This window comes from Saccostrea cucullata, unplaced genomic scaffold, assembly GCF_032062105.1.
Source record: "Saccostrea cucullata isolate Sc308-1 unplaced genomic scaffold, CSIRO_AGI_Scuc_v1 ctg2156, whole genome shotgun sequence".
NCBI lineage: Eukaryota > Metazoa > Mollusca > Bivalvia > Ostreida > Ostreidae > Saccostrea > Saccostrea cuccullata.
In genome coordinates this window covers 34,167-106,255 of record NW_026941099.1, presented here as the reverse complement: position 1 = coordinate 106,255, position 72,089 = coordinate 34,167, and the positions used below count along the sequence as shown (strand labels likewise).

The 72,089-nt window shown below is 31.1% G+C and overlaps 3 protein-coding genes and 1 long non-coding RNA gene across 4 annotated transcripts; all 4 read right to left on the bottom strand.

The window, feature by feature from the left end:
* Positions 1-32,707: 32,707 nt before the first annotated feature.
* On the bottom strand, positions 32,708-34,126 carry LOC134257200 (uncharacterized). Its single transcript, XM_062739841.1, has 4 exons — positions 33,963-34,126; positions 33,815-33,879; positions 33,501-33,632; positions 32,708-33,360 (listed from the first exon to the last, which is right to left on the bottom strand). The coding sequence occupies exons 1-4, from the start codon at positions 34,040-34,042 to the stop codon at positions 32,708-32,710; spliced, it is 930 nt and encodes a 309-aa protein (XP_062595825.1). The 5' UTR covers positions 34,043-34,126.
* Positions 34,127-40,089: 5,963 nt separating this feature from the next.
* On the bottom strand, positions 40,090-42,041 carry LOC134257196 (uncharacterized). The gene is made up of 4 exons (XM_062739838.1): positions 41,936-42,041; positions 41,782-41,846; positions 41,394-41,525; positions 40,090-41,258 (listed from the first exon to the last, which is right to left on the bottom strand). The coding sequence occupies exons 1-4, from the start codon at positions 42,016-42,018 to the stop codon at positions 40,651-40,653; spliced, it is 888 nt and encodes a 295-aa protein (XP_062595822.1). The 5' UTR covers positions 42,019-42,041; the 3' UTR covers positions 40,090-40,650.
* Positions 42,042-43,846: 1,805 nt separating this feature from the next.
* On the bottom strand, positions 43,847-52,246 carry LOC134257199 (uncharacterized). Its single transcript, XM_062739840.1, has 9 exons — positions 52,125-52,246; positions 51,976-52,040; positions 51,669-51,800; positions 50,712-51,513; positions 48,309-48,316; positions 46,000-46,173; positions 45,699-45,830; positions 44,784-45,565; positions 43,847-43,855 (listed from the first exon to the last, which is right to left on the bottom strand). Exons 1-9 carry the CDS (start codon positions 52,199-52,201, stop codon positions 43,847-43,849), a joined length of 2,181 nt encoding a protein of 726 aa, XP_062595824.1. The 5' UTR covers positions 52,202-52,246.
* Positions 52,247-64,133: 11,887 nt separating this feature from the next.
* LOC134257195 (uncharacterized) lies at positions 64,134-64,698 on the bottom strand. The gene is made up of 3 exons (XR_009989871.1): positions 64,588-64,698; positions 64,434-64,498; positions 64,134-64,258 (listed from the first exon to the last, which is right to left on the bottom strand). It is a non-coding gene; the product is annotated as an uncharacterized LOC134257195 (long non-coding RNA).
* Between the last annotated feature and the right edge of the window lie 7,391 nt (positions 64,699-72,089).

Below are 72,089 nucleotides of genomic sequence, written 5' to 3'. Positions count from 1 at the left end.
TGGTACTTAAATGATTTTAAGCACAGTCAATTAGCACTTTTTTTATCTAAGATAATTTTTGCAAGGATAACTATTGCAAGGCCAGTGACCTCGTCAGTAAAACATCTTTCATTAAATTGAATGATGATTGGATTGGTGATTTTCATTTTAATTGAAAGGCAATTCAATTCAATATCTTTCAATAGACTTTAGAGTTTGGTTACTATTCGTTATCTCAATATATCATCTACATTTGATTTCACAATTCTTTTGGATTTTTTTTTGGAAGGGATCATATTGAATTTTGCTATGAATTATTTTCGAGTTAGAGGGAGATTGCCAATAGAAAGGGAAAAAGAAATTTCATGCATTTCTGCTATTTCGGAAAAACAAAATTACCACAAGTTTGGAGGTTTATATTAAAAAAACAAAACGATGACATAGAAATATAAACATTCATTTAAATGATGTACGAAGAACACAAATATCACTTGAAAACATTATCAGGTCAAAGTTATGTAGATTTTATTTTGCTTCCCAAATTTTATAATTTTTTTTTATGATGGGTTGTACCATTATGTCTACAAATATTAAAAAGTACAGTCAGTGATTTTGTACACTCTCCTTTGATCAGGATCCAAATGTGGTTTATTTGAAAAGCTTACAGCACTGCACTATACTTTTTAAAATTATTATAACTTAAAATTGATAAATGCGTTTAAATGAAAAAAAAACTTATCAAAATTTATTACCTCGGCAGGTATCATTGACTTTGTAAAAGTGTGTGCAGCATTTCTCTCTTCCAGTTGCAACTCTAAATAATAAATTGAATACACCTTCTATAATATTGAACTGATTGTAACATAATTTACATGTATACCTTTCTAATGGTTTCCTACCTGATTGAGCACGCATGAATGGCTGATTTTAATAACACATTCATTAATATAAAAAACGAAAGAATTCTGATATATATGTCCATGGCAAAAACCCGTATCTTCTGTAATTATCTCTTTTACTTAAATAAATTTTATAGTATTTTGATATTTAAGAGCACTGGAAATGTAATTATTAATTTTTCAAACTATTGAAATTTTGGATAATATATCATATAACATATAATTCGGATAGATTTTTTACTCGTTTTCAAGGAGTTCAATTACACCGTACTATTGGTTGATTAGCACATTTAAATTTTGGAATGAAAATTATAGAAAAAAATTGGATGAACTGCATTATCGAATTCATCTAGGAAATGCTTATCAAAAATGTTAATTCAGAATTTTTTGTATTGAATAAATCATCAGAACAATATTTGACACTTTTTTTGTCGCGATTAAGTTTTAGTGAAACGAGTTAATTAAATTTGATTATTGATTTAATCCACTAGATTGTACTTAACTGAATTGCACAATCTAAATCAATTTTATTATAAGTAGTTTTGCTGTAAAATAGAACACACATACACATTGGATTTTTTATTAAACCAATATCATTTCAAACAAACAAGTCTTCTATCAAATAAACCCCCCAAAACATAAAATTTATATACTGAAAATGTCAATGTGTTGAAAAAAAAGGGCTAGGCTAAATGTCTGATTTAACGTCATCTCCCGATTTATTAAAATAAAACTCTGTTATAGTAACAGGGAAAGTTAAAAGCATGTTTAAACATGAGCATTCTGAGATTATTGTATAAGCAATACAAATCTCCTACCGGGTTTTTTTCTTTTTATTATGTCATTTTATCAGATATATATATGAAAATTTGGACATTTTGGTAATTTATTATATGTACATGTAAATGAATGTCTTGGAATGAAGTCCATCTGCCTTACTAAAAAAGAGGTGTTTGAATGTAATTAGACATTCATGTGTGTTGTGTGCTTTGTTCAGAACGGCTCATTTTACATGGTTTTAATACAATTTAGTTTATTACTATAAAGCTACCCAACATGTTTCAATCAATAATTTTTTCAGAGGACAATCTCGTTTTGAAGAATTCTCTACCTTCGGCATTCTCTGCAATCGAAATCGCCATACCATTATTCATACAGTGTCTGATAGGGAAACGTACGACAACTCTTAATTTAATTTAGTTAATTTAGTGCAGAACCGATTTTGAAAAATACAGTAAAGTTATTTAAAATGTTATTTCTCCATCAAGAGTCAATGAAGTGGAACGAAATTCAATCTCGATCTCCTACTCATCAAGATTTACTCACATACAAAAAATGATATATGCATACAGTATAACAAAATGATCAAATTGTTAATTTGAAAACAGTATTTTCAAGTTATGACGCTAATAATTTAGGTAACATTTTTTGCAGAAAAAAGCAATTATGATAAATCCATGTCAAATAAAAGGAACAGGAATTAAGAGGCTATTTTAATTACATGTAAAATAATGGTAAAAATTTTCTTTTTATTCCAGAGTAAGTATATTATTTCAATATTTGCATTGTACATGACCCTGAATCTTTTATGTAATAAGTTGGGGAGACGGACAAAAAATGTAAAGATAGAGGGAGAAAGAGGGGGAGAGTGGGAGTAGGTAACCATTAATGTTTTTTTTCTAGTAAAAGATCTAAATATGAAACAGATTTGCAGACTCTGTTGTATATCTTTAGTTTCAAGCTCACTGGGATATATCGTGTCGAAAAAAAATCTGAACTATTGTAAACTGACAATATATATGTAGTCGATATATCTAAATGTCGTGTTGAAGGCCACAGCAAGTGTTTTCTTCTTGTCCCATTAAACATTTTGAAGACATTTCGCTTCATACAAAATGGTTCTGCTAATAATGGGGCGCATTTGGTACCCAATGGAATTCCAAGAGATTATTGGGAGACCTGGGCTACAAAACCATATAAATGTTGACGATCAGAAACATGAGCACCTTTTAAATATCAGTTTCAAAGTACATGGAATTGTGTGTACGATCAAAATGTTTATTTTTTTTTTGCAAATGATGAACAACAAAGTAAGTGATTTAACGAGTTCATTGTTGCAAAAGCAGCTTTTAATGATGTAAAAAAGGCTGGACTTTAATTTATCGTTGGAATAGTTGCATATAAAGTTGATATGTACGAGTATAAGTTTGTATTTTAAATTATATATTTGTAATAATAATTTCTCATCATGGAAATAAAAAGACAAATAGGATTAAAATGGAGCACGTACAGTGCATATGACTATTCGAAGAGATTGTTGGAAGGCCTGCCTCCAGAAACTACTCAATATCTGTATGACTGTATCAACGAAATCAGTTAAAATGTCTAATTTCGATTCGATTTTTCAAAATGGACTCGGGGTAACGGAAATGAAAGTGTCTGTCACCTTTGTTTAATATTTTGATGTTTTACAATGTGCTGATATAAACGACAAGAGACAAGTACTAACATATCTCCATGAGCTCATTTTTTTCAACGACAACTCCTTATGTGGTTATATTTCAAGAACATTTGAATATTGTATTTATATCTTCGAATACTTGATATGAAAAACGATGCCAAAGCAAACTACCGACAATAAAGTTGATTTGCAGATAAATCAATTACCTAATTTAAAGTCAGGTTTTCGTAAAATCTTCAGTGACATTAGAACGACACTGCGGTAAATATGATTGATCGTTGTGTCGTATTTTGCCTGATAGTGCGTTTAATATACCATGTTTTAGTCATTGCTTTTATACTTTTAACTATACAGTACCCCGGGCCTGATCAACACATAAGGTCTTTCTTTTCTTGCGACCAGTCAACAGCAGATGTATACTACATTAAACCCTCCGGTCCCACATCTTGTTTTTAAATGGATCTGTGATTCTACCCTGTTCACGATTTTTATTGTTATTTTTATTTTTACTGGATCAATTAAGTAAATACATCTTAATTTTTATCTGACAATCTATGATACAGTTCATATACATGTACAATGTACATCAGTCATACCTGAGTGACAGAATTTTTTTTTCTACTTCAGAATGAAATGCAATCATTGGACATGAAGCCGTTTATCTTCAATTCTTATGGGGTGTAGTTGATAGCAGTAGAATCAAGAAATCTCTGTTTTTTTCATTCACATATAGAATGTACATTTCTATTGAATTATATATTCCATTTTTATTGTATTATTTTATTTCATTGTTTAATCTTGAATTCGATTGTGATAGAATAAAACGAAAAGAAATCAACTGAGAAAAAAATTATTTAACATATATATATCTGCTTTTTATTTCGTTTGACTCAAAGGAAATGGACTAAAAGGACTATCTATTGTCTGCTCACTTGTAGCTAGTGGCGAATAAAATTGAATATCACTGGCAAAAAATGTTTTTTTAACCTCTGTATAAGTATTTTTATTTAAATCATTGACAATATATTCTAAACACATATGTGACGTCTTTCAAGCCTAAAGGAGGGCAGTGACATTCTTTATAAACGCATTATACTTGACGTGACTTGATAAGAACTAAAATTCCATTTCAGCATGTTTACAATTTTCACTTTTTTTTATATCAAAGTTATATTTTGGAAAATATCATTACCATAAATATTGAAATTGAAATAGAGTCGTTAAATTTAGCGATCTCAAGTTAGACATAAAATTTCACCCACCCCCCCTACTTTCAGAGATTAATACAAGAGGTTAAAATGACATAATAAATCCATTTCAGCTAGAGATTTAATGAAATGTCAACAGATTGGGAAAATTTAACATTAAAAGGATGTTGTTTCTGTTGTTTCATTTACCAAGGCAAACTGGGCAAATTGGGCAAAAGCAACATCAGTACCATGACTGGTGTCGCTCATGTCTTCAACAACTGTCTCTCTTCCGTGAAATTCTGTGGAGCTCTGCAAGGTCTCTGGAGAAAAGATTTCTTCTGTGTTTTCCTTTGTGGAGATTTGGTGAACATTTCCATTCTCTTGATCAGGGCAATTATTTATTAATGTTATCTTATCCTTAATAGTACAACGGACTAAGGTATTGCTGACCTCATACCTTGATGTTTGTAAAGATAATTTTGATTCGCCAGTCTCTTCCATCTTTCTACACACAGTGCTATCAATACAGTCTGTACAGTTCCCCTCGAAGATTCCGGAAACTTCATCCTGATCATTACTATTTACGTTTACCATAGATGAGGCAATACCTTTACGTGAAACGACACAATCAATGACGTCAGAAACTTCTGAATATATGTTGTCTACGACATCAATATTTTGTATCACGTTTTTATTTGCTGGAGGAAATAGTATCTTGCAAAAGTTGCGAAATTCTCTTACAATTATCAGTAGAATTATAAAAGATATAAACGATCCGGTTGTATAGATAATTATTGCAAGGTTAGACTTAGTAAGAGTCTTGTTAGCGTTTAAATATATCAAACCGGAGCTTTCAATTTCAAACATATCTGATGAATTTTTCGATGACATGGACGCCATGATCGCAGTTGCAGGTCTGGTGCTAGAACTTCCTTTTTAGAGACACCTGATTTAATGTGCTCTAATAAAAAGAAACAATATTTATTAAAAATGTACGACACAAGTACTTAAACATTTCTAAATAAATATCTTGATATTTCACTTTATTTAGTTCCTGTAAATGTATTGGCATTGAAAAATTTCAAAATTTGATAAGATTACCTGTTGGTGATGTACAACCATATACATGATTACAGTTTGTACAGTTACCGCAATTTAGAATACATGATGGTCCATAAGCTTGTTCAGGACAAATTTTAGAACAATTGAATCCGAAGTATCCTGGTGGACATTCTGAAAAGTGTGTTAATACATTACTTCAGGAACTTGTAACTTTTCTAGTGTATGAGAACAGTCTGTCATTTTTACTATAAATGGTTATATACGTTGCTTATTTTATATTTACTTCGTACACAAAATAATCAAGATTTGATTCTTTTTGTTTAGCTAAATCAAGTATTGCATACAACCTTTACATTTACTCCCATCCCTGTAAGAATTATAACAGCATTCTCCTGATCCACTTACTTTGAGCCTAAAATAGTACTAGTTTATAATTTCCTGTCATGAAACACATTTCAATTTTTAAATAAATTGAAAAAAAAATATCGTACGGATTTCGGCAAATTTCCATGTCGTTTCCTTCATGAAAATAGATCATATGACAAATAAGTGCTAAAAATCTAAATGTCATCTTTGATGCTAGGAACAAGAAAACAATACAATCTTTAACTCCGCTCTCTATTGAACATGTTAAAATGTATGAACAACACTTATATGTATAGTACTTCCAATGTAGTAAATCTGCATATCAAATAATATTTTTAGTTTAATCCTTCCTGTAAATGACACGTATTATTAAAAATATATTTACTTCCTTTTTCGACTTATCAAAATACATTGAAAATATTTTTAGGGGAATTTTCTAAATATTAAAATCTCTTTAAAGGTTGTTTCTTGTACCATATGATTTAAAAAAGCATTTCAAAGTTAAGAAATACAAATGAATTTTTTAGGAAAAAAATTATGCGATGGAATAAGTTAAAATGAAACAATATAAAGGAAATATTTGTACAATACAGAAAATGGAATACAAATAGAAAGTTGATAATTATAGAATACACACACTATTTCATTCAATGCAAATGGGAAATATAAAAAAAATAACATCGTTGGCCATGCCTGTATAAAACATATTGATGCTCTGTTCAATGATGTTGCCATTGTTGGGTTCTTTTAGAAACAATCCATTTTCATTTGTGAAAATAAATGCATTTTTGACAATCTTGATTGTTATTGCCCATTTAACACCACTTGCTGGTAGCAAATATTTATTGCTAACTTCATCGCAAGGTGGCAGCATTAATCAAAACAGTGTATTCTAATTAATATTGCAAAACACTGTCTGATCTTTAAATAGGACATGGAAAGTGCATTTGGAAGTCATTTCATCATTTGTAGTCTACGGTGCCACAGCCTAGAAAAAGGAGACGGGTAACGGACATTTTCAAGGAGAAGGTCAAGGCGATGCTGAAAGAGACGGTGGCGGAAGCCTTTCCTACAACAGCAAGCAAGGTTGTGGCACAACAAAAAGAAATGAAAAACCCATCCAACCCTTCTTAACAAGCTACATCTTCATGCGGAAGAAAATTCCTCAGCTTTGATTTTCAGGGACACATTAGTAATAAGCATATGTTTTGTTATTATTTTTCAATATTATAGATATGTTGCGTATATGAAAAGTTGATCGTCATTTTGCTAAAAAAAAAAACAAACATACAATTTTCTATTTTAATGTATGTTTGCGTTTAAAAGACTGAAAATAAAAAAAATCATTCAGAGGAAAAGAGTTCACAAAAATATCTTAATAATTTTGGCAACTTTCTGCGCCATTTTTAAGTCAAAACAACACACAGACGCAAAATATCCTATACCTTTTGTAATGTTTGAGGAGGATCATAATAAAAACGTTCATATTAAAATCCTTTTAGAATTCACATAATGCATCAACAGATGTTACAGTCTATGTATAAAGTTAAGCAAGTCAGTAACATATAACATTTTATTGTTAAATTGTCTGAATACATGTGTAATAGAGCTAATATTCACTTAAATCAATGATAAACTTCCTTTTATGACTTAACAAAAATATCACAAACTTATAATATTTTAAAACATTTTAAAAATATTTAAAACGTTGTCACGCATATAATGGATAGTTTAATTTCTGATATTTTACTACAAAAGACGTTGATGGCAACCTTACAACGAAGCTAAATGATATTAAATTAAATGTTATGACATAAAATTTACAATCAACTTCCCTATTTACATGTATGTATAACTAAATCGGCTTATGTTTGCATACATAGTTTATATATAAATAAATCAAAATTATCAAGCTTTAAGGGTTTCGTTTAAAGTCACAACATCGCAAGTTCTATGGTCGGAACAATGATGATTCATATACATGTTTTTTTTGTGTATATATGTTTTTTTTGGCAATTTTACAAAATGTTGTATTACGAGAAGACTATCTAAGTTTCTGAACGTGTGTCCGATCCTTTTAACGTTGTGAATAAGATTTATTTGTTTGATTCAATATTTTCTTTAAATACAGATACTTTATTTTATTTTAGATGTTAGGCTTTCATCACCATTGGATACACAACGATTCTTTTTTTGTTTTTCCCGTTCGTGACAAGAAACACACGGTGCGGTGTGACCGGTAGGGGTGCTCACTCCTCCACGGTACCTCATCCTGACTCTATTGTTTTAAAGGTCCATATATGGTTTGCTTTTAATTTTTATAGTTGGATCGGCTTTTGATCTTGAATACTGTAAGTTTTCTCCATATAACAATCCATTAACATTTCTTCCGGGAAATGCGCTGAAAGACTAACTGTTATGCTTTATGGAATTGATTATTTTTCGTTGTGCTACTGTTACATTTGTTGCTACATATGTTAAATAGATATGAACGCAGTCAGTAGATTTCGTTCTGTTGTCCAGAAAACATTTAAGGGAAGATAGAGAATTGATTGATTGTATATTGTTTAACGTCCCATTCGACAATTTATCACTCATAAAGAATGAAGGGCTTCAAATGTATGCCTTTACACGGCACTCAGGCCCATTGAGCAATGAGGGTTCTTTATCGTCTCCTGTGACGCGGGACCTATGTTTTAATGTCATATCCAAAAGACCTATGACTTGCACTTCTAGTGCCGAGCGCTCCACAAAGAAACAGACATTTCTTTTAATTAAGTCTTAGGTATGACGCGGTGCCGCAAACGAGAATTGAACTAGGGCCTCCCGTCCGATCACAAAGCGAACGATCTACCACCCGGCTACCGTGACCGCTGAAGATAGAGGAAATGAAATTGGTGAATCGTTTAACGTGGGTCATAGATGCTCACTGTGTTTATAAATTGTACTTTTTCAGCATAGAACAATCTAGCATTTAACTTGCTTAACATCATTTCGCATACACTTTGAGTAGACCTTAAACATGTTAAATGAGAGTTTTGTATTTATCAAAAATAAGACGATTGTCGAATTTTGGTCAAGATCTATTTAATGAAAGGTGCTTAAAAATTTATCAAATTTATTAAGAAATAATTTCCTAACTTTAGTTTGGTCAAATAAGGTGCTTCGGGGCATCATTTGTACGTGTAGGTAAACAAGATGAAAAATCATATTTTAAACATTCATTTCAAATGAAAAATTAAGAAATCCGGTCATGAATATCGGAGTTTTTCCCATATCAGACAAAGAAAATGATTTTGGCCTCATTATTTAAATAAAATTGCATCTCTATATCATGAGTGGAAATCTCGAGAGGGACTTTTAACAACAAATAAACGTCTTGTTAGAATTTATCAAGACAAAAATGTTTTAAAGGAAACCATGAGATGTTTCTGAAGATCTTGTTACATGTATCATTTTATTTATTAATTTATCCACTTTGAACATCAATAAATAATAAGAAAACATTACAACAGTAAGCAAACAAAACACATACTATACATTTTGCTATAGAAATATACTAACATGACTAATAAGCTCCATGAAATACGTAAAATTTGGGTTAATTATTGAGAGTATATAATGTATTTACATGTATGAGAAAAATGTCATGTGGGATTAGTTTGTTGTTGTTAAGGACCCTCTCTACACCAGTACAAAAGTTTTTTGGATATTGAGAAAACTATATTCTATAAAGGTGTTAGTATTGAGCTTATTTATATGATTTTCAACATATGGTGCGTGGCATTTACCCCCAGGAAAAATAATCAAACACAACACAGTATCAGTGAATAGAAATCACTGTTGTTTACTTCCATAGAGAAAATACATGTAAATAACATGTTCAATTAATTCATCTTGGCCTTTTAAAATGTTAAGAATACCTGAATTGATTACAAATTGTGTAATAAACTGTGGATTTCTTATTTTAAGAATTTAGATCTGAGGGCTTACTCTTACTGCAAAAAATACCAGAGAATCAGAACTCTTTAGTGTGCAGTGTAGAGAGGGTTTTTAACAGAAAAGAATCCCTACAACTCGTAGTTTTAAATTTGGTCAATATTATAATTATATTCTTATAGTCAAGTTGTAACATGATCAAACTTTCTCTTATACATAATTGAAGAAAAAAAAAAAAATATATATATATATATATATATATATATATATATATATATATATATATATATATATATATAGATACATAACTTAGATATTTTTATCGGTATATTTTTGTGCCGAACAAATTCAATTCCTTAATATTTTTAATATAAGAATAAAATACAAGATTTTCTCTTTACAAAATTGTACAACATACGATATTTATCTTTAACAAAATTTAAATAATTGCAAGCGAAGTAACGTGTCTTTGTTCCATGGCAAGTACAACGTGCCATCACTGTCATATAGGCAAGTAACATCGTTAGAGGAAGGGGGGGGGGTTAACAAAAACGTTTAATCTAATTTGAATTGGGGAATTTTCCACATTTTAATATAATTTTGAATTGAAATGAAATAAAAGGACATCGATTTTGAAAGAAGTGTGATATATAATTGATAAGTGAAAAAAAAATAACAATGTCTGAAAGCTGCATCCCTCCCCCCTCCACTAAAAAACAATTGTTCCGGGAAGTACAACTATGTCATTTCCAAAAAAATACATGTACATGCTATTTTTTTTATTGGGGGGGGGGAGACATTGAAAAACTGAAATACATATAGAAAAAATAATTTATAACTAATACAAAAGTGTTATTTAGAAACAATAACGTTCCAAATATCAGTAATGTTATGTGACGTTATTCAACGTTTTATAGCGTTATCTTTTTAAAATTGCTTTGCTTTCATTTTGAGTTTTAATTAGAATTAAGAAGGTATACAATTTACAATTTAAAATTTCGTATCAAAATATTCAGAAAAACTAGCTCTTTCAGAATCGGTGAAAAAACGATTTTCGAAAATTTTGTCACGAAGGTCCCTTTTCGCTTGACGCAACTCATATACATGTGTCTCGTATTTGTTAAGTTCCTTTTTTTAAAAACCTTACACGCAATCAAGGCAAGATATATCAGCTCTGTTTATTTCCAAAATTCAGAACAAAAAAGCATATAAAGTTAAAAAACACAGATATAATCATTATCTTTAAATTAAAGAAATGTTATTTAATATATATATATATATATATATATATATATATATATATATATATATATATATATATATATATATATATATATATATATATATATATATATGTTCACAAATTCCTATATAAAACCTCATGGTTTGAGAAAAAAAAAAATAATTATAACCTTTGCTTTTAATGTCGTTTTCTTTTTAAAAAATGAACTGAAAAATTTCCCTCCACCGCGTATCGTGAATAGGATAAATGTAAATGTATATCACTAAAAGTAACTTAACTTTTCCTTTTCAAATTACATGTTATATTTTATTGTGTGTTCATTGATCATTTTTAACATGTTGATTCTTTAAGCAAAAATTAGGGTATAGACTGCCTTTTACATCTCGCGTTTCAGTCGTATAACAAAATAGGGACTATTGATCTCTCGGAGAATTTTTCGTTTTACTTTCAGGGATATTAATGATGTTCAATAATTGTATTGAGAAAAGAGCTTTTAATGAAATAATTTTGGCTGTTTGTTTGAATTTTTGAATGTGTCTGGTTTCAGTTTATAGAAAAATTTTCATTCCACCACACTCAAATGATAAAAAAGGTAAAAATTACAACATATAGATTTCACAAAAAAAGAAAGAAATTAAATGAAAGTTCAATAGGTAAGGAAACATGTCATCAAAGAGATGTTGTCTCTGTTGTTTCATTTACCAATACAAATTGGGTTAAGGCTGGACTAGTATCATGGCTGGAGTCGCTCACAGATACACGTATCTCTAGTTCCCTTTTGTTAAACTCAGTGGAGCTCTGCACAGACTCAGGAGAAAAGGTTTCTTTGTTGGTTTCCTTTGTGGAGATTTGATGAAAAGTAATTTCATTTTGTTGATCAGGGCAATCATAAAAAATCAGTGTCTCTTTATTAGTACAAAGGTTTAAAGTATCGTCGGCCTAAAACCTAGATGTTTTTAAAGTTGATGTTCGTTCGCCACTCTCTTCCTTCTCTCTAAATATTTAAGAAATAAACAACGTTATTCAGTGAACATGGCGTTATGAATAGCAATTGCTCTGCTGGCATATTCCATGATGCGCGCTAGCGCATCATGGAAAATATGCCAGCAGAGCTATTGCTATTCATAATGCCATGTTCACTGAATAATCGTTGTTTATTACTTATATTTGCATTCTTTGATTTTTTTTTTCAAGAATATCAGAGGAAATCCTGACTTACATAAGGACGCGGCTTCTTGTCTTCGGTAAAGAAAAACATACGGCTTTAACTTCAGTACACCTGATCAATGCTCCTTTTATCTAATAAATCACAAATAATTTATAAAGTATTTCCCTCTCAAACACAGTTATCTGGATACAAGCAGCGCCGTCATCACATTCTCTTGTTTTGATGCAGCTGTGACGTCATCGATCAACGTTATTGAAACCCTCTGACAAAAATCAATAATTTAACACTATGATGAAAAATGAGAATGCTTTTATAATGATTATTACTCCAGAATGCTTTTCTATGATTTTTTTTTTAGTTTTTCTATTTATTTTTAATAGCTGAAATAGATAATTTATAGTTAGTAATTTTTTTCTTTCTGAATGTTAGTACCCAAGTGTGAAGAGTTATCGTTCTTTGTACAAATACGCATGAAACGAAAAAATAAAAATATGCAGTTTTTTACAATTTTTTAAAAGTTTTATTATACAATTAAATACATTGACCAAAATTGAATTTTTAAGGATATAAATCAGCAATTTTAAATATTCTGAATTTCTTTTTTTTCCAACGAATATTATTACAAACTTATTTTTATTCCTCTTTTGAAACATTTCATATATATACTTCTCACCACGGTGTATAAGTGTAGTAGAGCTTGTTCTGCACGTGTGTGATAGAGCAACTGCACTCATAGCAGAAGCAGTTGCGTCTATAGTGCTATGAACGCAGTTGATGTCTACATGTTCATAGTGGGAGAGAGCAGTGGATATGCAAATATAGTGCTATAAATACAGTCTTTACTGTCACAATCTAAGATTTCGGAAACCCTGCCGTTACCATTACTTTTCACGTGTAACATAGATGTGGCACTATCTTCACGTGAAATGACGCAATCGATGACGTCAGAAACCTCTGAATATATGTTGTCTACGAATCCACTGTTGTGTGGCTTGTTTTTAATTGTGGGAGGAGACGATATCTTGCAAAAGTTACTTATTTCTCTTACAATGATCAGTAGAATTACAAAAGATATAAGTGATCCGCTTGTATAGATAATAATTGCAAGATTAAATTTGGGAAGAGTCTTATTACTATTTATAAATACTAGGCTAGATCTTTCATTTTCATTCTTTTTACCTTCTATCGATACTATGATGGAACTTTGATTTTCAGGTACATCTGTTGTATGGACTGCTGTCATGGTCGACATGATAGCAGTTGCAGGTCTTATGCTAAAACTTCCTTTTCTGGAGACATCTGATTTAATAGGCTCTAATAATACGAAACAGTATGTATCAAAAATGTACGTCATGGGTACTGTACTTAAAAGTTTCTCAATAAATGTATTAATAATTTACGTTGTACAGTTGTTGTAAATGAATTTTCAATAAAAAATATAAAATTCTCGGTATCATTACTTATGATATTTTTTTGATATTGAATATCTTGGGGAATACTCACATGTATCCCGTAATCTTTCATATGCTAAGTTTTATATCAAGCCGCAGAGAACATATGCAGTTTTACTACGAACTTACATACACTATATATGTTTCTATTTATCATTTATTACGTATCTTTATCCAAAATAAACACAGATAAAAATTGTTATTTACAAAAAAATGAACACAAATTCCATGTTAAAACTTGTTTGTTTGCAAAATTAATCATAATTATAATCTTTTCTTTTTTTTTATCGCTTTCGACCCAAGAAGCCGTGTGCTCAGGTTATTGCAAATAGGATAAAAGAGAAAGGATGTCGACGGCAGTTGGCCTTTCGGTGGAATTTTTTTAAATTTAGGTGATTTTAATGATGTTTCATAAACGTTTTGGGAAAAAAAGAGCTTAAATTGTCATTGACTTTTAACTGTTTGGTTTAAAATTTTTGCAGGGGTCTATTTTTAAGTGAAAGAGAAATTTTCATCCCATCACATTCAAACAATTTAACATAAAAAAATCTATCAACATAATATTTTTCACCAAAGAAAAAGAAATTCAGTAAAAATGCAAGTAGGCGAGGACATAATATTGAAGGGGTTTTGTCGATGTTGTTTCATTTAAAAATACAAATTGGACAAATGGATTATCATCCTGACTGGTGTCGCTCATAGCTATCTTTATTCTCTTCCGTTAAATTCTGTAGGGCTCTGCAAAGTCTCTGGAGATAAGATTTCTTTGTTGTTTTCCTTTGCGATGGTTTGGTGAAAAGTAATTTCATTTGTTTGGTCAGGGCAGTCATTTATAACGTTATAATATATCCCTTATTAGCACATAGGCCTAATGTATTGTTTGCCTCAAACCTAAATATTTCTGAAGTTAATATTAGTTCGCCAGTCTCTTTCGTCTCTTTAAACACAGTGCTATTAATACATTGTGTTCAGTCACTCTCTGAGTTTTCAAAAGATCCCTCATGGTCATTACTATTTACTTTTGACATAGATGAGACAATCTCTTCACGTTAAATGACGCCATCAATGACGTTAGAAACCTCTGAATACTGTAAGAGCACAAATATTCGTGGGGGATTAAATTTCGTTTATTTCGTTGTTAGCAATATTCAACGAAATTAAATCCCACACGAAATTTTATATGACTATATATTAACTAGGGTTACTTTCAAAACAACGAAACTAAATGCCCACGAAACTATTTTTGATGAGAAAACAACGAAATTTTATGCCCACGAAAATTTGTGCTTCTACAGTATATGTTTTCTACGTCAACAGTGTTGTGTGGCTTGTTTCTATTTGTGAGAGGAAACGAAATTTTGCAGAAGTTACGTATTTCTCTTACAATTATCAGTAGAATTACAAACGATATTACTGATCCGGTCATATAGATAATTATTGAAAGTTTAAAGATCGGAGGAGTCCTGTTAACATTTAAAGACACTACACTGGAACTTTCATTTTCAGGCACATTTGATGTGTTGTTTGATGTCAGCGACGTCGTGAAAGCAGGTACATGTCTAGTACTAAACGCCCCTTGTTTAGAGACATCTGGTTTTAAATACTCTAATAATGTGAAACATATTTTAGTAATAATGTCAGCAAAAGGACTAAACCATTACTAAATGATTCTGTTTATCTTTCACCAAATGGAATTATTGTAACTGTATTTTTATGCAAAATGTCAAATAATTGATAGAATTACCTGTTGATAATGTACAACCATATACATGATGACAGTATGTACAGTCACTGCATTTCAGACTGCATAACGGTCCATAAGTTTGTTCACGACAGGTGGAAGAACAATTAAATCCGAAATATCCGTGTGGACATTCTGAAAAATATACTGCCTCTTTATTTAAGGACGTTCGATCCCAAGCTTTTGAGGGGATTTTGGTCTTGTCCTTTATTCATAAGATTCTGTATCATTTTTAAGTTCTAATATTAAGTCTGAATTCAACAATGTAAATTGAACTATATTCAATTGAAAAAAAAACCGCCATTAAATTCTATTCAAGTAGAATTTAAGCTAGGATCATTATTTTCCCCTTTAAACTATAACAGTACTTTGTATTTTAGATTTCTATTTTTTTCTTTGCTGGTTCCACAAAAAAGCTGGGTTTTTTTTACAGTGAAATGAATTATGCTGGTTCTGAAATGTCTATTAAATTTTTTCTTTTGAATTCTTCTTGAAACTCTGACAAAGATAGTACATGTAAATATATTCTGAAAATCTGAAAATCAGGGGTAAATTGAGTCAATTGACACTGTTTTAGTAATATCTGATAATTTACATCATATATACTCTGAATTTCAATGTTCTTTTCTAAATATTTAAGACAATTCTGACCCATGTGCTTAAAATCAGAAAAGTTTAAGACTATAAAATATTTTTTTTTTCTAATTAAATTTTCAATGAAAGAAAAGTAACATTTTATTATTGCAGAAAGGTCAAATACTAGTAATTGATTATGCGAAGCAATTTGAAACTTTTTCTTAGCCAAAATTTTAAAGTGTCCATTTTAAAAATTAAATTGGAGTTCATTTTGTTTCATGCCTTTTTGGATAAAAATATTGGAGGGAAAACGTTGAAGATGTACTTTTTAATTAAGACACAAAATTCAGTGCAAAAATGGTCATTTTAAATGTACTGTAGCGCCAAAAGAAGCATACTGACCCCTATTTTTATTTAAATTATATTTAAGCTTTATATGTAGAATGTAAAATTATTCTTAGAAAAATTTTTTTGAAGATTTAAATATCAGGACCCAACGTCGTTTAGAACCTTTTTAAATCTCATACATGTATGAGGACAGTGAGTCATTTTTACTATAAATGCGCAACATACACTGTATATAATTCTCAATTCTTACAAAGAATAATTTAGATTAATTTGATTCAATAAAACAACCTTTACAGTCAATCCCCTCCCTGATATAGTTAAGACAGCATAAAACTAATCCATCCTGTGTGAGCCTAAAAATCAAAAGTTTAAACATTTCTTTTAAGAAACATTTATAAAAAAAAAAATAAATAAAATAAAATTGAACAAATAAAATAATTATCTTACCCAGTTTGACAACTATTTACTCCATTTCTTTGACTGTAGATGGAGACCATTAAACAAATAAATGCAAAAGATCTTGTCATCCTTAGTCGAAAGATTATGAAAACAACACAATATTTTTTTTTTAATTCAAAACTGCACGAACAACTGTTACTTCGAATTATAAAACTTCGCATGTCATTTAACTTTTTATAGTAAATTTTTCTGACCATAAAGGATCAAGGTTTAATTTAAAAAAACGAATGATTAACTTCCTTTTACAACTTTTCATAAAAAAAAAATAGCTTTGAAAGAAATCATGTTTTATTTATGAAGAATGTATCATTTTATTTAATCAATGATGTTTTAACCACGCAAAGGATAAGAAGGCATTGATACTTTAAATACTTTGTATATCATAAATAAGAAAACATGAAATAAACAGCATGACTGACAAGCTCCATGGAATACTTATATCGATACTTTATACTCAGTCTGTTATATTTGTAGCATCTTGCATTGAAGATGAAAGTGTTGTCATATTTATCCACGTGAACGCAGTATTTGATGTAGGGTTCCTATGCAATATTGATATTTTTGCATCGTGATCGGTCACAAAAATTCACTTACTAAGCATTATAACACCTACATGTAGATTGCATTATTTTGCTCTTAGCAATTGTTTTGGGCTATATAATATATTTAATGTTAATTAATAAGAATACAGCAATTTTGAAATTGTTGTCGAGAAGCAATTATTGTGATCTGTGAGGGGTTTAGAATGTATAATGGACAGCTATGATGTAACATATCTCCATACAAATAATGCAGTTCAAAGAATTACTCATTTATGTCAAATAAGCATACTCTATATTCAGCGAAGAAGAATTTAAAATTCCTTCGCCAGCTACAAAAGATCGTCTGTTGTTGTTTTATATACGATCAATGATTTTTAGGAAAAATGTCTTTGAATTGATCTTTTTTCCCTCACACATGTAGTTTGCCTTCAAAGTGTTGTTTCTTAAACAAATAACATGTATATTTCGTCTGCATTAAATTACGTTGTTTCTATAGACACTCTCATTATTATTTTTTACACAGTCATATGAAAATAAATGTCTGTTGATTGTTAACTACAAAATAAAAATTTCTTAGCTATCTATATTAATTTGCTTATTCAGTATTGTTTATATTCTTGCGTAACACCAATCTATTCATGATTCTATAGACATTTCTTTATCAAGAAAGTGTACAAAAGTGTGAAGTTCCATGAAGCATATTGCGTTTGATCTCTTTGCTTTATTAATAAATATTGTTTACAACTCAAATGTAATTTTGATAAGCTAAATTTAATTAGATTCATACTAAACGCTTACAACACAATTTGATTGTAATCTTCTCTCTTAGATAAAATATATGCATGTACATATACTAGTATACAACGTTTTAATTGCTTTTAGAAATAAACATATATAAATAATTACTTTTAAATTATGTCATTTACTAAAGAGACCTTAAATATGTGAATAAAACTTTTGTTTCAGAAAAAAAAAATAAATGTATTTATACTTTTTATGTCGTTTTATTTTAAGGAAAAAAGAATGAAGAAATCCCCTGTCTACTTGTTGTAAATAAGTTAAAGGTAAATAAATATCACTGACAAAAAAATCCTTTTTCCTTCAATCCCACAAAAAACATATATTTTATGTGTTTACAGTAATGATTTATTTTCAACACAAGGATACCTTTTCAAGCAGAAATTAATGCAAAGATTGACTGTCAAATTACACATTTCAGTCAGAGGACGAAATGATAAATGACTATCGATCTCTCGAAGGATTCTCCATTTTACCTTAGACGTTGCGCAAGGTGTTGGTGACGCTTTCTATTTATTTTTCTTCTAAAGAGAATGTCGTCATGCATCACTCTAAAATAGTTTAAATAAATAATACCTTTTGGGTAATTTGCTTCAAAATAAGACAGAAAATCTTTGAAACTATCGGAAATATGTCATTTTTTCATTGTATCTACATTAAAATATTAATACCCTTGACATTTATACATAGATACTCATGTAGTCTGGTAACGATTGAGACATACCCTCAAAATTAATATACATGTATGAGCGATTTATAAAACTGTTATACTGATATTTTTTCTATGGGAAAAAACATAATCTTACTGAAATCATTAGTAATTTGACGTAAAATGCTTTAGATTTGAGATATTTTGCCCGTAAACGCACGAAGATAGATGTCAGACAGCGACAAAAAGAAAGGAGATAAATTCAAAGTCGATTCAGGTAAGAGTGTTTACGAAGAAGTATTATATATTTTCTATAATACTGGAAATTTAATTTACACGAATATCTATCCAAAATAGCTGCCTACAAGACTTCATGACAATTTTAAAAATATTATTTGAATTATTTACAAAGATTTATGCATTTATTTGAAAATTATACCATATAAAGCTCTTATGTTAGGCCTTGTTTTTATCATTGTGATTCCATAAACCTTTATATTATGATAAAAAAACTTTAGATCGTCGTACTTTTTTTTAAATAATACAGTTTTATTCTGCAAGTATCTTCTTAAACATTATTTATTTTAATGCAATAAGTATTTTGATACCCCGGTTACCCTTCAACTGGCTAATTTCTTTCCTTAATCCTTTCAACGCTAGAACACCTTATCTTATCCTCCTTCAATGAGTAAAAAGTCTGTAAAACATCTTGTCGTGTGTTACCACCTTTGTGACGTTTAATACTTTGTTTGAAATTCTTAAAAGTATTATTAACAATGACATATAATTTTTAGCAGATACAAGATATCAAGATGAGAAATAAACCAATTTTGTAAAGGGAGATAATCCAAATTTACAGTAATTACCACTTAGATTTAACAGAAAAATCATAAAAATGGGTCTGAAAACGCCACTGACTTGACCGAACTAGGGAAAGTTAAGACCCATAAAGGACAAATAAAGGGCAACACACCTCAAACATAAATCATACCAAAGGTGAGTAAAGTGTACATTTCAAAAATGGAATAAACATATGTCCCGTAATGCAGCAAAACAACTTTTTTTTTATGAAATGTATATGACAAGATACTGTTTCTATTGATCTTTTACAATTCAATTATGATAAAAAAAAAATTTAATTCACGAGTGTCTTATGTATTACATGCAAAATTAAGAAGACCAATCACTGACTGCATATTCTGTTAATTGTTTTCATCACTACTACAAACGAGGTACTTGAAGGGCTTGTAATGTATCTTAGCGCAGTTGCAGAACAATAAAACCATGATAAATGAAGAGTGAAAAACAATTGTTTGTACAAGACACAATATTATATAAAAGGGGATAGCAAATACAAACAGTAAACTTATACCTTCAAAAATGAAATGCGGATTTTCTTTTAATTCTTCCATAATCTGGACCATTAAATCGAACATGATCAACTTGTAGTAAAATCGGTATAAAAATCATTAAGGAAAAAGTGGGTCTAAAATGAATTTAAAAAAACCAAACGGGCTAAACGGCAAGGACAAAAGACTACCTTAAACTTGTACTTAGGACTAGCCTTAGGTACTGTAAAAATTCACAATATTTTAGTAATCAACTAATACCGAAACAAATAAATTGGAAGATATTTTACCAACAAATTGTTTTCTTTTTAAACAGAAAAGGGATAAATCTGGAACGCATCAACATGCATTTCTAGACTAATCAAATAAATTAAACAAACGATGGAAAATAAATTGCCGGGGTAAAAGTTAAAACTAAAATGAAAAGACCCGCATGGGTACAAAATGGCGAGTACAAAAGACTGCCTGAAAATTGTACTTAGGACTTGCCTAAAGTACTGTAAAAATTCACAATATTTTAGTTGTCAACTAATACCAAAACAAACATATTGGCAGACATTTTCCAACGATTTTCCTTCACAGAAAAAGGATAAGTCTGGAATGCATTAAAATACATTCATAGACATCAAGTAAAAAACGACGGAAAAAATCGCCATCTGCAGGGTAAAAACTGAAACTTAAATGAAAAAACCCGAACGGATTTAAACTTGGCAAGTACAAAAGACTGCCTGAAACTTGTACTTACGACTTGCCTAAAAGTACTGTAAAAATTCATTATATTTTAGTGATCAACTAATACCGAAACGAACTAATTGGCAGACATTCTTCCAACGATTTTCCTTCACAGAAAAAGGATAAATCTGGAATGCTTTAAAATACATTGCTAGATATCAAATAAAAAACGATGGAAAAAATCGCCATCTGCAGGGTAAAAGCGGAAACTAAAATGAAAAAAACCCAAATGGGTTGAAACTTGGCAAGTACAAAAAACTGCTTGAAACTTGTACTTAGGATCTGCCTAAAGTACTGTAAAAATTAACAATATTTTAGTAATAAACTAACAACAAAACAAACCAATTGGCTGATACTTTTCCAAAGAATTTTCTTCACAGAAAAAGGATATAACTTTAATGCATTTCTAGACATCCTAAATGCCTATCATACTGTTCAAATAACAAAATGTTGTATAATTTCAAAGAATATCTAGCTGAAAAATTGACGAACATTAAAAGTAACAAAATGGTGACAAACTTTTATCAATTTGATGGATATCTATTTTCTCGCTGAAATTAAAGCCCCCCTAATACTCCTATATAAATGAACATTCCCCTGACTAAGATGAACTCCGTCGTGAACAAATTTACGATTGCAGTCTAATTCACGGGGAGAAACAAAATAATTCCCATGTTCCCATGTTCCCAAAATACGCAGTAACCAAGTGCTGGCAATGCATCTCTCAATATTGCGTTTACTTTGTCTGCAACATCATTGTACCCAAAACGAACACCGAATCGTGGCAATAATTTACAATAAATTATTTTCACAACTTTATAGCGGCGATGCAATACCGATACCACAGATCCAATTTCTGCAGCTAACAAGCTATCGTCGGTACTAGGACTTATATCGTTCTCCCCAATCATTAGAACAACTACATCTGGACCTAAAGCAAATACGCTCTCCATATCCTTAGATATTACATCACGAACCTTTCTTCCACCCACACCCCTGTACAAAACGGAATGCGTTTCTCCAAGACCAAGGATCGCAGAACATCTAATGTCACCATGTTTCAAGAATTCATGGAAACAACGCACAATTGAGTGACTGTCCAAGAATGACAACTGAAGTTTTACTCATTGAAGACATAATGAAATAATTTTACTCACCAAAATCTTGATTTAATAAATAAGAAACTTTGAAAAAACGTCCGTCCTCCAAGGATGTAGATGGGAGAAAAGGCAGAGTAACGCACCGCGTGGTCAGAATTTCATTTGTTAGATTTTGATTGGTCAGACTTTAATTGGTCAATCTCTGCCTCTCCTACCTCGGTAAGACATGAAACAAAATTACCATTACAAAGCACAGCTATACAATATTTCAGACTTTCACATCAAAGGAGGACACTTATTGATTACAATAAAAAATTTTAAGTAAACTTACATTTATTTAACGAATTTCAATGCATAAAAAGGGCAATTATCGAATTCCGCATGTTTTTACTTGTCCGTCACAGGAAATATTTGACAGCATCATGGCGTCTGATAATATGGAATAGCCCTTTTTAGTCCAAGAATACAAGACTTATTTATATTTTGATTCCTATCGTTGTATTTATGATCTATAATCTTCTGCTCTGCTTTTTGTTAATTGGTTAACAACGTGTTTTGGCTCAAAATATGATACAAAACTCTTACTAAGTCTCTGTCTGCGTACTTAAATGTCCTCGAACAGTGTTTCTAACGTTTTGTCCGTAGTTTCAAATGATATGGTATTGAACTCATACTCTTTGAAAGCAATTATTTCAATCACTTGAGAAGTTCTAAAAAACGTTTTTATTTTCTGAGAAAATATACATGTATCTGTGTTAGAGTTCTCTGTTTCTTTAATTTGCGACAACAATGATATTCAATAAATCAATGAAGAAGTTTAATTTGTCTACTTAATTGTCTCTTCTACAGGATTGTGACGTGGTCCGACATATGACGTCTCGCTCCCAAAAATTTCGCAGATGTGAACAGTTCGGATTACTCTTAATCTAGACACGTCAATACATTCATTGTTGAACCTAGAAATTCGGATTAAAATTGGGGGTGGGGGTGGGGGGTGCACTAAATGCACTAAAAATATCTTTAATGGGAAATGCCAAATGTTGGAAAGAATAGCCTAAAAGTAATGAACAACCATAAATGTGATTACAGTTTGTACAATTGCTGCATTCAGACCACCTAAGGATCCATTATATGGTTCAGGACAAAGTTGAGAGCAATTTAATCCGAAATATCCGGGTGGACATTCTGAGGAGTAAACTGCTTCTTTATTTCAGTAATGTGATAAATATTCCCAGACAAAGTATGAGGAATTTTTGGATATCTTGCCATTCTGAATGAAGGATCATTAAATAAACATAATTATTAAATTTGCTCTATTTTTAAATTCAAAAAACGCAAGAACAACTGTTACTTCCATTGTTAAATTTTGGAATGTCAATAATTTTTTTTCTAGTAAAATTTCCTCCTGCTCTTAGAGGATAAAATTTTAAAATAAATGAATGATTTACTTCCTTAAAATTTAACAGCGTGTCAGAAAAACATTTGACAAATATCTACCAAACTTTTTAACATCTTTCAGAGAAATTATAAAATGTTAATAAAGAGGTCGTTATTTGTATCATTTGTTTTAATTAGCCAATGGTGTTTAATCAACGGATACAGTAGATATTAATAATATGAATATGAACATCATTATTAAGATAACTTGAAAAAAATTGAGAAACAGAACACAAACTATATTTTTTTTCCAATAAAAATATATGCTTACAGACTACTTTATTACTCTTATAATTGTACCATCTTGCATGAAAGATGCGAGTGTTGTCATATTTATTTCTATGAAGACAGTAATATATACTTGATGTAGGGTAGCTAGGAGATATGAATATCATAACATTGTGATCGTGCATGACCTCAATAAAACCCACTTACTCAGAATTCTAACATATGCCGGCTCAGTGGCATTTCTTTTGATGTAAGTATTGTATTTATGATAATAAGTAAGATTACAGCAATAATTAGACTTGTCTAGAAGCAATTGCTATGATCAGGAAAGAGTTCAGAATGTGTAATGGTCAGCTATGAGATAACATACAAATATGCAGTTCAAAGCATTACTGACAGATGATGGAGAAGCACCTAGTACATACAGAAGTTCATCTGTGGTTGTTACATGTTCAATCAATTATGTAAGAGAAAAAATGTATTTGCATTTTATCTATATCTTCCTATATGAGCCGTTCCAAGCAACCCCCCCCCCCCCTTATGTAATCTGACAGAATTTTACGTCACAGTCGAAAAAGCGACGTCATTGTTTTGCAGCAAAAACTGCCATCAAAATATATCGCGCACAGACTGCTTTCTAACTAAATGCTTTGTTTTACGTCAAATAATTTCTCCGTTGTGCTTTCTGCATATTTTCTTTCATGACTATTGTCTATTTCATAACATATCTGACTCTGATTGTTGTCAAACTACATGTTCATAACACATTAAAACGACCTTAGAGTGTTCTGATTAAATATATAAAATTTTTCAAAACTTCGACTATTATTCTGTTCCATGTACAATATAAGTTTTCAGTTAAACTAAATTAAACATGAAACTGTTGTTTAAAACTCAGATTTACTACTCTTTCTCATGCACAACGACAAAAAAATAATTAAGTGTACGTGCAATGGTGATATTGAGTGTAAAAATATTTTTTAAAAGGAAGGAAGAGTAGTTTGAAATGTTTTTTTTAATCCGAAGTCTTGGCGAAAACTGATTGGACTTAATCACATGTGAAGAAAAATGCACAGGAATTAACACCAATCAAAACTGAATGACAGAACTGTAAACCACACCAATGCCAGATTTAAATTCTGGGTATTTTTTTTATTATTATTTATTGAAGACCCAGAACCTCTTGGACGAAAAGTGACACTAGTTTAAAGCAACATTAATTGAATAGACGTATATCCGACATTCTCCTTTATGTTATGTGTTGAAAAGATCGATAACTTGTTAATACTGCTGTACCCCCCCCCCCCCACCACCACCACCACCAAAAAAAAAAATCAAAGGATATATGTATAAAGCATAATTATATATAGAAATAAATACATACATGTAAATCTTTTTACAAAATTTTGGAAGTTCTGAAAATTAAGTACCGTATTTGACATGCACACGTACATTATTTATCTAATTGCTTGTCAATTGTTATTCTACCCCCCCCCCCCCCCGGGCATCATTCATGCATGCTAATGTTAACAGTGAAAATATACATTCAGAAAAAAATTCGGAGAGGAGCCCCGTGCAACCCCCGGATTTGATTTTTTTCTTGTGCATGATTGTAATCACAATATTTGTTCACCTGAGTGTAAATCGAGTGCAAATAAAATACATTTCCAAAATATTTTAATCCGTTTGGATTTTCCCGATCTACTTTTCGTCTAACATAGCAAGAAGTAAATGTTCGTAATTTTCACCAGGAAGATCACATGCAGGGGAACATAACATGATTTTTTTCATAATGCTAGATCTTGGAAAATCAGAGAGCTAGGAGTATTAATCATATTATAAACACTATAATTTTATCGAATGATTTGAAAAACGTTCTGACATGTTTTTTTAAACGTATGTGCATGGGAAAATATTTAAGCGTTATCATTTTTAGTGGACCTGTACCAAGACAACTTCTTGACATTGTAGATGCAAATGTGAAAAAATAAAATGAGAAATAATAGTGAAGTTTATTTTTTAAACCAATATATTGAGATTCCCTCAGGAGACAATAAAATGATGGAAATCATTGTATAAAAATGTAATTTTTAATTTGCTGTTCAATTTATTATCCTTAAAGAACGTTTGTGATGATATAGAGTTTCAGTTTAAAGTGCTTTATGAAAGATATGTGTGAAAAAAATCATTAAATGATGTTGATACCACAAAGTATGCATAATTATGTTTATCTAAAAAGCTCCTAAATTTTGCATGTCAATTACGATTGCGATGATATAGGCTTATATCTCATTACTTTCCATGTTTTTGAGCGGTCAGCCGGTCACCCACCCAAGGGTTGAACAGGCTCACCGTTGCTTAACTTGCCTGAAATAGTGCGAGACACTACCACATTACCAGAAAAGCTTTCTCAATATGGCTAGGCAGTATAAGTTCCCTATATACTGTGCGCTACAGATGTTAAACACAAAAGTCGGAAATATCTTGCATAAAAAAGGCTTTCTAGATAACATGTCCTCTTTTATCCTTAGCAGTGAAACTAAAGGTGGTGACCCTTTCTCAATGTATAAATTGAAATAGATTGATTGTTTGTATGTTGTCCATTTCGAGATTTTTTAAAAATCATATGGAGACGCCACCACTTGCATATGTGGAAATCTGCAAATATTGTCCTATAACCGGCACTCAGGGCCATTGAGCAGTGAGGGATCTTTTTCGTGCCAGCACTCACTGCGACACGGGGCCGCGGTTTATACAGACTTATCCAAAGGACCGGTCTCCATGTAAACTTAACTAGAAGACTAACACAATTTAAGTAACCTACTCAACCCCCCCCCCCTTTCCACTTTCAGAACACGTAGACTTCTTGTAAGTTGGTAAGCATGGTCAGATGATCAGATATTTGATGTTCATGATAGTGATAGAGAATGGCCAGCATCCCCCCACACACCCACCCCTTCTGTACACAATGGAACTTCTTTGTATGTGTGTAAAATGTTGGGTAGACTGGGATAGAATATATTTTACTAATATATGAGAAGAATTTTATTCGAAAGTCAGTCCAATGTGCAGATTTCGCACGTAAAACATGTTCTCTATTCTATAAAATTTCTTTATGTGTTTTTTTTTCTATGAAGACGGTAATAAAATGTTGTACATTTGTATCCATATGGTTCAAGGACTTTAAAAGCTGCTCTCAATAGACCCCATGACTTACGTGTTTCTTTGTCTCTATTTTTTTTTTCCATTTTGACTAACTGGTACATTTTCAGAGGACTTTCATGATATATAAGTGTTGACCTGTGAAACTTGCCACATAACAACCTGGTTAACAACCAACTTAAGATCGGATCGCATATTGAGAAAGTATAATTTTCACTTTCATATATCAATGCGTAAAGCATAAGAGGATCGACTCTCATAATTTTGTTGTTAGATATAGATGGGGTTGTATGTTTGGCAATCTTCTATATATTAATTGTACGTGATTGTATTGTAGAAAATAAACAATTTTTTTAAAAAGCTGAATCATATGCCTTACTCTTTTTCTCAGATTTTCAGGTCTTGTTTTATCAGTTATTTCATAATTTGAAATCTGGAAAGTACACTTTAACTATTCATAAATTACAGATTTAACATGTATATATCTAGTCTACATTGCCTTTATACTAGTACTCTTTCATTTCCCCCTCCCCTTTTCCTTCTAATATTTTTAACAAATGAGGACATAATTAAGCAAAGAAAATGCAAACGTAGTTAAGCATTTAAAAAAAGGATAAATGGTACTCATCATTCACGTTGATAATATACCATACTTTACAAAATCCTTATGTTGTGTTCATTAATAAAAGCGCAAGTCCCTACCCCTTATTTCAGTCTCTTGGTCAGTGTTTTGAAGGCAAAGGTTAACAAGTAAAATCATTTGTAAAAAATAAATTCATGGGAACTAAAATATTTTTTTGTTACTGGTTTTAAATATTTGAAAGATTTGGGCTGAATTTAAGCGGTAAAATTGAAAGTGAATTTTTGTTAATAAAATACCTATCAATTATGTGTGATGAATTCACCAAATCATAGGACTATTTGAACTCCACTGACATATTTCTAAATAATTAATATCAGAAAAGAATGAACTGAACTTTTTTATAAAAAGAGAAAAATGTTTACAAGACATTAAGCATATATTATTTTAGTCAGAACGGCAACACAACAATACTAAGTTATTGCGTATAAGTAATTCGTGTTTTTATTATGTTGCCATATATAACGTCGACGTTGCTACAATAGAAAATTTATAAAATATGACGTCAGCCGTATAAATGTTGCATACTTTGATCACCTGTAAATCCGTAACAGAGCAAGATACACCTGTAATATTTACAGGTTATATTCACCTAAGGTTCTACATCATTTTTCAAGAAAAAAGTCATTTTCGAAAATTTTTGCTATAAGGGGGGTTTTTGCTTGGAACGGCTCATATGTTGTACGTTTTTACTGTGTTGTGTATTTAACAAAAATAGATTTCTTCTGTATAAGATTTGGACTAAGCAGTCTTTCAAATCGTATATTTCAGTCACATGACGAAATAAGGAAAAAAGGTTTTTCTGATGATTTTTCCTTAAACTTTTATGATTTTCTTAAGCTGTTTTATTACCAATTGAGAAAAATTAAAGCTTTTTAAGAATGTAGATAATCTTGGTTGTTTTGTTGCAATGTTCAAATGCATCTTGATTCAAATTATAGAGAAATTTATTTTACCATACTCAAACAATTATACATCTGGTAGAAATAACAACATACTATTTTTTACCAAAAGAAAATTACATCAAAGAGGTGTTGTCATGTTGTTTCATTTACAAATACAAAATGGACTAGTATCCTGGCTTGGTTCGCTTATAGCTATCTCCATCTATCCGTTGAATTCTGTAGAGCTCTCCAAAGACTCTGATGAGAAGATTTCTTCTTGTTTTCCTTTGCGGAGGTTTGATAAAAAGTAATTTCATTTTGTCAGAACAATCATTTATGAACGTTATTTTTTCCTTATTAGAACATAGGCCTTAAATATTGCTGGCCTCAAAACCTAGATCTTTGTAAAGATAATGTTGGTTCGCCAGTCTCTTCCTTCTCTCTAAATACAGTGCTATAAATACAGTCTATACAATCAACGTCTGAGTTTTCAGAAGATCGATCTTGGTCATTACTATTTACATATAACATAAATGGGGCAATTTCTTCACGTGAAATGCTGTCATCAATGACTTCAGAAATTAAAAATATATGTTTTCTACGAACCCACTGTAGTGTGGCTTGTTTTTAATTGTGTATTTCTCTCATAATTATTAGCAGAGTAACAAAAGATTCATGTATAAGAGATCCGCTTGTATAGATGATTATTGCAATATTAAATTTAAGAAGACCATTTAAAGATACTAGACTAGAACTTTCATTTTCAGTCGTGTTACCACCTATCGATACTATGATGGAATGAATGAATGATTTTCAGCGATATCTGATGATGTATTGACTGATGGCATGGTCGACATGCAAGCAGTTGCAGGTCTAGTGCTAGAACCCCCTTTTCTGGAGACATCTGATCTAATAGACTCTAATTATATGAAACAGTGTGTATCAAAAATGTACGTCATAAGTATTGTACTTTCTTAATACAAGGGTCCTTCAAAAAGTTCGTAAACTTTTTTCCCAACTATTTTATTAAACGTCGTATTATATCCAAATTTAATACACATATTTTCACAACAAATTCGAATAATATGAGTAAAATAATTGAAATATATCTTCATATTTATAACAATTATCAAAGATTGAGAACATCAAAAATTGGGTCACGGAGCAACGTCAAAATTGAGTAATTATCTAATTTTCACTTTATATTATCAATAGCCATACCTCTTACGTATTAATGGAGCTGAATCAAGATAAAATTTACTTGATTAAATTGAGTTTTGCTTTCTTACTTAAATCAGATAATGTAATATATCGCTCCTTTTAAAAAAAATAAGTTTCCAAACACATATGGACTTGATTAAGAAGGGCCAAAAAATTACGTTTTAGGACGTCACGGAGCAGCGAGAAGTAGCAACAAAATTTTGCTTTGCATTCGAGAAACATCTCTATAAAACTTTTTAAAAATCTGAATAATCCAGAAAATGTATGAAAATAAGCCATGTGTTTGTATAAAATGGAAAATGCAATTTTTGAGTGGTAGCAAATATGAATCGGGCGATGAAAGGTCTGCTATTTGCACATGAATGGAGATGACGCTACAAACCGTGTATGAAATTAAAAAGCCGAATAATTTTGAGATACTATCTCAAAGTTGTTTTTGACTTCACAATGTTGGTTAACTGTGCTCCGTGGTAGCAAAACATTCTGCTTTAAAAACCGGCAAACATGAGTTCTATCTAATCAAATAGAATGAAACTTTAAACTTCGCCAAAATAAATGTTTTCTTTTGCGAAAATGTGTTGATCCGTAATCTCTCAATAATTATATGACGCAGAGAAACATAGTCTACGTATGTTTTCAATGATCCTCGTAAATGTATCAAAAATTCACCTTATTAAGTAGTTGCATAAGATTTTCAATGAAAAATTTAAAATTTTTGATGTGCTTACCTGTTGATATTGTAAATATACAACCATAAACATGGTTACAGTTTGTACAGTTACTGCATTTCAGATTACATAAGGGTCCATAATATAGTTCAGGACAAATTTGAGAACAATTAAATCCGAAGTATCCTGGTGGACATTCTGAAAAGTAAACTGCCTTTTCATTTTAGGATCTTTATTGTTTTCAAACATTGTTTTGAACATTTTATCAATTTTTACTATAAAATCGTAACATAAGTTGCATATTTTTATTTCTTGCCAAAATTTTATTATTTTTCGAGTAAATGAAGTATTGCATACAACCTTTACAGACACCCCCATCCGAGTAAAAGTTAATACAGCACGATTTTGATTCACTGTCTTTCAGCCTAAAAATATTCTTTGTCTATAATCTCTTTTTACGAAACAATTATTTTCAATTATAGAATATATTGAAAAATAGTTGTAAATAACTTACGAAGTTTGACAACTTTGTATTCCATTTCTTAGTGAGCAGGAAAAGATCATATGACAAGCAACGGTAAAATATTTAAACATTCTTGATCTTAAACAGCACGAACAACTGTAACATCCAATGATTAATGTTTACATGCCAATCAACTTTTTATAGTAAAATTTCCTTCACATAAAGGATAAAAGGTTATATATAAATTAATGATTAACTTCCTTTTACGACGTGTCGTCACCCACGTGGTTCATTGGTTAAATTGTCTGCAATAGAATTGCGAGTTTATCTTTTTAGTCGTTGGTTCGAATTCGACTGTGAGACATGCAAACCGATCGTCGCAGTACGTACCAAAAAGACCCCCACTGCTGAACCGCCGTAGGTGCCGAGTATACATGTAGAACTAAGTTTGCAGCTTTCAATCGGGAAATGCAAGTGGTGGTGTCTCCATATCATGATTTAAAATCTCGAGGGGACGTTAAACAACAAACAAACCACTTGTCAGGATAAATATAGACATAATTTTCATTGTTTTTTTTTTTTTTTTTTTTTTTTTTTTACAAAATTATGAAATATTTCTGAAGAAGTTGTTTCGCGTTTTATCACTTTATTTTCGCGACACCTCATTTTTGCGAGAGAGTCATTGACTCTTTATTAGTGAGACAAAATTTTCACAAATTGTGGTCATTGCTCTATATAATCTTAAGACAATCCATTAAACGCGTGAATGAAATTTTCTCGAGCATACGTCTCGCGTAATAACGCGAAAATATAGTTCTCGAAAACAACAAGTTATTTACAGTATATTTAATCAACGCCACTAATACCAAAAAATGACACTATGATTTCTTTGAACATCCATAAATTAGATAACTTGACAACAGCAAGCAAACAAACACATACTATTCAATTTGCAATCGAAATATGCTGACGGACAAGACTGACAAGCTCCATCAAAAACGTAAATCAATACTTTTTAAAACTGTTTTAATTGTTGCAACTTGCATTAAAGATCTGAACGTAGTCGTGTTGATATCTATAAAGATAGTATTAACATGACATAGGATATGAGAAATATCGATAACGACATCTATGGAATCCAGTTACTAAGCATTATATAAACTAGGTAGCTTGAACCTTGCTTAGTGTCAAATGTTTGGGGGTAAAAATTTTGAAGGTAAACAATTGCTTAAAGGTGGTCTTTCGCAAGTGCGTTAAGGCTAAATATGGACCTTTCTATGCAATTGAGCTAATTAAAATTCATACCTGTAAGTTGTATATTTTATGTACAGAGAAAGTTTAAATTGATTTTCTTATATATATACTAAATACCCACAGTATATTTATCCAAGTGCACATTGTGACGCCATATTATGAAGTCATTGTTCTCTCCCATTCAATTGAATAAAACACATCAGCAAAACAACGTCGGCGCAAGGGCATATCTTATTTAATTTAAAATAAATAATGTATAATATTAAGAAGAATATTCATAAAATTTATAAAATAGCTGCACACTGTGACTTATATTAATAAGAACTGAAAGTTTATTTCAGCATGTTTATGATCTTCACTTTTTTTATTTAAAAGTCATATATTTGAAAATGTCATTACCAAAAAATTGAAATATAAAATAGAGTATATAAATTTAGAGTTCTCGCGTTAGACATGAAATTTCATCCCTCTACTCGCAGAGATTAATAAAAGAGGTTAAAATGACATAATAAATTCATTTCAGCTAGAGATTTAATGACATGCCAATAGATTGGGAAAATTTAACATTAAAAGGATGTTGTTTCTGTTATTTCATTTACCATGGCAAACTGGGCAAATTGGGCAAAAGCAACATTAGTATTGTGACTGGTGTCGCTCATGTCTTCAACTGTCTCTCTTCCGTTAAATTCTGTGGAGCTCTACAGAGTCTCTAGAGAAAAGATTTCTTCCTTGTTTTCCTTTGAGGAGACTTGGTGAACATTTTCATTTTGTTGATCAGGGCAATTATTTATAAATGTTATTTTATCCTTAATAGTACAACAACCTAAGTTATTGCTCGTCTCATACCTTGATGTTTGTAAAGATAATTTTGGTTCGTCAGTCTCTTCCGTCTCTCTACACACAGTGCTATCAATACAGTCTGTACGGTCCACCTCGAAGATTCCGGAAACTTCATCCCGATCATTACTATTTACGTTTACCATAGATGAGGCAATATCTCTACGTGAAATGACACAATCAATGACGTCAGAAACTTCTGAATATATGTTGTCTACGACATCAATATTTTGTATCACGTTTTTATTTGCGGGAGGAAATAGTATCTTGCAAAAGTTGCGAATTTCTCTTACAATTATCAGTAGAATTATAAAAGATATAAATGATCCGGTTGTATAGATAATTATTGCAAGGTTAGACTTAGTAAGAGTCTTGTTAGTGTTTAAATATATCAAATTGGAGCTTTCAATTTCAAACATATCTGATGAATTTTTCGATGACATGGACGCCATGATCGCAGTTGCAGGTCTAGTGCTAGAACTTCTTTTTCTAGAGACACCTGATTTAATGTGCTCTAATAAAACGAAACAATATTTATTAAAAATGTACGACACAAGTACTTTATCATTTCTAAATAAATATCTTAATATTTCACTTTATTTCGTTCCTGTAAATGTATTGGTATTGAAAAATTTCAAAATTTGATAAGATTACCTGTTGTTAATGTACAACCATATACATGATTACAGATTTTACAGTTACTGCAATGCTGACTACATAAGGTTCCATAAGTTTGTTCAGGACAAATTTGAGAACGATTAAATCCGAAGTATCCGGGTGGACATTCTGAAAAGTATGTTAATATATTACTTCAGGAACTTCATAACTTTTCTAGTGTGTAAGAACAGTCTGTTTTTACTATAATTGCGTTATATACGTTGCTTATTTTTTATTTACTTCATACACAAAATAATCAAGATTTAATACTTTTTGTTTTCTAAATAGTTAAATCAAGTATTGCATACAACCTTTACAGTTATTCCCATCCCTGTAAGAATTATAACAGCATTCTCCTGATCTATTGACGTTGAGCCTAAAATAGTACTAGTTTACAATTTCCTGTCATGAAACACATTTCAATTTTTAAATAAATTGAAAATAAAAAAAATATCTTACTGATTTCGGCAAATGTCCATGTCGTTTCCTTCATGAAAGTAGATCATATGACAAATAAGTGCTAAAATTCTAAATGTCATCTTTGATGCTACGAACAAGAAAACAACACAATCTTTAACTCCGCTGTCTTTTGAACATGTTAAAATGTATGAACAATACTTATATGTACAGTACTTCCAATATAATAAATCTGCATATCAAATAATATTTTTAGTTTAATCCTTCCTGTATATGGAACGTTTTATTAACAAGCTATTTACTTCCTTTTTCGACTTATCAAAATACATCGAAAATATTTATAGAAGAATTTTCTAAATATTTAAATCTCTTTAAAGGTTGTTTCTTGTACCATCTGATTTAACTAATGGTATTTGTACAAAACCATTGATACATAAGAGATAAATTCTCTAAATTCTTTAAACATTCAGGAATAAATCAAAGTAAGCTAACGACTGTAGCATTGTGTTGATCATTCATATCTTTATCTTTGCATATTCACTGTTTTCTCCCATTTAACCCAAACTCACCAATTACGTTCATACGACTACATAGACGCATCATCCTATGCTATAAATGCATTTCCTGTCTCGCCGTGCATTTTTATATTTTTGCATTTATATTCTATAATTTTCCGTTATAATTCACGATTTTCAATATGTATTCTACAACTATGAGAAAATATATACCTAAACACGATTTTTGAGTTGTAATTTCGTCTTTAATTTGTTTAATCTCTGATAACAGATTCTCATAAGTTTCTAAAGTACTAACTTGAGAAGGTTGCGATTTCTCTGCCAACAGAGCGATTTGTCGTAATTTTTCCATTGTTTTTGGATTTTGAGTTACAACATAGGTTTTAATTTCATTTCTTAAACCATTGCCACCGATAACAAAACATTTTCAGGAACATTCTTAATAGATGCTGTCTTAATTATTCTTGTCAAATAATCTCCAACAGATTCAGTTAAATTTTGCTTCATTAGGGTTCGTTAGGTTTTCTGTCTTTGTCTCCCTGGCTGTGTTCCTCAAATTCCGGGGCCGGAATCGTCTTGGGGGTGGTATTGGAAATTCTATTGTGAGAGTGTTCGTCTTTCGTCTTTTTCCAATTTCCGTGAAAAGATGGGGCTCCTCTCAAACCACGTAAATCCTTGTCAGTAGAGTCCTCCCAATCCCTTAGAGCGGATGGCACTGGAACTGTTGGAGCGGATCTCAAACCACGTAAATCCTCGTCAGGAGAGTCCTCCGAATCCCTTAGAGCAGATGGCGTTGGAATTGTAGGAGCGGATGGCACTGGAATTGTTGGAAATCCGGCCACAGAACCGCTGTCCACCAAGAATGGGGGTGAGATGTTCAGTAAATCGTCCTCCTCCGAAAACGAGTCTTGGTTTGATTTGTTAGGTTGGCTTTTAGATGAAATTAAGTCTGGCTGATATGTGTGAGGATTAAAACTTATTTCTGTATCCTCAAGGTCAGGCTGTATAAAGGCTTTTGGAGGAAAAGAAGGTACCTGTCCCACTACTCGTTGTAACCGTTCCAATGGCGTTTCAGGTTTGTCTTTTTTCTCCATAAAGCGGTCAAGTTAAGAGGATTCTCCAGCCACTTATCATAACCGGGTCAACCTCATTCTGGACTCCAGCCTTAATTTTTGCTATTTCCCAACCAGCAAAGGTTTAGGAAGGCAGAGTCCCGAATGACATTGGGCCGATCATGCATATGTTTGTTATCCACCAGGATCTTATTAAATTCCGCAGTGAGAGGTTAACCAACTGAACAACTCTTTTACTCCTCTGTTAACCAGTGACCAATTATTTACGAAAGCTCTTATTTCACCCCTCTTGGAAACTGGTTTGCCTGTATAAATACAACAGAGAAGACAACTCGTCGGAATTTCTTTTTATTTTTACAATCCATTTTATATTTTAAACAACTAGTACTTCATTCAACACAAAAAATAGTACAAGAAATATTAAACATTATAAAATATCTTTTCCTGTAAAGAAAATGAGCCAACTGAAGCTTAACAATCTGAAACTTAGCTTTTATTAAAATTATTTACAAAAGCTTGTAAACATTTCTTACCTGTATAAATACAACAGAGAAGACAACTCGTCGGAATTTCTCTGACGAGAAACCTTTCCCCGTCGCATTTATACTACTCCTGTGTAAGACCTCCGCCCTGACCATATTTGTTTTTTTATCAAAATTTTCAACTACAAACATCAATTTGCGACTTGAATTTTTACTTGCATTTCTGTACCTCTTTATCCTTTTGACTTATGAAATATCGTTTAAGATTTATATTAAACTTCTTGCAAAATCTTAACTTTTTATCATTTTGTTGATAATTTATTCAAACGGTTGACCTTTCGCCTGTTACGTAGGATTGGCTGTTCCTTTCCCTATGATCAAAAATGACCTGAGGAAATCAAGTTTCATCACCCTCATGCAACCACTCTCACCGCATTTCTCAGGTGATAGGTTCACTCAGCATCTTTGACTATTTTTATCTGATACTAGGAAATATCGATCCCCTCGTGTCCTCTCGTTTCTCTTACACACTAATTTGTTTCTATTTTTAAGCAGTTCTTGTTATGATACTAGGAAGTGAATGTCCTCTCGTTTCTCTTTCACACAAATTTCTGTTATATATTTATTTTTATGCAATTTTTGTTATGATAATATACAAAATGCGAAAAAAGCATTTCAAAATTTAGAAATACAAATGGAATTTTTAGGAAAGAAAATTATGCGATGCAGTAAGTTAAAATTAAACAATACAAAGGAAAAATATATACAATACAGGAAATGGAATACAAATAGAAAGTTGATAAATATAGAATTTTTATGAAAATTAACAGAATACACACAAATTTTCATTCAATGCAAATGGGAAATATCAAAGAAAAAAAAAACATAGTTGGCCATGCCTTCAATTCCAAAGTAAGAATACGCGGACGAAAAATATCTGTCTAAATTAAATTTTAACCTTTCAAAGTATGCGTTCTTTAGAACACTTTGGACCAAGATACATGGAGCCGAATCCCATCCCAGTGGTGTGTTAAAAATTTCAGTTTTTTTGATTTGGTATTTCTTTGCATGCTCAAGATGTATAAAACATAATGATGCTCTGTTCAATGATGTTGCCATTTTTGGTTTCTTTAAGGACCAATCCATTTTCATTTGTATAAATAAAAGCATTTTTGACAATCTTAATTTGTTATTGACCATTAAACACCACTAGGTGGCAGCAGTTATTTATTGCTTACTTCATCGCTAGGTGGCAGCATTAATCAAAACAGTGTATCCTAATTGATATTGAGAAAGACTGTCTGATCTTTAAATAGGATACGGAAAGTGCATCTGGAAGTTATTCCATCATTTGTAGTCTACGGTGCCACAGCCTAGGAAAAGGAGACGGGAAACGGACATTTTCAACGAGGAAATCAAGACGATGCTGAAAGAGACAGTAGAGAAGCTTTTCCTACAATGGCGAGCAGGGTTGTGATACAACAACAAGAAATTAAAAAAAAACATCCAACACCTGGTCACAGCTGCATCTTTATGCGGAAGTATGATCCCTCACCTTTGATTTTCAGGGATCGTCATTTTGCTAAAAAAAAAAAGATACAATTTTTTATTTTAATGTGTGTTTGAGTTTAATAGATTGAAAATTAAAAAAAAGTAAAATCATTCAGACGAAAAGAGTTTACCATAAAATCTTGATAATTTTGGCAGCTCTTTACGCCATTTTGAAACCAAAACAACACACAAACGCAAAATATCCTTCACCTTTTGTAATGCTTGAGGGCGGGATTATAATAAAAACTTTCATATCAAAATCCTTTTAGAATTCACAAAATACATTAATGTTGATGTTACAATCTATATGTAAAAGTTGGGCATGTAAGTTACATGTAACATTTTGTCGTTAATTTTTTTCTGAATACATGTATAATAGTGCTAAGGTTCATTAAAATCATTGATGTACTTCCTATAATGACTTAACAAAAATATCAAAAACATATATATATATATATATATATATATATATATATATATATATATATATATATATATATATATATATATATATATATATATATATATATATATATATATATATATATATATATATATATATATATATATATATATATATATATATATATATATATATATATATATATATATATATATATATATATATATATATATATATATATATATATTAAAAACTTTTTTTCAAAATGTTTTTAAACGTTGTCACGCAAATAATGGGAAGCTTAATTTTTGATATTTTACATAAAGACATTGATGGCAACCTTGAAAGGAAGCTAAATGATATAAAATTAAATGACTTCAAATTTACAATCAACTTTCCTATCTATGTATATCTAAATCAGTTTATGTTTGCAAACATTGTTTCATTCAAATAAATTAAATTATCAAGCTTTATGGGTTTTGTTTAAGTCACAACATCGCACATTCTAAGGTCGAAACAATGATATTTTATGTATTTATGTACATATATGCTTTTTGTCTAAATTTTGGGGGTTTTTAGGCTCTGTTACAAAATGTTATATTAGGAGAAAATTATCTAAATTTTTAAACATGTGTCCGACCCTTTTGACTTCGTCAATAAAATTTGTTTGCTTAATTCAATATTTTTTGATAATACAGAGACGTTTTTAATACTTTATTTTAGGCTATTATCACCATTGGACTGACAACGTATTTTTTGTTTATCCAGTTCGTGACAAGAAGTACACGGCGTGACCGGTAGGGGATGCTCATTCCTCTCAGTACTTCATCCTGACTCTGTTGCTTTCAAAGGCCATGTAATTCTCCCGGAAAATGCACTGCAAAACTAACTGATATTTTTATGGAATTGATCATTTTTCGATTAAATACTGTTACATTTGTTGCTTCATATCTTAAAGGTACTTGGACACAGATTTGAAGTTAATATTTTTTCTATAATATTACAACTTATATATTTTAATAGCATTTCACACAAAAATTAATTAAAAATCTTATTTCATTTAAAAGTTATAAACATTTTAATTTTTTTAAAATTAAAAGTTTTAATAACTTTTAAATGAAATAAGATTTTTAATTAATTTTGTGTGAAATGCTATAAAAATATATAATTCGTGATATTATACAGAAAAAAATAACTTCAGGTCTGTGTCCAAGTACCTTTAAATAGATATGACCGCAGTCAGTAAATTTCGTTCTGTTGTCCATGAAAACAGTTAAGGGAAGATAGAGGATTGATTGATTGTATATTGTTTAACGGCCCATTCGACAATTAGAGTGAAGAGCTTTAAATTTATACCTTTACGCGGTACTCAGGCCTATTGAGCAATGAAGGTTCTTTATCGTCTCCTGTGACGCTGGACCTATGTTTTTAATGTCGTATCCAAGGAGAAAATACTGATATTATTTAAATTATAAGAATTAATTTTCGAGACTTATGAGTAGAAGGTCTAAAATTTGAGAAATAAATTATTATTAAGATGAAGGTTTGAAATGCTGGACCCACAGTGCGTCACTTAATATTACTGCCAATCTTAAATATGTTTAGGATCATCTCCCTTTTTTAGCTCACCTGAGCCAAAGGCTCAAGTGAGCTTTTCTGATAAAAATTTGTCCGTTGTCTGTCGTCGTTGTTGTCGTCGTTGTCGTCGTCGTTGTCGTCGTTGTAAACTTTTCACAATTTCATCTTCTTCTCAAGAACCAAACTTGCTACAGACTATCCTTGGGTGAAGGGGATGCAAGTTTGTACAAATGAAATTTCTTATGCATTAAATTTACATTTAATTAGCCTTCATCACATGACAAATCATTTAATCACATGACAAATAAGGACTGTCGATCTCTCGGGGGAGTTTTCCTTTTATTTAAGGTTTTTCTTAAAGATTTTTTAAAGATTCTTAAAGATTTTGTTAAATACATTCAGAAAATTAAAGATTATTACTACTGTGGATAATTTTGGCTGTTTTGTTTAAATTTTGTCTCTGTCTCGTTTCAAGTTATAGAGAAAATGTCATTCCACTATACTCAAACAATTAAAACATGTCAGTAGGTGAGGAACATAACATTAAAGAGGTGTTGTCTCTGTTGATTCATTTACCAGTACAAATTCAACAAATGGACAAGTATCCTGACTGGTGTCGCTCATTGTTACCTCTATTTCTCTTCCGTTAAATACAGTGGAATGTTTTTATTTTTATTTAAATGATTTTCTGAAAGATGTTTCAGAACACATTCAGAAAAATTAAAGCATATTAAAACTGTAGATAATTTTTTATGGTTTCATCAAAATTTCGACTGTGTCTCTTTTCAGGTTATAGATAAATTTTCATTCCATCATACTCAAACAATTTACAATGTAATATCAAATAAAAGCATCAACATAATATTTTTCAACAAAACGAGAAAGAAATTCAATAAAATATCAGTAGGTGAGAAACAACATTAAAGAGGTGTTGTCCCTGTTGATTCATTTACCAATACAAATTAGACATATGGATAAGTATCCTGACTGGTGTCGCTCATTGATACCTCTATTTCTTTTCCATTAAATTCAGTAGAGCTCTGCAAAGACTCTAAAGATATGATTTCTTTGTTGTTTTCTTTTGTAGAAATTTGATGAAAAGTAATTTCATTTTGCTGGTCAGGGCAATCATTTATTAACATTTTTTTTCTTATTAGTACATATGCCTAAGGTATTGCTAGCCTCAAACCTAGGTGTTTGTAAAGATAATTTTGGTTTGGCAGTCTCTTCCTTCTCACTAAATACAGTGCTATAAATATAGTCTTTACAGTCACCCTCTGATTTTTTGGAAGCTCCATCTTTGGCATAACTATTTATGTTTAACATAGATGAGGCAATCTCTTCACGTGAAATAATGTCATCAATAACATCAGCAACTTCAAAATATATGTTTTCTACGAACCCACTGTTGTGTGGCTTGTTTTTGATTGTGGGAGAGGACATCTGGCAAATATTACGTATTTCTCTCATAATTATTAGTACAACTACAAAAGATATAAGTGATCCGGTTGTATAGATGATTATTGCAAGATAAAATCTAGGAGGTGTGTTATTATCATTTAAAGATACTAGACTAGAACTTTCATTTTCAGTCTTGTCACCAAATATCGATACCATGATGGAACTTTTATTTACAAGGACATCTGATGTGTTTATTAATGGCATGGACGACGAGATAACAGCTACAGGTCTAGTGCTACAACTTCCTTTTTTAGAGACGTCTGATTTAATATGCTCTAATAAAATGAAACTGTATGTATTAAAATGTACAGCATAAACAATTTTCTTTACTGCGTTAATGATTTACGTACTAATTGAATAACTGTAAATGAATTTTCAATGAAAAAATGTCAAATATTTCATAGGTTTACCTGTTGCCGGTGCACAACCATATACATGATTACAGGTTGTACAGTTAGTACATTTCAGACTACATAAGTGTCCATAACTCTGTTCAGGACAAGGGTGAGAACAATTAAATCCAAAGTATCCGGGTGGACATTCTGAAAAGTAAACTGCTTATTAATTTCAGAACCTTTGTAAATGTTCTCATACATTGTTTGAGAACATTATGTCAAATTCTACTATAAAATACGGACGTTGCATACATTTCTCATTTCTTTCACGAAGTAATTAGATTATCTTAATTGCTTAATCAAATATTGTATTCAATCTATACAGAAAGCATATATAAGACAGCATATAACTGATCCATAAAAATTTGATAAATAATCAGCTAAATCAAGTATTGCATACAACCTTTACAGACATCCCCATCCCTGTAAAAGTTTAAACAGCATGCCCCTGATCCATCGTCGTTGAGTCTAAAAGTAGTCTAAGGATAAACTTTGCTTTTATGACACACTTATCTCAATTTTAAAATAAACTTAAAAATAAAAAAAAGATATCTTACGGATTTGAACAAATGTCTTTCTCATTTCCTTGAATACAATAGATAACCATATGACAAACAAAAACAAAATATCTCCATGCCATTCTCGATAGTAGGATTACGAAGCCAACACAATCATTCGCTTTGCTCTCCTTTTTAAATATAAAAATGTATAAACAACTCTTACATGCACTTCCTATATGATTAGTTAACAATCAACATTTTATAGAAAAATTTCCTGTATATAAAATCAATGAATTACTTCCTTTCACAATTTATCAGAAAAATACAACGATAATTTTTTTTCGACATTCTTAAGTATCTTTTGATTAAAATTGTCCTTAAAAATATAACTTGTATCATTTAAATTAACCGATTGTGCTTTAACAACACCAAACATGCAACAAATATTACACTATGAATACTTTAAACATTCTTAAATTAAATAAAGTTAAATAAAGCTAGTACATGTAACATTCTTTCGATCATTCATATCTTATTATTGGCATTAGATGTGTTCCTGTCTTACGCCAACTCTGAATTTGATTTGAATGTACTCGTACATATCTTATAACGTATGATCAAATTGAATTATTTAAAATACTTTATTTTCTTCATAATTCTATCAGAAAAAAGAAAGTTGAAAGTGATTATGACGTCATAAAAGATCTAGCACCAAAGTTAGTTTGTCTAAAGTCATGTACAAGATCTTGACCTTAAGTCTCAGAGACTAATTACTAGTATCAGAGTCTTTAACAGTTGTATCATTTTTTATGTATCTGGTTAAATATTATTAAACTTTATCCAAATCTGGACTTTTCTTGGTGTTTATCAAACAAAGTAAGATTAGAACATTGGTAGAGTTTTCTCCACTTTTTCTTAAATTACGTTCTCTATCATGCATACCAGTATGTATGAAATCCAACGTAAAACAAATTCTGTAGATAAGATTTCAATTTTGATCAATTACTTAATTATAATTATATCTAACTTCATTTGATAACTAAACAAAGAGATCATTTTTGTTAAGACACTTTTGCATTCAATATTATGAAGAATTTATCAGAAAGCTATTGGGAAAAGTTTCTACATTTAAAGACGTGCACGCTAGCTCTTCACGGTGAAAAAAAAAGTTGAAGTTTACAAAAAATTAGCATTTTTGTTATGAATATAAAAAAACTGTATTAAAGCTCAATAGTTCATCTAAAGTATTTATTCAAATTGTGCAAAGAAGAAAACACAGGTGTCATCAGGTTAAAAGTGGAGTAGTATGTAATTCATATTAAGATTTTATAATCCTTTAACCTCCGAAAGTATCCTCTTTAGCTGAATAAAGCACCGGCCTTCTGTCAAATCGTATTCCCTTATTCCATAAATCTTCATGTGTCATATGCATTTAGTAATTCAACCCTCTGGTAAGAAAGCTATGTTTCCAAGGAGAAAATATTAACATCATTTAAATTACTAGAATAATTTATCGAGACTTATGAGTAGAAGGTCTAAAAGTTGAGATTTGAAATTATTATAAAGATGAAGGTTTGAAATGCTGTACCCACTATGCGTCACGTGATTAGGACTACTTATCTTAACATGTTTAGGATTTTCTTCCTTTTTTATATTTAAGTGGTTTTTTTTTATTTTGGAAAAATGCCGTTAAAAAATATGGAAATAAAAAATGAGTCATAAACCTGGAAGAATTTAACATTTTTAAGTAAGACGGGAAATGTCATCCCTTTACTCGCATAGATCAATACAAAAGGTAAAAATGACAACATGTACCCTTCAACTAGAGATTTAATGACATGTCAATAGATTGTAGAATCTTAACATTAAAGAGCACAGCATTGTTAAGGCTTGAATAAGGGTGCGGGGCCTAATTATATGGGAAAAGTTTACTGTGACGTCACACAAAATATGATTTTTATGTATTTCTCATTGTACCTGAAAATGAAATAGTTTGCAAATTTTAACTGTATTCGCATAATAAACAACAATTAAACTTATCAATGTATCTGAAAAACTTGCTAATTAAGTCCCATGTAGCTTGTTATAGACAAAGCACTGATCGACATGAACTTGTAAACGTGACGTCATTTTGGTAAAAATGACGTATTTCATGTGCTGTGAGAGGCAGATTGAGGAATTTTTTAATAATGAAAAATGTGTTTTATTATTAAACGAAATATTATTTACAGGTTTTAAATAGTCGATTAATACCAATGCATATCCTCTGTTTTTTGCGATTATTAATTAATTATCAAGAGAATGTGTTTAATTAATTATATCGTGTTTTTATGTACATGTTACGTATATTTTGCATCGAGATGCCTCATAAAATCGCACTTTCGCAAGGGCATACACTTCATAGATCTTAACCATTTTTTGAATATAGATAAAGGATATTTTTCTTAACTTGAAAAGTGCTGCTGCTTTCTTTAAATCGATGGCGTGATTTTAAAAGTACACAAAATATTTGGTAAAAGTCAAACATATTTCGACATTAGCTTATTTACCTGAAAATTTAACTATTGAAACGCGAAATATATTCAAAGCAGCAGCACTTTTCCCAAACTACAAAGTATGCAGATACAAATAATAACTTGAATTTTTAATTTCAACTAGGGTATGCCCTTGCGATATTGAAATTTGTTCATGACCTACATTCAGTACACAAACTATGCATTCATCACGTGACTGTCCATCGATGGGACCAAACTTCATACAGTACAGAGTGGGTTATACTATGCTTTTTCAATAAGTATTTGTTTTGTGATAATAAAACAGCTAAATTAAAATAAATTCAGTTTTAAAAAGGTCCCCCTTTTTTTGCTCGTCTATTTTCCGTTGATTTCTCATAGTAGGCCTTAACAGTGCTGCGAGGTGTTGTCTCCGTGGTTTCATTTACCAATACTAATTGGACAAATGTTGGACTCAGTCTAGTATCCTGACTGGAGTCGCTCATAGATATCTCTATTTTTCTTCCCTTAAATTCTGTAGAGCTCTGCAAAGACTCTGGAGAAATGATTTCTTCATTGCTTTCCTTTGTGGAGATTTGATGCAAATTAATTTCATTATGTTGGTCAGGGCAATCATTTATAAACGTTATGTTTTCCTTATTAGCACATAAGTCTAAGGAATTTCTCGCCTCTAACCCAGATGTTTGTAAAGATAATTTCGGTTCGCCAGTCTCTTCTTTCTCTCTAAATACAGTGCTATAAGTACAGTCTTTACTGTCACCTTCTAAGATTTCGGAAACGCCATCCTGTTCATTACTATTTACGTTGAACATAGAGGAAGTAATATCTCTACGTGAAATTACGCAATCAATAACGTCAGAAACTTCTGAATATATGTTGTCTTCGACATCACTGTTGTGTGGCTTCTTTTCATTTGTTGGAGAAACTGATAACTTGTAAAAGTTAAGTATTTCTCTCACAATTATCAGTAGAATAAGAAAAGATATTAGTGATCCTGTTGTATAGATAATTATTGCAAGGTTAGACTTGGGAGGAGTCTTGTTACCATACAGAGATACCATGCTGGAACTTTCAATTACTTCTGATGTGTTATTTGAAGGCAAGAACGGCTTGATAGCAGTTACAGGTCTAATAGTAGAACTTCCTTTTCTTAGGACGTCTGATTTAATTTGCTCTAAAAAGACAAATTATATTGAATTAAAATGACCAACTTAAGTACTAAACATTGTTATTGTGTTAATCTTATCCTAATTTTGTTAATAAAAATAAAATTTTGATGGAGAAAGTAAAATATAACACAAGATTACCTGTAGATTGTGTACAGCCGTATATGTGATGACAAATTGTACAGTTTCTGCATTTTAGACCACAAAAGTGTCCATAATATGGTTCAGGACAAATAAGAGAGCAATTAGATCCGAAGTATCCGGGTGGACAGTCTGAAAATTAGATTGCTTCTTTATTTTGACTAGTAATTAAGTAAGTTTTCTCATACATTGTGTGAAGTGTTTTTTCAATTTTCACAATAAAAGCGTTAGTTACGTTGCATATTATGCAAATGAATTCAGATTTAATAATTTATCAGGTGAATCAAGCATTGCATACAACCTTTGCAGATATCCCCATCCCTGTAAAAGTTAAAACAGCACGCTTCTGATCCATTTTTCTCGAGCCTAAAATTATACCAGTTTATACTCTTCGAACTACTCCTTATATGAAAAAAATATTTTAAATTTAGAATAAATTGAATAATTAATGCAAAAAACTTACGTATTTCGACAACTTTTTACGCCATTTCGTTGTGTGCAAATGTTGATTATATGAAAAACCAGTGCAAAATATCTTGTCATTCTTGATTTAAAAAAAATGCATTTAATTCCAATGCTATAGCTAAGTTTGCATGTCAATTAGCTTTTTATAGTTAAATTTCCTGCACATGAAGGATTAAAGTTTAATGTATATTAATAATTTACTTCCTTTTACAACTTGTAGTCGCCAACGTGGAGCATTGGTTAGATTGTCGCTCTAGACTTGCAGAGTACAAAGTTGATCTTTAATTCGCGGGTTCAAATCCGAATATGGAAAGTGAAGAACGGTCGTCGCAGTAAGTGCTGGCACAAAAAAGATCCCTTACAGATACCGCTCAATGGCCGTAAGTGCAATGTAAAGGACAAGGTTTGCAACTCATAATCGGGAAATACAAGTGGTAGTGTCTCAATATCATGAGTCAGAATCTTGACAATAAACGACCTGCAAGAGAAAATATCGATAATTATGGGCGGCGGAAAGGGTAAAAAAAACGTTTATGCAAAACTAACAACTAATTTTATAAACATAATGAAATACAAAACAGACAGCCTTAAAAACGAAATCAACAGACTTGTTTGCAAAATCAACAGACTCCGATGCAAAACCAACGATTACCAATGCAAAATCAACGATTATTCACAGAATTGTCGCTAGATGGCGTGCAAAAAACATCCATGACCTGAATTTACGCTTGATGGCGCGCAAGTTTTTAACGGTGAAGTCAAAAGGCTGAAATATAGCACATGCATGAAATCCACATACCTCCTTTTCGATGATGAAAATAAAAACAGGTCACATGTTTGTGATACTTTCAGGGTATAGAATAAAAGTTTAATTTCCAAAGTTTAGAGCAATGATATGCATCAAGTTACATTTCAAGCATAAATAATGCATAGAAATATGTATTGAAATGAGAGGTCGTTTGGTTTATTTACACTTTTTTAAGCCAAGCAGGAGCTATTCTGAGGTCATGACGTCAGAGGGCTAGGTTTATTGATAACCTGGGATAACCACATTATAAACCCCCTATTTTTAATGTGAATATTTATCAGACACAGTGCTCTATCATGTGGTAAAAAATACTGGGTATTTTGGAAATGAATCTTTTTTAAATAGTTACAAAGAAAGCAAAACATATTATGTTTTTACTATATAAGTCTATATGTAAGCTTATTGTGGTCCGGGTCCAAATCCTGCGAAATGGTCTATCAACATCTATTTGGCAGTCCTCGGAAAATAGCATCATTTCGACTCTCTCAAAATTCAAACATATTAGAGGCAGCAAGACATCTACAAACGACTGTAAATATATTTCAACAAACCAGTAGCAGATATTTTTTTTTCCCCAAGAGAAAATTTTTGAAAGAAAAACAAATTCTATTTACATTCTTAAAAACTTGTGTAGCATTCTATGTGAGCGGATCAAATGATCTGATTTTAATCAGATTGATTTAGGAAGTACATGTATTATGCCAAAATATGGTTAATATGTTAGACAATTAGTAAAAAATAATTTATCAAACTACATGTATTGCCCAATAATTACACAGTTTTCAATAATATAGATATATATGCACGGATCTAAAGGGGGCGTTGCCCCCCCCAACCCCCTAGGATTTTGCAGAGTTGTTTTTTTTTTTTACACTTGACCAAGTTTACTTTAAACTTTAAATGACCATGGACCCCCAGCCCCACCCCCCAAAACTCTGACCCCTATTCAAATAAGCGAATTTAGCAGATTTACGGTCCTATGAAAGTACACAACAAAGATGACGTAGAAAAACTAGCGTTAATTCAGGTAATGCATGTTTTTGCACGCCATCTAGCGACAATTCCTTGAATAATTGTTCGTTTTGCATTGGTGATCGTTGGTTTTGCATCGGAGTCTGTTGATTTTGCAAACGAGTCTATTGATTTTGTTGTTTAGGTTGTCTGTTTTGTGTTTCATTATGTTTATAAAATTAGTTGTTTGTTTTGCATAACGTCTTTTTTTACCCTTTTCGCCGCCCATAGACAACATTTTCAACAATTTTAACGGAATTACATGTTTTTGAGGGCGTTGTTACGTGCAACCAATTGCATTGATGTCTAAGTAATGCCAAGAATACGTTGAGCTCTATAAATAAGGAAAACATAATAACAGTATGCAAAGAAAACACATACTATTCATTTTGCAATACCTGTTTGCTGACTAACATGACTGAAAAGCTCAATGGAAGAATTAAACCTCTGTATAACTATTATAACTAACTTCTTTCATTGAAGATCTTAGTGTTGTCAAATTTATCTCTATAAAGACATTTTATACATGATGTAAGGTAGGTAGGAGATATTGATATCAATACATTGTGATCGATCACGACATCTATTAAATCAACGTACTCAGTTCCTGTAACAGTAGCTGGTCCAGTATCAATTGTTTTTGGGTATGTATTGTATTATGATAATCAGTAAGAATACAGCAATTATTGAACTTATTGTCCGGTAGCAATTAATAAGATATGTGAGAGATTCAGAATGTACAATGGTCACCTATGACGTAACATGAATGTATTTGCATACAAGTATGCAGTTTGAAGCATTACTTGCAGATGTAGAACTACTGTATACAGGGTTATTTTCGCCCCGTCTTATTTTTCCCCTTTCACACTTGCAAACAATTTTGCCCCGTTTTAAATTCGCCCTGTCATACTTTTGTTTAAGAATTACTATTGTATTCTTTGAATTAGCCCCGTTTTAAATTCGCCCAAATGAGGGTAGGGCGAAAGGGGCGAAAATAAAACGGGGGCGAAAATTTCCCTGTATACACTATGCCCTAAATTCAGCGAAGAAGAAAAGTCCTTCACCAGCTACAGAAGATCGTCTTTTGTTGCACATCAACACGACAAAAACAATCAATAACATGCACATGTTTGAATATTATTCCCATGAATACTGTTTATACCTACCACTATTTCACTTTTGTTGATTTCTCTGGAGCTCGGAAAAAACTCAAGAAAATGCTTTCTTCTTTATTATCCTTTGTAGAGATTTGGGGAAAACTAATCTTACTTAGTTCAATTTTTTATAAATGTTTTCTTCATTGTAAGTACATAGACCTTAAGTATTTTCTGCATCGAACTTTTCTATTGTTCACAAGTCCCTTCTATCTCTTTGCAAACAACACTATGAATACATGTTCATTAATTATAGTTATCCTCCAAGAGCTCAAAAATTCCAGCATTGACATTAAATTTAGTTATAACCTTTAACTTAAATGAGGCAATCTCTTTACCTGAAATGATCACATCAAGGAAGTCAGAGACCTCTATGTTGTTTTGCGCTCAATTATGTATCCTTGTTGGCTGAGATGCTATCTTGCAGTAGATATGAATTTATTATTCATGTTAGTAGAGAGTTACAATGGGTATTACTGATCCGGATTAATAGTAATGTTAGAGATATAAAACCTATGAGTCCATCTATAAACACTATGATGGAACATCCATTTTCAAACACGTCTGATGTATTATTTGATGACATGGAACACATTATAGAATTGCAAAGCTAGCGCTATAGTCTGGTTTAATATGCACTGATCTTGTTCGTGCCAACACCTACTGCGAAACGGGAGCTCGGTTTATTCGGTCTCATCCGAAAGACCGTTCTCAACGTCCCACAGTGGGATTCGAACCGCGATGTAAGGACTCCTTACTTCGCGACTCTAGAGCAGACACTCTAACCACTGCACCACGCGGGCGACTTATTCTTAATGAAGGATCATTAAATAAACACAATTATTAGCTTCGCTTTACTTTTAAATTCAAAAACGCATGAACAACTTTTACTTCCATGGCTAAATTTTGGCATTTCAATAAAATTTTTCTAGTAAAATTTCGTCCTGCTCATAGAGGATAAAGGCTTAAAATAAATCAATGATTTAATTCCTTTTACAGCGTGTCAAAATATACCGACAAATATCTACTACACTTTTTTAAAAGAAACTCTATATGTTTATAAATAGGTTGTAATATATATCATTTAATTTAATTAACTATTGAGCTTTTAACAAAGGATACATTAGACATTAATATTATGGATACTTTAAACATCATTTACAAGATAAAGTGACAAAATTTGACTACCAAAACATAAAATATAATCACTATAGAAATATGCTTACTGGTTGTTACATGTTCAATCAATTATATTAGAGAAAAAAATGTCTTTGCATTTTATTTATTTCTTCATTTACTAGTATGTTGTACGTTTTTACTGTGTTTTCATAAACAAACATCTTAAAGCTGTTTTATTACAAATTGAGAAAATTTAAAGATTTTTACGGATGTAGATAATCTTGTTTGTTTGGTTACAACGTTCGAGTGACTCTTGTTTAAAATTATAGAGAAATTTTTATTCAACCATACTCAAACAATTATACATCTGGTCAAAATAACATCTTAATGTCTGTCACCAAAAGGGAAAGGAATACAATGAATGTCAGTAGGTGGGGAACATGACATCAAAGAGGCGTTATTTCTGTTGTTTCATTTACCAATACAAATTGGACAAATGGACTAGTATCCTGATTTCTTTCGCTCATAGCTATCTCTAAATCTCTTCCGTTAAATTCTGAAGAGGTTTGCAAACACTCTGATGATAAAATTTCTCTGTGTTTCTCACTTGCGGAGGATTGATGAAAAGCAATTTCATGTTGTTGGTCAGAATAATCATTTTTAAACGTTGTTTTTTCCTTATTTGTACATAGGCCTAAAGTATTGCTGGCCTCAAACCAAGATGTTTGTAAAGATAATGTTGGTTCGTCAGTCTCTTCCTTCTCTCTAAATATAGTGCTATAAATACAGCCTTTACAGTCACCCTCTGAGTTTTTGGACGCTCCATCTTTGTCATAACTATTTACATTTAACATAGATGGGTCAATCTCTTCACGTAAAATGATGTCATCAATAACATCAGAAACCTGAGAAAATATGTTTTCTACGAAATCACTGTTGTGTGACTTGTTTTTAATTGTGGGAGGAGCCGATGTCTTGCAAAAAAGTCGTATTTCTCTCACAATTATCAGTAGAATTATAAAAGATATAAGTGATCCGCTTGTATAGATAATTATTGCAATATTCAATTTAGGAGGACCATTTAAAAATACTAGACTAGAACTTTCATTTTCAGTCTTGTTACCACCTATCAATACTGTGATGGAACTTTGATTTTCAGGTACATCTGTTGTATGGACTGCTGCCATGGTCGACATGATAGAAATAGCAGGTCTTGTGTTAGAACTTCCTTTTCTTGACACATCTGATTTAATAGGCTCTAATAATATGAAACACAGTGTATTACAAATGTGCGTCATAAGTACTATACTAAAATGTTTCTCAATAATTCTCGTAAATGTATCAAACATTCACCTTATTAAGTAGCTGCATATGAAGTTTCAAAGTAAAAAATAAAATTCTCGATATGCTTACCTGTTGATAGTGTACAACCATATACATGGTTACAGTTTGTACAGTTACCGCATTTCAGACTACATAAGGGTCCATAATATAGTTCAGGACAAATTTCAGAACAGTTAAATCCGAAGTATCCGCGTGGACATTCTGAAAAGTAAACTACTTCCTTATTTTAGGAACTTTACAAATTTTCTCATATATTGTTTGGGGAAAGTTTGTCAATTTTTATTATAAAATCGTACCATATGTTGCATATTTTTATTTCCTGCCCAAATTATTAAGATTTGATTATTTTTCAACTAAATCAAGTTTTGCATAGAACCTTTACAGATATTCCCATCCCTGAAAAAGTTCGTACAGCACTCCCCTGATCCATCGTCTTTCAGCCTAAAATATTTGTTTATACTCTTCGTTTAAGAAAAAAATAATTCAATTATAGAATAAATTGAAAAATAAATGTAAAAAACTTACGAATTTTGACAACTTTCTACATTTCTTAGTGAGCAGATGGAAATCATATGACAGACAAGCGCAAAATATTTTATCATTCTTGATTTTAAACTGCATGAACAACTGTTACATCCAATGCTAAAAGTTTGCCTCTTAATTACCTTTTTATAGTAAAATTTCCTGCACATAAAGGATTAAAGTTCCATATAAATTTTATGGTTTACTTCCTTTTACAACTTGTTGTCGCCCATTTTGTTAGACTGTCTGCTTTAGATTTGCGGCGTACGAAGTTGCGTGTTCGAATTTGACTGTGGGACGTAGAGTTCGGTCGTTGGAGTAAGTTCGTGCTCGAAAAAATGCCTTAATGCTCAATGGCCGTTAGTGCCGAGTCCAGATTAAGGTTTGCAGCTCTCAATCGGGAAATGCAAGTGGTGGCGTCTCTATATAATGAGTGGAAATCTCGAGAGGGATTTTTAACAACAAACAAACGACTTGTTAGAATTTATCAAGACAAAATGTTTTTAAGGAAATTATGAAATGTTTCTGAAGATCTTCTTACATATATCATTTTATTTATCCAATTAAATTTAATCAACGCCAAGCTATTATTAAGAACACAAAGGGGATTGATTCTATGAATACTTTGGACATCAACAAATAAGAAAACATGACAACAGTAAGCAAACAAAACATATACTATTCATTTTGCAATGGAAATATACTAACATGACAGACAAGCTCCATGAAAACGTAAAATTTGGGTTAATTTTTGAGAGAATGTATTTATAATAAGAATTTCATGTTTAATTCATTGTTGTTAACAAAAAAGAATCCTCACAACTCATAGTTATAAATTTGCTTTTTAATATTATTATAATTTTTTTCTAAATCAAAATCGGAACTTATAATTGCAAAAATGTTTCTAAATAATAAAAACGTGCATGTTCTATTTATTATTTAGTATAAAGGACATTTGTGTAAAAAATATCTTCTTTTAATATTGAATATTTTATCGAATAGTAAAATGTATCCCAGTAGAAATAAATATACTCAGATTCATATCAAGCCCACAGACAACACATGCAGTTGCGAACTTCTCTTACATACATGCGTCGTGTATTTGTTACGTACCTTTAAAAAAAAACAAACAAACAAACCTTACACGCAATTCTATATAAAACCTCATGGTTTGAGAAAAAATCAAAATTATAACCTTTGCTTTTTATGTCGTACCGGCAAAAAACCCTAAACTTTTCCCCTTCAAATTATATGTTATACTCAGTATATTATTGTTTGTTCATTAACCATTTTTAACAAGTTGATCCTTTAAGCAAAAATTAGGGTAAAGACTACCTTTAACAACTCGCATTTCAGTCGTATGACCAAATAAGGTCTATCTCTCGGAGATTTTTTTGTTTTACATTCAGAAATTTTAAGGATGTCTTATAAATGTATTGAAGAAAAAGAGCTTTTAATGTAAATGATTTTGGCTGTTTGCTTGATTTTCGAATGTGTCTGGTTTAAATTAAGAGAGAAATTTTCATTCCACCACACTCAAATGAAAATAAAATAGGTGCAAAAAACAATATATATATTTCACAAAAAGAGAGAGACATTAAATGAAATGTCAACAGGTATGGGGAAATATTTCATCAAGAAGATTTTGTCTCTGTTGTTTCATTTACCAAATTGGACAATGTTGGACAAGCATCTTAACTGGAGTCGCTCACAGCTATCTCTAGTTCCCTTTTGTTAAACTCTGTGGAGCTCTGCACAGACAGACTCAGGAGAAAAGATTTCTTTGTTGGTTTCCTTTGTGGCGATTTGATGAAAATAAACTTCACTTTGTTGGTTTGGGCTATTATTTATAAATGTTATTTTCTCCTTATTAGTATATAGGCCTAAAGTATTGTCGGCCTGAAACCTAGATATTTGTAAAGATACAGAGCTATAAATACAGTCTTTATATCCACCCTCTACGATTTCGGAAACTCCATCCTGATCATTACAATTCACGTTTAACATAGATGAGGCAATTCTTTACGTGGAGTGGCACAATCAATGACGTCTGAAACCTCTGAATATATGTTTTCTTCCACACCTCTTTTATGTGGCTTGTTTGTATTTGTGGGAGGAGACGATATCTCGGAAAATTTATTTATTTCTCTCACAATTATCAGTAGAATCAAAAAAGATATACTAGTAAGTGATCCGGTTATAAAGATAATTATTGTAAGATGATATTCAGGAGGAGTCTTATTACCATTGAAAGATAATACACTGGAATTTTCTTTTTCAAGTAAATCTGATGTGTTAATTGATGACATGGACGACATGATATCAATCGTTGCTATAGTGCCAGGACTTCCTTTCCTAGAGACGTCTGATTTAATAGGCTCTAATAATATGAAATAGTATCCATTAAAATGTACAGCATAAGTACTTAAACATATCTCAATAAATTTACTTATAAATAATTGATGTCAATGAATTTTCAATTAAAATTGTCAAATATTTTATATGATTACCTGTTGATTGTGTACAACCATATATATGATTACAGTTCGTACAGTTAACACATGTCAGACGACAAAAGGATCCATAATATGATTCAGGACAAATTTCAGAAAAATTTAATCCAAAGTATCCGGAAGGACATTCTGAAAAGTAAACTACGTCTTCATTTAAGAACCTTTTTTAAATCTTCTATACATTGTACATTATATACTTTGCATATATTTGTCATTTCTCACACAAAATAATTTATACTAATTAAATAATTCCGTATTGTATACAACTTCTACAGTCATTTCCATCTCTGAAATAATTAAGACAGCATGAAACTGATCCATTCTGTATGCGCCTAAAAAACGAAGTTTAAAATTTTCCTTTTAATGAAACATTTTTTTTTTTAAATTTAAATCAATTTGAAAAAATAAAAATAAAAGTCTTACCCAATTTGACAACTTGTTACTCCATCTCTTTGAATGCATATGGAGATCATATGACAAACAAGTGCAAAATATCTTGTCATTCTTGATGGAAAGATCATGAAAACAACACAAATATGAATTATTTTCTTTTTTAAATTCAAAAATGCATGAACAACTGTTACATTAAATGTTAACAGTTTGCAAGTCAATCAACTTTTTATAGTAAGGGCAAGATCATGAGCATTCATATTTAAACCTCTTAAAATTCACAAAATGCATCAACAGATGGTGCAATCTATGAAAAAATGAACATGTCAATTGCATGTAATATTTTGTCGTTTTGTGTACTGGATACTTGCATAATGGAACTAGTTTCATTAAAATCAATCGTATACTTCCTTTTATGACATTACAAAAATATCACAAAACTTTGAGTCATCATTTTAAAAACATTTTTCAGAAAAATGTTTTTAAACGTTGTCATGAATATTTTGTTCCTTTTATCGATTACATTTTAACGAAGCCAAGGATATTGATATTGTAAAATGCACAAATAAAATTAAATAAGGAAATATGATACAACACTGAAAAAAAACATACATATGATGGATAGTTTAATTTTTTGATATTTTACTATAAAAAGACGTTGATTGCAACTTTACAACGAAGATTATGTTCTTAAATTAAACGTGATGACCATAACTTTACAATCAGCTCCCCTATCTGTTTATAACTAAATCAGCTTGTGTTTGGATACCGGGTATATATATATATATATAAATGAAACAAAATTTTCCAGCTTTTAGTGTTTCGTTCAAGGTCACAACATTACACGTTCTATGGTCGAAACAATGATATTTTCTGGAAATACAGAGACGTTTATCATACAAAATATTAGGCTATTATCACAATTGGACTCATTACATTTTTTGTTATTTCCCGTTTATGACGTATACGGCGGGTCTGACCGGTAGGGGATGCTCACTCGACCTCATCCTGACTCTGTTGTTTTTAAAAGTTCATGTTTTGTTTGCTTCTAATTTTTATAATTTTATAGTTGGATTGACTTTTGATCTTGAATGCTGTAAATGTTCTCCATATAAATCATTCATTCATTTTTCCCGGAAAATGCACTAAAAACTAACTATGTTAAATGGAATTGATCATTTTTCGTTGTACTACTATTACATTTGTTGTTACATGCAGTGTAAATAGATATGAACGCAGTAAGTAGATTTCTTACTGTCGTCTAGAAAACAGTTTTTTTTTTTGGGGGGGGGGTCATAGAAGATTAATTGTTTGTACATTATTTAACGTCCAATTCTACGATTTTCAACCACACAGAGTGAAGGGTTTCAAATGTAGACCTATATCGGCACTCAGGGCCATTGAGCAGTGAGGGTTCTTTATCATGCGATCGCCTACCGTGACAGGGGACCTACATTTTAAAGGTCATTTCCGAAAAACCTTTGACCTTTGACTTTTCTATTTCTGAGCGCTTGGCGAGAGGAAGAGTCACTACCTTTGTTTACGTCTCAGGTATGACATGGCGCCCATAACGAGAATTGAACCCGGGCCTGCCGATCACGAAGCAAACGTTTTACCGCTCGGCGACTGCTGAAGATAGAAGAAAAAGGGTAATTGAATCGTTTCACGTACGTCATAGCTGGTGCTTACTGTGTATATAAAATTTTACTTATTCCTCATAGAATAATATAGCGTTAAACTTGATTAAGATCACTTCGCATACACTTTGAGTTAATATTAAAAGGGAGTAATGTATTTAGAAAAAATAGGACGATTGTCGAATTATTGTCAAAATCTATTTAATAAAAGGTACCTAAAGATTTATCAAATATAATAAGAAATAAACTGCTTTAATGATGTTTTATAACTTTAGTTTGGTCAAATAAGGTTTCGCGACATCATCTGTAGATAAACAAGACGAAAATTCATATTTTTAACTCTCATTTCTAATGAAAAATTAAGAAATCCATGCAGTCTTGAATATGGGAGATTGTTTCCATCTCAGACAAAGAAAATGTATCCAGATTGAGTAGAGTCTCTCAGAAAACGGTATTTTTTTCTTTTTGACCTCTTCGTTAAAATAATGTACATGTATATTCAAATTCAAATTGTGCATAGAGGAAACTCAGGTGTAATCAGGTTAAAAGTGGAGTAGTATGTAATTCATATTAACTGTTAATCATCTGCAACTCTCCGAAAATCTCCTCTTAAGCTGACTAAAACACTGGCCTGCTGTCAAATCCCATTCCCTTATTCCATGAATCTTTGTGGCATATGGATTAAAGGAGGTTAAGGTAAGTCACTCGTCAGCTTTTTAAAAAAGTTCACGCAGAAGCTTTTACTTCAAAACTACTTTTTAAAATTCAATTTTTATAACATATTTAAATTCAACAATGTAAATTTTTTAACATTCAATGAAAAAAATGCTCAAAAATCTACAATGAAGCAATATTTATGAGGGACTATTTCTTTTGGTGGAATGATATTTAGCAGAAAATTCTGCAAATGTGCACATTTATAAAATTTTATGTAGTGGAAATTTAGCCTCACATACTTTTACTCGGAGAATATTTTCCGTTTTGATATTGCTAAAAATATTTAATATAGGTCTTAATTTATATTTTTAGACTAAGTTTTACACCTTCCCTCAACAAACTTTTCCAAAAACTGAAAATATATTAAAGTAGTCAAGGTCAAATTTACACCAGTTTTTGCCTGAAAATCACATATTTTGACAAATATTTCAAAATTAACATCACTGACCCCACCTTTTTCTTTAATTATTTTAAACTACTCGATACTTGTGACTGATCAGCACTCAAGTCGTAAAAAGTTTGATATAAGAAAATTTTCAATTGCCTATAAAGTTTTCTAATACCCCAAATATGTTATCTTTTAGTGCAAAAAGGTCACACAATAATTTACGCGCATTAATTTGCAAGATTTGTTTAATGATAAATATTATTCAAACTATTTTACGTGAAATTAGATTGAATATATTGCCATGCTTACATCTAATCAAATATAATAAGGGTTAAAGTAATTAACCAAAGAGATGAAATTTAAGTGCAAAAAGGTCAACTTAAATGTACCGCAGATCAGTAGGATGCACACTGACCCCCTATTTTCTTTGCGATTTTGAGTTACACTTTATGAGTACTTATCCAAAATATACTTCTCAAAAAATCCTTGATATAACAAATTTCAGGAGTGACTTACCTTAACCCTCCGATTATAAAGCTTTGTTTTCGAGGAGAAAATACTTATATTATTTTTAATTGCTAGAATTTATTTATCGAGACTGATGAGCAGAAGGTCCAAAAGTTGAGATTTGAAATTATTATATGTAAAGATGAAGTTTTGAAATGCTTAGCCCACTATGCTTCACTTGACTTAATAAGGACTACTTATCTTAAACATGTTTAGGATTTTCTATCTTTTTATATTCAAAAATTTTTTTTTAATTTGGAAAAATGCCATTACACAATATAAAAATTAAAAAAAAAGAGTCATAAACCTGGAAAAAAATTAGCAGTTCAAAGTAAGACAGGTAATTTCATCCCTCTACTCGCAGAAATTAATACAAGAGTTAAAAAAGACAACATATACCCTTCAGCTAGAGATTTAATGAAACGTCAATAGATTGGAAAATCTTAACATTAAAAGGGTGTTGTCTCTGTGGTTTCATTTACCAATACGAATCGGACAAATGTTGGACTTAGTCTAGTATCCTGACTGGAGTCGCTCATAGCTATCTCTATTTTTCTTCCGTTAAATTCTGTAGAGCTCCGCGAAGACTCTGGAGAAATGATTTCTTCATTGTTTTTCTTTGTGGAGATTTCATAAAAAAATTCATTTTGCTGGTCAGGGCAATTATTTATAAACGTTATGTTTTCCTTATTAGCACATAGGTCTAAGGAATTTCTCGCCTTAAACCTAGATGTTTGTAAAGATAATTTCGGCCCGCCAGTCTCTTCCTTTTCTCTAAATGCAGTGTAATAAATACAGTCCTTACTGTCACAATCTTACATTTCGGAAACTCCTCCGTAATCATTACTATTCATGTTAAACATAGACGACGCAATCTCTTCACGTGAAATGACGCAATCAATGACGTCAGAAACCTCTGAATATATGTTGTCAACGAAACCACTGTTGTTTGGCTTCTTTTTAATTGTAGGAGGAGACGATCTCTTGCAATAGTTACGCAATTCTCTCAAAATTATCAGTAGAATTACAAAAGATATTACTGATCCGCTTGTATAGAAAATAATTGCAAGATTAAATTTGGGAAGCGTATTATAACCATTTAAAGATACTAGGCTAGAAGATACTAGGCTGGATCTTTCATTTTCAGTCTTGTTACCTTCTACTGATACTATGATGGAACTTTGATTTTCAGGTACATCTGTTGCATGGACTTCTGTCATGGTCGGCATGATAGCAGTATCACGTTTTGTGCAAAAACTTCCTTTTCTGGAGACATCTGATTTAATAGGCTCTAGATTATAATGTGAAACAGTAAAATCATTGTACGTCATAGGTACTGTACTTAAACGTTTCTTTATAAATATATTAATAATTCACGTTGTACAGTAATTGTAAATTAATTTTCAATAATTTTTTTTTTTTAAATTCGATATGATTACCTGTTGAGAGTGTAAATGTACAACCATACGCATGGTTACAGTCTGTACAGTTACTGCATTTTAGACTACATAATGGTCCATAATATGGTTCAGGACAAAGATTAGATCAACTACATCCGAAATATCTGGGTGGATATTCTGAAAAGTAAACTTCTTCTTACTTCTAGGAATTTTTTTTAAACATATACATGTACATTGTTTGGAACAATTTTCGATTTTTACTATAAAATCATACCATATTCTTATTTCCTGTCAAAATGACGATTGATTGATTGATTGTATATTGTTCAACGTCTCTCTTGAGAATTTTTAACTCATATGGAGACGTCACCATATGCTGATGAAGGGCTTCATATTTAGACCTATACTCGGCACTCAGGGCCATTGAGCAGTGAGGGTTCTTTACCGTGCCAGCGCCTACCGTGACACGGGACCTGATGAAGATTTAAATATTTTTTCAGCTGAATCAAGTATTGCATACAACCTTTACAGATATTCCTATCCCCTGATCAATTGTCTTTCAGCCTAAATGATTCTTTGTTTATACTCTTCTTTTATGAAAAAAAATAATTAAATTTTAGAATAAATTGAAAAATTAATGTAAATAACCTACGAATCTTGACAACTTTCTACATTTCTTAGTGAGCAGATGGAAATCATATGACAGACAAGCGCAAAATATTTTATCATTCTTGATTTTAAACTGCATGGACAACTGTTACATCCAATGCTAAAAGTTTGCCTCTTGATTACCTTTTTATAGTAAACTTTCCTGCACATAAAGGATTAAAGTTTCATATTATACATATATCACATGGCTTCGAGGGTGCCGAAGGCAGAGGGTGACATAACACTTCAGGAAGGCAGAGGGTGACATAACACTCCAGGGCTTTCCTGTCACCGAGGGGCAAATATTCTGGTATAGTCGCCCGAGAAGCCATGTGGTATATGTTATATGACATTTTTAAAATTAAAAGAAAATTTTAAAATCATTCAAAATCGATAAAATGTACACAAATAATCCAAAAATGCCTTCTTGACGTCAAGAAATACGCTGTGTTGTTTACTTTTGCTTAGCAACCGACGTCAATAAATCTCGAACCCGAACTAAAATGCGTAACGTAAAAACACGTGAAGGTGATCGAAAGGCTGACATAACTGTTTCCGTCGGGGGTGACATAACTGTTTCCGGCGTGACATAACTGTTTCCGGTGTGACTCAGCATTTTTCAGGGTTTATAGCAAAACTTATTACATTTGTGATATGATAAGAAAACGTATTCAAAAATGTTATATAAATTTATGATTTACTTCCTGTTACAGCTTGTTGTCGCCAATATGGTACTGCATTTTGTTAGATTGTCTGCTCTAGAGGTGCAGCCTAAGGAGTTGGGTGTTCGAGTTTGACTGTGGGACTTAATGCTCAAAGGCCGTTAGTGCCGAGTCCAGATTAAAGGTTGCAGCTCTCAATCGGGAAATGCAAGTGGTGGCGTCTCTAAATCATGAGTGGAAATCTTGAGAGGGACTTTTTTAACATCAAACAAACGTCTTGTTAGAATTTATCAAGACAAGAATGTTTTAAGGAAATTATGAAATGTTTCTGAAGATCTTCTTACATATTTTATTTATCTAATTATATTATCAACGCCAAGCTATTATAACGAACACAAAGGAGATTGATTCTATGAATACTTTGAACATCAATAAATAGGAAAAAATGACAAAAGTATGCAAACAAAACACATTGTAATCTTTTTGCAATAGAAATGTACTAACATGACAAGCTCCATGAAATACGTAAAATTTGAGTTAATTTTTGAGAGTACATAATGAATTTATAATAAAAATGTCTTGTGGGATTAGTTCGTTGTTATTAACAGAAAAGAATCCCCATAACTTGCACTTTTAGATTTGCTTGAAATTATAATTATTTTTGTTCTAAATCAAAATCATAATTTATAATTTCAAAAATATTTCTACATAATAAACACGTGCATATTTCATGAATTATTTTTGTCTAAAGGATCTTTTTTTAATATTGAATATTTTATGGAATGCTCAAATGTTTCCCCGTAGATCTATTCATATTAAGCCCACAGACAACACATGCAGTTTGACCGCGAACTTCTCTTACATACATCTGTCTCGTATTTGTAACGTAACTTTTTTTTTAAATCAATCCTAGGCAACATATCAGCTCTGTTTGTTTCCAAAACTCAGAACTGAAAAAAAAAAAAAAAAAAAACATAATATTAAGTTTTAAATAATACAGATATAAATCTTTATCTTTAAATTAAAAAGATGTCATTTATAAAAAAGAATGTTCACAAATTCTTATACAAGACCTCATTGTTTGAGAAAAAAAAAGAAAATTGTAACCTTTGCTTTTTATGTCATTTTCTTTTAGAAAAATGAACTGAAGAAAACTCTCTCCTCAGCTAATTGCAAATAGGATAAAAGTGAATGTATATTACCGGCTAAAAAACTTTTCTCCTTCAACTTACATGTTATATTTTGTTGTGTGTTCGTTAACCATTTTTAACAACTTTATCCTTAAAGCAAAAATTAGGGTAAAGACTGCCTTTAACATCTCGCATTTCAGTCGTATGACAAAATAAAGACTGTCGATCTATCGGAGAATTTTTTGTTTTACTTTCAGGGATTTAAATGATGCTTAATAAATGTATTGATAAAAAAGAGCTTTTAATTTAAATAGTTCTTCCTTTTTGTGTGAATTTTCGAATGTGTCTGGTTTCAATTTATATAGAAATTTTCATTCAACCACACTCAAATGATAATAAAATAGGTATTAATTTCCTCCTGTTCATAGAAAGGACACAGTTTGCGCAAAACCATTATTTATTAAGCATTGTTACAAAGTCAACATTAAAGTATTATACAAGTAATCATGGGTAATTTTCAGCATTCGAGAGAAATCATGGTAGAATCTAAACTAACACAACTACACTAGACATTATGATAAAACATCACGCGGACAAACCAACACATACACACACACACTCACACACACATACACACAAAATTTACTAAATTTGAATTATGAAATAAAGCGACGTGGGTTCTGCCTCTGAGGATTTTCTAAGAAAGTGATGTTAACTGGCCAAAACATGGGTTGAATACAATTAACGCAATTTGATTGGGTGGCACAATGAACAAATTTAAAAATAAGCAAGTAAGCAATCTGATTGGATAACAGGGTCGCTTTACAAGAATAGAAAACCCCTCAATTTGATTGGTTAACTAATAGAATTGCCCTCCGGGCAGAACCCATCTTTAATTTAGCAAATAGATTCTTTCAGTGGAAGATTCCATTAAGGTAAAACGTAAACAAACAAAGAGCAAGTGAATACAAGAGACTACAGTGTAAATTAATAATCATTAAACAACTTTCATAACACTTAAATAACAACATATAGATTTCACAAAAAGAGAAAGAAATTAAATGATTTGTCAATAAGAAGGGGAAAGTTGTCGTCAAAGAGATGTTGTCTCTGTTGTTTCATTTACCAATACAAATCGGGTTAAGGTTGGACTAGTATCCTGGCTGGAGTCGTTCACTGCTACACGTATCTCTAGTTCCCTTCTGTTAAGCTCAGTGGAGCTCTGCACAGTCTCAGGAGAAAAGATTTCTTTGTTGCTTTCCTTTGTCGAGATTTGATGAAGAGTAATTTCATTTTGTTGATCAGGGCAATCATTAAAAATCAGTTTCTCTTTCTTAGTACAAAGGTCTAAAGTATTGTCCGCCTCAAACATAGATGTATGTAAAGACGATGTTTGTACGCCAATCTTTTCCTTCCCTCTAAATACAGTGCTATAAATACCTTTTTTGCTGTCATCCTCTAAGATTTCGGAAACCCCGCCGTTGTCATTACTATTCACGTTTAACATGGACGAGGCAAACTCTTCACGTGAAATGACGCAATCAATGACATCAGAAATTTCAAAATATATATTGTCTACGAATCTACTGTTGTGTGGCTTGTTTTTAATTGTGGGAGGAGATGATATCTTGCAAAAGTTATGTATTTCTCTCACAATTATCAGTAGAATTACAAAAGATATAAGTGATCCGCTTGTATAGATTATTATTGCAAGATTAAACTTAGGAGGAGTCTTATTACCATTTAAAGATTCTACACTGGAATTTTCATTTTCAAGTAAACCTGATGTGTTAATTGATGGCTTGGACGACGTGAGATCACTTGCAGGTCTAGGTCTAGAACTTCCTTTTCTATAGACGTTTGATTTTATATGCTCTAATAATATGAAACAGTATTTATTGAAATTTGCAACCTAAGTATTAAAACATTTCTCAATAAATTTATTAGTAATTCAAGTACTTGAGTGATATTATGAATTTTCAATACAAAATCTCAAATACTTGATATAATTACCTGTTGATAATGAACAACCATCAGCATGGTTACAGTTTGTACAGCTACTGCATTTAAAACCACATAACTTTCCGTTATATGGTTCAGGACAAATTTGAGAACAATTTGATCGGAAGTATCTGGGTGGACATTCTAAAAATTAAATTGCTCATTTATTTCTGAACCTTTGAAAATGTTCTCATACATTGTATGAGAACACTATGTCAATTTCTACTATAAATGCGTTACGTATCATGCATACATTTCTCATTTCTTACACAAAATAATTTAGATTATTTTAATTGCTTTATCAAGTATTGCATACAACCTTGACAGACATCCCCTTCCCTGTAAAAGTTTAAACAGCACACCCCTGATCCATCGTCGTTGAGTCTAAAAGTACCCTATGGATAAACTTTCCTTTTATGACACACACACACCTCAATTTTAAAATAAACAGAAAAATTTTTAAAAAATCTTACGGATTTGGACAAATGCCTTTATTTCCTTGAATACAATAGGATACCATTTGACAAACAAATGAAAAATATCTCCATTCCATTCTTGATGGTAGGATCATGAAGACAGCACAATCATTCACTTTGCTCTCTTTTTTAAATATGAAAAATGTATAAACAACTCTTGTCACATCCTATATGAATATTTAACAATCAACATTTTACAGAAAAATTTCCTGTATGTAAAATCAATGAATAACTTCCTTTCACAATTTATCAGAAAAATACAACGGCACTTCTTTTTTAAGTTTCTTTTGATTTAAAATGTTTCTTAAAAAGATGTAACGTGTATCATTGATATTTAGGACAGATGATACAAACAAAAAATGCATGCCTGGATAGGTATATATTTTTTGGCCTAAAAAAGATTGATACTATAATTACCTTGAACATTCATGAATTAAATAAAATTAGCTAATAACTGTACATGTAACATTCTGTCGATCATTCATATCTTATTATTGGCATTAGATGTTTTCCTCTATTACGCCAATTCTGAATTTAACTTGCATGACATTTTCATGTAAAATTGTGCTTGGAAATATAAACGGATAACCTCTTACTAAAGTGACGTCCAAATCATGCTAGAGAAAAATTACTTTTAGGAAAATTTACCGATATAGGGCCTAATGCATTATCTGCCTCAAACTTGCATTTTTGTAAAAGTTTCCCTGACCTTTCCTTTTTTGCACACAAAACTATCAATAAAGTCATTACAGTCAGCCTATAATATTTTGGAAACTCCAACGTTATCATTATTTATACCGTCAAACCTAGGCAAAGCAATCTCTGTACGTAAAACAACGTTATCAATGACGTCAAAGACCTCTGAATATACATTGTTCAAAAATACGCTATAGTCTACTTCGTCATAAATCCTTGAAGAAAAGGAAGATATCTTGCAATAGTTTAGTATTTTTCTAATATTATTTGAAGACTTACTCTAGGTTTCATTGATGAGAATGCGAATGCTTGAAACATAGGATTCATTTAATGCAAAGTAATCCCATATCCCATGACAACACCATGTCATATATCATTACCCAAAAATGATTTCAAAGTATCATGTATGTTTCTTTACGATAACCCAGGCTTTCGACTATCAATGGCAAGAACATAAACTATCCTAACGTTCAGTTCTGCCCTGATAAAGTAAATTTGCACCTGATACCGTGTTTGGTTGTGCATGAATTGGAAAAGTCCTTGCAAGATCATGCGGTAAACCATGAAGTTATAAGAAATTTGAACTGAATTGCTTAAAAAATTAACATGATTTTGTTTCATGAATTTAGAAAAAAAGGTAAGTGTTTAACTTTTTACATTTCATTTTTTCTGACAAAAGATGCTGTAGTTTGTTTAATCAATAGTAATAGTATTAATCACATAAAATACTTTGAATTTTTACATTAACTTAGGCTCTTCTTTTATTGAAAACCGTATTAATGTCCTTAAGCACACAAACATTAAGGTTGAACTGTGTGTGTTATCAGATGTCTTTTTTGTTTAGTTATGTAAGAAATATAGAATAAGAGAGTTTTGTTCTTTAGTTAAAAAACAGTCCATATTTCTCAATGAAACTCGATATGGCACATGTTGCTATTAAGTGCATTTCATATATAATCTGAAATTGCTTGGATACTAAAGAAATGAAAGACAAAGCAAATAATTATTTATATCTTACGAATATTGACAACCTTCTACGCTACTTCTTCGACTGCAGATTGGGATCATATGAAAAACAAAGGCAAAATGTCTTGTCATTCTTGATGAAGAATTATTCAATATACACGATTATTAACTTCGCTCTATCTTTAAATTTAAAAAAAAACTGAAAGAACACCTGCTACTTCCATTGCTAAATTTTGGCCGTCAATCAACGTTTTCTAGTAAAATTTCCTGCACATGAAGGATCAAAGTTTAAAATAAATAAATTATTTACTTCCCTTTACAGTGTGTCAGAAAATATATCGAGAAATATCTACAACACTTTTAAACATTTTAAAACGAAATTATAACATGTTTATAAAGAAGTCGTTACACGAAGGTCGTTATTAAATAATGCAACATGTCATCTAAAAGAAAGAAAAGTGCGTAATACATATTCTAAATAGTTGCAATCCCTCAAGGCATTCCTTGTTATTCTTTACACATGTCTAAGGTCTTCATATCCATTAACAGAAATTCTTAGCATACTCATATTTAGGGATGCCTCAAAGACACTGATGAATATCATTTTTCAATACATATCTGACATTGTACAATCTTCTTTTGATTAATTTTATTGTTTTGGGAATAAAAAGATCCCACAGTAGTTTCGAGATGATTGAAAAGTCTTGTATACTTTCGTTTCTTCAATATTCTATTTATTTTTCTAACCGTATAATTATGTAGCTGCGTTGCCATGTACAAGAAATATACCCTGGTCACCGAATTTTGGGCATCTTTTGAAGGAAATATGTTCAACTTTTTTGTGCAATTTAAAGATAAAATTTACCATTGCTAGTCCTTCATTTTGATGTTTGTACATTTTTAATGTTTGGAGACATTGCTTCTCTTTAACATAATTAAATTGCACCCTTTTTTTTTTATTTCAATTTCCTCATCATTAATATTATTTCAGGGCACCCAGGTCTCGTTATACATTAAGCAAGTTTATTAAATCGTCTATTTTGTTTAAATGTTTGTTTTAAATAAACCGTTGGCCCATTTTACGAATGCTTTCTTTTGGACATTTGTTAGAAAATAGGGCACCTATCAATTGAAATATTATTATATGTTTTTCCTTTATAAGAATTCTACAAAATGCTGCGATGATTAAATCTTTAGTATTTCAACAATGTCTTTCCATTTAAATATAACATTTTCAAATTTCATATGACACTTACAGTCGAAATTTTCGGTATACCCACAAATTTCAATTGACCATATCGACTGTTATATTTGAACTTTTGTTTTTTCTGAATTATTGAATCCATCTGAAAAGTATACAGTGGTAAATATAATTTTTCTACAAATAAATATCATATCTTGAAATGAGGTTCTCGGCGATTTGTGTTAAAAAAATCGCAATTTTTAAAAACGCTTTCATTTTCACCTTCTTGGCAGAGATAATTTATAAAGAGTTTTCAGCTCAGTGTAGTGACCATGCTTACTTTAAAAATAGATTTCTTATCAAATACGATAAGAAAACATTTGATATAATCTATGTTTACGAGATCTTTAATAGAAATTTTCATATATGAAAAAATCACATCAAATGCCTCAATATTTATTGTGATGAACTGTGTATTGCATTACATATTTAACGACCGTACGCGTCGTTTATTTCATTTATGTAATTAACCAATTAATGTTGTTTAAAAAAGTATACGATAGACATTAATACTATAAATACTTTGAACATCATTAACAAGATAACATGACAAAATCTGACAACCCAACCACAAGCAATTTTTTTAAAAATAAAAATCTGCTCACTGACATGCGTGACAAGCTCCATCAAATAACCAAATTACTACTTTATTACTGTTATAATTGTAGAATTTTGCATTGAGATGCTAGTGTTGTCATATTTATCTCCATGAAGACAGTAGAACTGAGTACATACTTGATGTAGGGTAGCTAGTAAATATGAAAATCATTATTACACTGTGATTGCTCGTGACCTCAATAAAACCCACTTACTGAGAATTATAGCATACGCTGACTCAGTGGCAATTGTTTTGATGTATATATTGTATTTATGATAATAAGTAAAAACTCAGCAATTATTAAACTCATTCTCTAGAAGCAATTGCTATTATTGTGGAGGGGTTCATAATGTATAATGGTCAGCTATGAGGTAACCAATATGCAGTTCAAAGCATTGCTCACAGATGTTAGAGAAGCATACTATATATTCATCAAAGAAAAAAATTACCAACTACATGTACAGAAGTTCATCTGTGGTTGTTACATGTTCAATCAATTATATAAGAGAAAAAACTTGTATTTAATTTGCATTTAATTTATTTCATCATATATATGTCGTACGTTTTACTATGTTGTGTCTTTAACAAAAATAGGTTTCTTCTGTATTAAATTTAGATTAAACTGCATTTAAATAGCATATTTCAATCACATGACGAAATAAGGACAGCTAAGGTTTTTCTGAGGATTTTTCCTTATAATTTAAGGTTTTTCTTAAAGCTGTTTTAGAACAAATTGAGAAAATTTAAAGCTTTTAAAAAATGTAGATAATCTTGGCTGTTTTATTAAAATGTTCGAATGCATCTTGTTTCAAGTTATAGAGAAATTTTTATTCTACCATGTTCAAACAACTATACATCTGGTAAAATAACAACATATGTTTTGCATCGAAAGAGAAAGAAATACAATGAATGACAGTAGGTGGGGAAAATGACATCAAAGAGGTGTTGTCTCTGTTGTTTCATTTACCAATACAAATTAGACATATGGACAAGTATCCTGACTGCTGTCGCTCATTGCTACCTCTATTTCTCTTCCGTTCAATTAAGTAGAGCTCTGCAAAGACTCTAAAGATATGATTTCTTTGTTGTTTTCCTTTGCGGAGATTTGATGAAAATTAATTTCATTTTGTTGGTCAGGGCAATCATTCATAAAGGTTATTTTTATCTTATTAGTATATAGGCCTAAAATATTGATGGCCTCAAACCTAGATGTTTGTATAGATAATGTTGGTTTGGCAGTCTCTTCCTTCTCTCTATAGCTACATGTAAATACAGTGCTATAGATACAGTCTCTACAGTCACCCTATGAGTTTTCAGAAGCTCCATCTTGGTCATTACTATTTACGTTTAACATAGATGAGGCAATCTCTTCACGTGAAATAATGTTATCAATGACATCAGAAACTTTGAAATATGTTTTCTACGAAACCACTGTTGTGTGGCTTGTTTTTATTTGTTGGAGAGGACATCTGGCAAATGTTACGCATTTCTCTAATAATTATCAGTAGAATTACAAAAGATATGAGTGATCCGCTTGTATAGATAATTACTGCAATATTAAATTTAGGAGGACCATTTAAAGATACAATACTAGGACTTTCATCTTCAGTCTTGTTACCACCTTTAGATACTATGATGGAACTTTGATTTTCAGGTACATTTGGTGTATGGACTGCTGGCATGGTCGACGTGATAGCAGTTACAGGTCTAGTGCTAGAACTTTCTTTTCTGGAGACATCTGATTTAATAGCCTCTAATAATATGAAACAGTGTGTATCAAAAATATACGTCATAAGTACTTTACTAAAACGTTTCTTAATAAATGTATTAATAATTCACCTCATTGAGTAGTTGCATATGAATTTTCAATGAAAAATATCCTATTCTCGATATGCTTACCTGTTGATAGTGTACAACCATATACATGGTACAGTTTGTAGAGTTTCTGCATTTCAGATTACATAGGGGTCCATAATATAGTTCAGGGCAAATTTCAGAACAACTAAATCAGAAATATCCGGGTGGGCATTCTGAAAAGTACATATGTAAACTGCTTCTTCATTTATGGAACTTTAGAAATTTTCTCATACATTCCGTGTGGACAGTTTGTCGATATTTACTATGAAATCGTAACATGCATTGCATATTTTTATTTCCTGACAAAAGAATGAAGATTTGATTATTTATTCAATTAAATTAAGATTTGCATACAACCTTTACAGGTATTCCCATCCCTGTAAAAGTTCGTAAAACACTCCCCTGATCCATCGATCGTCTTTCAACCAAAAATATTCTTTGTTTATACTCTTCTTTTATGCAAAAATAATTCAATTATAGAATAAATTGAAAAATAAATATAAATAACATACGAATCTTGACAACTTTCTACATTTCGTAGTGAGCAGATAGAAATCATATGACAGACAAGTGCAAAATATTTTATCATTCTTGATTTTAAACTGCATGAACAACTGTACCAATGCTAAAATTTTGCCTGTCAATTATCTTTATATAGTAAAATTTCCTGCACATAAAGGATTAATGTTTAATATAAATTTAAGATTTTCTTCCTGTTACAGCTTGTCGTCACCCATATGGTGCATTTTGTTAAATTGTCTGCTCTAGAGGTGCAGCATAAGGAGTTGAGTGTTCGAGTTTGACTGTGGGACGTAGTGATCGGTCGTTGGAGTAAGTTCGTGCACGAAAAAAAATGCCTTAATGCTCAATGGCCGTTAGTGCCGAGTCAAGATCAAAGTTTGCAGCTCTCAGTCGGGAAATGCAGGTGGTGGTGTTTCTATATTATGAGTGAAAATCTCGAGAGGGACTTTTAACAACTAAAAAAAGACTTGTTAGAATTTATCACTTGAAGACAAAATGTTTTTTAAGGAAATTATGAAATGTTTCTAAAGATCTTGTTACCTGTAGCATTTTATTTATCCAATTATATTTAATCAACGCCAAGTTATTATTATTAAGAACACAAAGGATATTGATTATATGAATACTTTGAACATCAATAAATACGAAAACATGATAACAGTAAGCAAACAAAACACATACTATTCATTTTTTTTGCATTAGAAATATACTAACATGACTGCCAAGCTCCATGAAATACGTCAAATTTGGGTTAATTTTTGAGAGTATATAATGTATTTATAATAAAAATGCCATGTGGGATTTAATTCGTTGTTGGTAACAAAAAGTATCCCCACAGCTCATAGTTTTAAATTTGCTTTTTAATATGAAATATTTGTGTTCCAAATTAAAATCAAAATTAAGAATTTCAAAAATAATTCTACATAATAAAAACGTCCATCTTTTATGAATTCATTTTGTCTAAAGGACTCTGGTGTAAAAATGATCTTATTTTATATTGAATATTATATGGAATATTCAAATGTTTCCACGTAGATTCATAACAAGCCCACAGACAACACAATTCAGTTTGACTACGATCTTCTCTTACATACATGTGTCTTGTATTTATTACGTACTTTAAAAAAAATCAATCCTAGGGTGCAAATTACCTCTGTTTGTTCCCAAAATTAAGAACAGAAAAAAAACATTATATTAAGTTTTAAAAACACAGATATAAATCTTTATTTCCTATCTAGCTTGTAACACATGCTTTGATTGGTTACAAAGTCGGGTGTAAATATCCGTGCACCCGACTTGGGCCGGGTGTAAATAAAACGTGACGTCACAGTGCATACATTCTCAATACGTAGTTTTCTAATCGATAGATTGAGACACACTCTGATGTTTACAAAGCATTTTTATTGGTACAAAGGAAATAAATTCGTTATCCAGGTCCAATCAAGGGTGTACGGGGATTTACCCCGGGTTTTATTCCATACACCCTTCGGCCTGCGGCCTCAGGGTGTATGGAATAAAACCCGGGGTAAATCCCCGTACACCCTTGATTGAACCTGGATAACTAATATTATCTTTAAATTAAAAAGATGTTATTTATAAAAAATGTTCACATATTCT

Coding starts and splice junctions, on each gene's coding strand:
- LOC134257200 (XM_062739841.1), bottom strand. CDS start 34,042: ATGACATTTAGAATTTTAGCACTTATTTGTCATATGATCTACTTTCAT. Junction 33,880..33,962: donor ATGGACATTTGCCGAAATCA/GTAAGATATTTT, acceptor GTACTATTTTAG/GCTCAACGTCAATAGATCAG. Junction 33,633..33,814: donor GGATGGGAATAACTGTAAAG/GTTGTATGCAAT, acceptor CATACTTTTCAG/AATGTCCACCCGGATACTTC.
- LOC134257196 (XM_062739838.1), bottom strand. CDS start 42,018: ATGGCATGGAGATATTTTGTTTTTGTTTGTCATATGGTTATCTATTGT. Junction 41,847..41,935: donor AAAGACATTTGTTCAAATCC/GTAAGATATCTT, acceptor GACTACTTTTAG/ACTCAACGACGATGGATCAG. Junction 41,259..41,393: donor TGGTTGTGCACCGGCAACAG/GTAAACCTATGA, acceptor TCATTTTATTAG/AGCATATTAAATCAGACGTC.
- LOC134257199 (XM_062739840.1), bottom strand. CDS start 52,201: ATGATAAAATATTTTGCGCTTGTCTGTCATATGATTTCCATCTGCTCA. Junction 52,041..52,124: donor GTAGAAAGTTGTCAAAATTC/GTAAGTTTTTTA, acceptor CAAATATTTTAG/GCTGAAAGACGATGGATCAG. Junction 45,566..45,698: donor CGGCTGTACACAATCTACAG/GTAATCTTGTGT, acceptor TTGTCTTTTTAG/AGCAAATTAAATCAGACGTC.